Source organism: Haemaphysalis longicornis, unplaced genomic scaffold (assembly GCF_048455015.1).
Source record: "Haemaphysalis longicornis isolate Haplotype H1 unplaced genomic scaffold, Haemaphysalis longicornis Haplotype H1 scaffold_5, whole genome shotgun sequence".
Classification (NCBI taxonomy): Eukaryota; Metazoa; Arthropoda; class Arachnida; order Ixodida; family Ixodidae; genus Haemaphysalis; species Haemaphysalis longicornis.
Window position 1 is genome coordinate 134609044 of NW_027526385.1, and position 72089 is coordinate 134681132.

Below are 72089 nucleotides of genomic sequence, written 5' to 3' on the forward strand. Positions count from 1 at the left end.
TGGGGCAGACGTCGCCCCTGTGTCCGACTTTTCCGCACGTCTTGCATACGTCGAAGTGTTTTTTGTAAAGTCCGCAGCGTACGAGGACTGCTCCGTACTTGACGTAGTTCGGCACTTTCGTGCCCTCGAACAGGATGATTACGGCGGTCGACATCCCGATCCTGTGTGCTTGTAGCGCCTGGGGATAGTACATGTTCACGATGTTCGCGTTGATGTCTGCCTGGGTGTCGTGACCGGTATTGCCTTGATCACTCCCTTCACTGTGCCTTCCATTGCCGCTTGGTATGCCCAGACTTCGTGGCCAGTGCCTCCTATTGCCAGACACTTTTTCCTCGAGTATTGCCTCGCTCGTCTCTCCTCCGGCGTGCTCACGACTATGATATCCTGCACGGGGTTTCGGCAGAATATATCCCCCATCGCCTTTTCTCTCTTGACGCCAGTAGCTGCCAGGATGGCCGCCATCAGCGTCGGCACTTCCGTCCTCGCAACGACCCATATCGCTGATGTCCTGTGTGGGAAAGGTCATGGAGATGATGGTGTTGCACAGGTTGCAGAGACACCAAGAGCAAACAGGACAGATGCCAGCGACCATGTTCGGTTTCCGCAAACATCTCGGTACGCAGAACGTCATGGTTGAGTTGCACGTACTCGTCATCAAACAAGCAACCAGATTGAGCCCTAGAGCCATCCTGGCCCTCGACCTCAAAGGGGCATTCGACAACGTCACCCATGCCAGCACCCTGCGTAACCTGACGGGACCGCTGTGGCGCCAGAGCTTTCCACTACGCCCGCAACTTCCTCGAGGACAGAGCGGCCGTTCTGACGATAGGCAACGCGAAGACCGACCCGATAACGCTAGGACAACGCGGAACACCCCAGGGATTCGTAATATCGCCCCTGCTGTTCAACCTGGCACTGCTACCCCTGCCTAAACTGGAACGCATTGAAGGGTTAGACCACGCTTTCTATGCCGATGATATCACGGTCTGGACGAACAGTGCTGGATCGGAGGGGTGGATGGAAGAAACACTGCAGCGCGCAGCGACGACGGTCCACGAGTACGCCAAGTCGTGCGGCCTGAGCTGCGCCCCCCCCCCAAAATTCGAGCTCTTAGTAGGCCAGCCGGGCGTCGGCAAGAGGAGCAGATGCGGCCTGAAGATCAAGATCGACGGCATCCAGGTCGAACCCACTCAACAGTGTCGGATCCTGTGGCTGTTGCTTCGCAGCGACAGCAAGGCGGACGCGGCCGTGGACAAGATATGCCTAACGTCGGAGCAAGTCCTCGGCATGCTCCAACGCGTAGCAAAAAAGAATCGGGGCATCAAGGAGAATGACGCGCTGCGCTTGGTTCAGGCCTTCGTGGTTACAAGAACCACCTACTCGGCTCCATACCTTAACCTAACCGGAGCACAGAAGACAAAACTAGACGTCATCTTGAGAAAACCCACGAAGCAAGCTCTTGGACTAGCCGCGTTCACGTCGACCAAACGGCTGTACGAGATGGGGGTCCACAACACAGTGAACGACCTCGTGGAGGCGCACCCCTCCAATCAGAGGATGCGTCTCAGCGGGTCCGAGCACGGGAGGAGGATACTGGAAAAGATCGGATAAAGGCCTGAGCCGGCGGGAACGTCCGGCCGCGTCCTCGAACATTGGAGAGAAAAGATCAACACAAAACCCCTCCCACGCAACATGGCGCCAGGGGAGGATGACGACAGGAGAAAAGCGCGCCAAGGCTTTGGAAACGCCCTTTGGAGGGCAACCCCAATGTCATGTACGTCGACGCCGCCCTGGTCACGGGAAGCGACAAGGCCACTTTGGCTGTAAAAACAAGAGACAGGTTCGTCGCCGTGGCGTTAGCGAGGACAAGAAACGCAACAAACGCTGAAGAGACGGCGATCGCATTGGCACTAATCTACCCCGGGGCGACGCACGTCATTTTAGACAGCAAGAAAACCTACGCATACTACCGTGGGGGGTTCATCTCCTCCGAGGCGGCACGCGTCCTCAAACGGCACAAAACACCAGAAAACGAGGTCGAACTGATTTGGGCCCCCTCGCACTCCTCCCTCGTAGGCAACAACATTGCCGACTATTACGCCCGAGACATGTCCCGCCGGGAGTTGGAGAAGGCGGGGGTCGACTCTTTGACAACAATCACTGCCTATAAAGATATCATTATAATGTACAGGGAAAATAGACAAACGCTACATGAGACTCATCACTCCCTCACCCGCAGGGACCAGACGATAATACGCGGAATACAGGCAGGGTCTCTGGCCCACCCAACACTACTACATAAGATGTATCCGCACCAATACTCCGAGCTGTGCCCGTTCTGCCACACTAGCAAAGGGATGTTAAAACACCGCACTAAAGGCACCAATACCCAAAAACAGTTCAGCGCACCAAAAAAGTGCACCAAAATGGCATCAAAACAGTGCACCGCACTAAAGGCACCGATACCCGACACACCCTACACTTCCCCCTTTCCCCTAACTAGCGATGGGAGATCCTTCGGCTCAGCCCCTCCGCAAACGTCCACGCGAGCCTAGCGGCCCGTGGGCGGGAATTGCTAGCCCGGAACGGGGCCTGGGAATAAGTAAGTAAGTTGTGGTTTTTTGGCACAGCAACCTTTCGGTTATAATGCGCCAGACGCAGGGTAGAATAGTTAAGCGACGATTAAACGATGTTATTCAGGGTGTTGTGAGGATTAAAAACATTTTAAAAGGACTCAAAGAGGCACATAGCTTAAACCGGTGTAGAAGGCCGGCGTCCTCAAAAAATTGGAAAACGTTACTAAAATCCACCAACGGTTCATCACTAAGTAAAAGCGCAGGGTGTAAAGGGATGCAAAAGGTGTATAATGCTTTGAAATGTCTTATGCGTGCTGCTTCAAGGTGTGGGCAGCTTATTAAAACATGAATTACAGTAAGAGGTTCTCCACAGTGGTCACACATGGGTTTCTGTTCTTTTTGGACCAGGAAGCCGTGTGTGAGCACAGTGTGACCTATTCGCAGTCTGCATAAAATAACCTCATAAAAACGATTGCTGTGTCTGCAACTTTTCCATTCAGATAGGTATAGGCTCCGCTCCCGTCGACGGGTCAAACCCCCACCGGAGGGGGCTCACTCTTTCGCATAATAAAGTTGATCAATCAATCAATCAATCAATCAAGTTACAAGCACAGGTGGCCCGCATGTACACACAGCAGTAGGCCACCTACTGTCTCTAACTAGAACGTGAACACCGCATACAATAAATGACATGGCTTACTTCATTGTGTTCGCCACAATGCATAACTCCTACGGCGAAATAATTCTTTAAAATACGTTTTGACGGAACGGAACTCAATTTTGTCTTGCAGGACTGGTCGATGTCTTTTTTCGCGATGACGTTTTGGCGCCGAAGCAATGCCTGAGCAGGGTAAGGCTTTAATTACTGCCAACAATCATGCCATCCGGTCTTTAGGTGTGAACTTCATGAGCACTCTGTACTTCCAAGAAAATGCCCGGGACATCGACGCTACCGTACAGAGTTACCCTAGTTTCTTTTTCGAGTGTGACATATAAATCACACAAGCCTTACAGCGCTTGGAGAGCAGAAACATGCGCGTTTTGGTCACAAATATCCCAAAATTGTAACATTTCAAGAAAAAGGGGATTCTTCTCCTAGAACAAATAAAAAGGTAGGAAAGTGAGCGCGGTCGCCGAATTTAAACGCTATCACGACAACGCTTGCGTGAATCAAGGTTTCCTCGATGCGAGTCCGGCGATATTGTACAAAATTCAAACAATATTGGGGCTGCTCGCCCGAGTGGTGCAAGGCTGGAGAAACAACAGAGCTGTCGGCTGCCTTCCTTCGCCAGGGCCACACTGTAGCACCATCAGATTCATCAGCAGGTCTCTAAGTTCGCTTCAGAACTAAGGCCTCTCACATCCACCTCCAATAGTTCCGGTGTCACGCCGCTGGAGTCCATTGTTTGCCTCTGAATTTTGTCAATTCGTCCCTCCTTCCAGAAATTGTGCTTCCTCTTGTTCGTGAACCGTATTTCCGTATCCACTCTGTTTCACTGGTAGTTCACCAATTGCTGTTTCGTCTAATAACGTAGCTTGTCTGAAGCTAATGATTTCTTTTTTTAACTATATCTTTTTCTGTAGTTTGCTCACCGGTCCAGGAAGCTGATATTCTGTGTGTACGTGTTACTCCGATTATTATTCGTTCCGTGACCCGTTCAGCCGACCTACGTTTTTTTTTGTATTAACCAAGTTTCCGCATCGTATGTCATCCCCTCACATGAATTTCCGAAAGTTCTTTATGACTGGCAGGTCCGGATCATTTCATCCGCAAGCCATCACATCTGTCTCAAAGTGAATAGCGTTAGCACTCGATAAACGCGAGGTTAAGTCCAATGTCAGCACACGTGCTACAAACCCCCAGGAAACGCTGCGGGAACCCACTGATATGATTGCTCAATTGAATGGACGCCAGTTTTAAATTTCGGGGGACCCAGGGCCAATTTCAACCACGGGAACCGTCTTTTTCCTTTCCAATTGATTAAAGATGTTATTGGTTTCAGCCTCTACTAATTCAGAAGCCATCTCGCTTTTGGGGTCGCTCATTAGGTTAGCGGTTTCACGCCGTAATGGTCCCGTGTTCCGTCTTCGTTAGCGACATTTTGTTATGCTCGAATAATTTTGGATATGCCAGATACACTCTTGTCATGCGAAACAGCTCTGCCGCTAATGAGGGCACTTCTGTGCCGCTACGACAACTGTACTTCGTGGAGTTTTATGTTATGCCAGACACTACTTTCGAAGCACAGATAGCCACGGACAATGGATCCCGACCTCGGCGACACTCACCAAACCGGCTGTCATATAACAAGCGCGAAGCTACTGGGACCCTAGTTGAACATGTTCGGCGAAAACAATACAAAAGCCTGCAAAATCTTCTGGGCGGGCCTATTTTTATTCGTAAAGACAACATACAACTTTGAGATCTCCTCTTGACTACCGCCAACTGAATAATATAATCGACAGAACCTTTGTCACCCACCACAAATTGACGATGCCCACTACAACCACTGACACCCAAAATGTCTCCTCGATCGATCAATACCAGCCGTTGGCAAAACGTGCAGGAGAGAGACCGAAGGAAGACTGCTTCGATAACCCCAATCGCCCTATATTATTTCATTGTGATGTCCATTCGGCTGTGCACGCCATAAAATATTTACATGGACTTGTCGCCAGCAGATCTCAATGAGGCCAGCTTTGTGCACCTCTTAGCATCGCGGTATTTAGTTTGAATTCCCACAAACACTTCTCAAGATTGGAGTCTGTACTCGAGACAATCCGCGCGTCACCATTATTAGTGAAACAGAAAAGTATGATTCCCTATGAGAGACTGAAGTTTTAAGGTCACTTCATCAACGCCGAGGAGCCCTTATATATCCTGAGGAACATTCCATAATAGCCCGATTCCCAAGGCTGAAGAACAAAAAAGGGGTCTGAGGATTTGTCCGACTTGGAGTGTATTCCACCGGTTGTTCAAAAATTTTGCAAAACTCGCCGAACCCTCTACGCACTCCAAAAAAATAGTGTTTTGTTTTGCTGGGTGACGCGCAGAAAGGACACGTTCTGAAGCTCTAAAATCACGTACACTGCCTGTTTTAAAAGATTTTGAAAAATAAAGAGGAGTGTCAGATACCGTGATACTGAGCCTCGGCGAACGCGCTATACCACCATGCAATCAGGAGGAAAACGAATGACCAGAAACAGCAAGACGGACAACACCTAAGATCACACTAAACAAAAATGAGTCGTACTGTAGTCCAGTGCAGTTCGAACGGTGAGGAAGAGTCCAGGTGAGACGGGCTGGTGACCTTGGCGTGTCGATGAGCGGTTACAGACAGGCCGCAGGGCTGATGATCTCAGTAGGCAAAGAGGCTGTACACTGTGACGTTATCCCGCTGGCAGTAAAGTGGTGGCGTCTGAGGGCTAGAGGCAGGATGAGGCAGTTGGGGCCTACGCTGAAACGAGGCCTCACTGACCGCGCTATAAGCGACACCGATGCAAATACCGCTCGTCGGGCGGACCCAAGCTTCACCCTCGAGCGTCAAGGATGTCATCGGGCCTACAGTGCGATGGCTGGCCATCGTCTTGTTGACAGGCGCATGGTGATTCCAATGGCAGCTTCGGTAACGAACCTGTGGCCTACACCGCGAGGGTCACCGTCTTCCTGCGACATTCCCGAGCTGCTTCTTAGTTCTCATCTTCATTGGTATGGCTTTCTCTTGCGCAAATCTCTACAAAATCGGTTCGACGGATCAGCCACCACACTGCATGAGCCTTTTACAAAACCACCTCCATCTTTACTCCGATCTTACGAAAACGATTCTAAAGACTGGTGGTTCAATACGACAGTCAGTGTCGAAAAAAATGGACAAATTCATTTAGCCAAGTAAGGCAGCCCATTCATGATGTGCGAGTTCGTTGAAAACAATACTTACTTAAGCACGAAAATCCAAACAAAGCAGTATAAAAACTTTGCAAAGTATCAAAACCGTTCAAGCAGATTGCTCAAGCTAACTCACAAGCAATGTAACATTTACTTTAAAATATCGAAAACTAACAGGCGGGAATGTTTACAGCGCAGTCTTCTTAGCGCACCTCCAAAACAGACTGAACTGTTCGAAGCTGTATATATTTCAATTGCCTCACTTGGAAATGGCTATTCAGAGCCAACTATTTCAAGTCCACCTTTGCCTTTATAACAGAAAGACTACGCTTGCCTAGAATATCCGGCGGCTCTTTCACTTCGGGCAGCATTAACCTCTGCTGTGAAACGCGATGTGGTTTCGTTTCCGTAGCATTGCGTGTATGCAGAAAAGACTACGGTTGGCAGAAAAATTTGGCACCCATTCTACTTCGGGCAACATGACACTCTGCTGTGAAATACATTTTCCTTTACTTTCCATTGCGTGTTACTACGGTCATCATACTCATCAGCCAATATATGCCCACTTCTTCGCAATGGCCTCTCCAATGTATCTCCAATTATCGAGGTCCTTTGGTAACTGCGACCAATGTATTCCCTCAAACGTCTTGAGCTAATCTATCCACTAACTTTCTGTCTGCCCCTGTCACGCTTGTCTTCTATAAGGATTCATTATTGGACTTGCGCAAAACAAACGGGGACGAGGAAGGAACGACAAAGACGAGCGCACTCTAACGACTGGTTTTATTTTCTTCGAAGAAAGACATATATACCCCACAGACCTGCGTACAACATCTCAGTAAAAGCTTTACAGCGCACACATATCACATACGTAGATCAGCGTCTAAAAAAAGGCGACCGCAGCGTCAATTCCTTATCTAACAAGGCCACAGAAGGGTGGCTGAGGCACTTGTCTTTGTGCTGTGAGATTAAAAACGCTTCCACAATCTATCTTGAATTTTGTTTAGGGTGCGAAAACAACACCGACGTTTCCTCTAAGATAGGTGCGCAATCACTTCTTTTACATTTTTTACACTGCGTGGCCAAGTGTGTGTAAGGCTTTAATTTAAAACTTGAAGCATGTTTACTTAATCTTGTATTCAGGCACCTTCCGGTTTGTCCAACATACACGTGCCCACATAGCAAGGGTATCCTATAAACCACGTTTTTTACACATTCAACAAATGGAAGCTTGTGTTTGACATTGCATACATGGTTGTATTTGTCTTTTCCTTCATATTTCTGTTTTAACCTTGAACACACACTTCCCATTTTGTTTTTTGCCGAGAAAACCACTTTCACAACATAGTTCTCTGCCACCTTTTATTGACGGTGCGTAAGGCCATGTACATACGGAAAAATGGTCACTTTGGATCGTTGTACGCATTCTTGAGTTCTAACTTCCTGTACCTGTTTCAGCTTTCTTAGTAGCCTCTCAGACGAAGCCTGCAACACATGCAAATGATAGCCGGCTTCCCGCAAACGTGACACCTGTAGTGCAAAGTCCTCATTTACCGAGTGAAAGCACGATTTAAACAAAGTGGATCTGAAGCATGCTACCACTAAGCCATTCCTAACAAACCTAGAATGATCAGATGAAAAGCTTAGAAGAGGCTTTCCGGTCCTTGGCGAATATACCCAGCACACATGACATGGTTCAAACTTCAACAGTACATCAAGAAACTTACACTTATTGTCCACAGGAACTTCCGTAGTGAATTTTAGCCAATTTCCTCTTAAAACTAAGGCGTCAAGTACCTTTTCCTTGAAGGCAACGATGCCAAATTCGGAACCCAAAACTAAGTAATCGTCTACAAATCTAAAAACCTTAGGCACAACACCATCTAAATCTCTGCACAACTCTCTATCTACACGACTAAGAAAAATGGTGATAAGAACGGGGGCAACCTTCGAACCGATACAAAATCCTGTTGTTTGCAGGAACGTCATATCACCAAACCCGAAGTGAGTGTTGTTATTGTAGAAATGCAGCAACTCCAAAAAAGATTCTACCGTCATTCCACAAATGTTTCGGAACGCCACCTCGTCGTTGCCCTCCGTGATACATTCACTGACGCACCGCATGAGATGTTCGTGTGGCAGAGAATAGTAGAGATCTTGGACGTCGATGCTAATACCGCAGTTACAATTGACACTTTCAGACGACAAAAACTCAACAAGGGCATCCGAATTAGCCAATTCATAGGGATCTTCTACAGTCAGGGTGTTGGGTGTTCAACATCTTTTGTAAAAACCTTGCGACAATCACTTGCCAAGAACCCCGCTCGGAAACGATGGGCCTAAACGGAATTCCCTCTTTGTGTTTTTGCGCTGAAAAATACCTCCAGCTTCATCCCTTTCGCATTCATAACAGCTGACGCTAGCTTCTCTTGGCTGCATTGCTTCAACAAACGCAACGCCCTATTCTTAACCTTATGGACATTCGCCTTCGATTCCGTGAAGCACTTTGTCATTGCCACTGAAGCCTTTTCCAAGTACAGAGCATCAGGTAAAACAACAAGCATCCCTTCTTTGTCTGACAGAACAACACGCAGGTTGTTGTCGACCAAATAACTTGCGACCTTACTAACACTTGGTTTAGTCCTTGTACGTACCAGAGCCTCAGCCACAACATCTACACACTCGACCAAACACCGATCTTTTTCTTTTTCGGGTACGTACCGGGCGACGTCTCTTGTGAGTGCGAGCCTGTCGACGATGTCAAGACGTGGCTCAACGCAGAATTTGGGTCCCAACTTGAGGACCTCCTGTTGACGTTCGTCCACATTGGCGTCCCCTAGTACTAGAAGTCTTCCTTCGGAACCCACTTTCTTCTGTTTCTTCGGCAAGTTTGGTCGAGCGTAATTCCAAAGAGCCTCTGTCAAATTGTTGGCTTGTCTTTTGCGTAAGTCCAATCATGAATCGTTTCCAAATTGGCCGGCTTGCTGTGATGCTTCAAATAATTTCTAGTTCTTCCGGTCCCCTTTCTTTATGTTCGAATGTAGACTTAACCAACCCTACGGTCCTCGTGCCCATCATCGCGGTCTGCGAGTGTAGGTCACGTGTTTTAGGCTGGCACTTGAGGATTGGACAGTGCCCTCAAGAAGTCGAGACACTTTGTGGGTGGCTGCCACCGTCATCTCGGCATTGGAAGCGGATGACCAAGACCTTGAGATCTGAAAGCTGGAGGCAGGTTAGGCATTTCACAGACTGCATGAAAGTTGCATGTACGACGAATGGACTTGTGAACGTGAAGGACTTCCGTGAGTGGCTTAGACAAGCCAACAATTTGACAGAGGCTTTTTGGAATTACGCTCGACCAAACTTGCCGAAGAAACAGAAGAAAGTGGGTTCCGAAGGAAGACTTCTAGCACTAGGGGACGCCAATGTGGATGAACGTCAACAGAAGGTCCTCAAGTTGGGACCCAAATTCTGTATTGAGCCACGTCTTGACATCGTCGACAGGCTCGCACTCACAAGAGACGTCGCCCGGTACGTACTTGAAAAAGAAAAAGATCGGTGTTTGGTCGAGTGTGTAGATGTTGTGGCTAAGGCTCGGGTACGTACAAGGACTAAACCAAGTGTTGGTAAGGTCGCAAGTTATTTGGTCGACAACAACCTGCGTGTTGTTCAGTCTGACAACGAAGGGATGATTGTTGTTTTACCTGATGCTCTGTACTTGGAAAAGGCTTCAGTGGCAATGACAAAGTGCTTCACGGAATCGAAGGTGAATGTCCATAAGGTTAGGAATAGGGCGTTGCGTTTATTGAAGCAATGCAACCAAGAGAAGCTAGCGTCAGCTGTTATGAATGCGAAAGGGATGAAGCTGGAGGTATTTTTTAGCGCAAAAACACATAAAGAGGGAATTCCGTTTAGGCCCATCGTTTCCGAGCGAGGTTCTTGGCAAGTGATTGTCGCAGGGTTTTTACAAAAGATGTTGAACACCCTGACTGTAGATGATCCCTATGAATTGGCTAATTCGGATGCCCTTGTTGAGTATTTCTCGTCTGAAAGCGTCAATTGTAACTGCGGTATTAGCATCGACGTCCAAGACCTCTACTATTCTCTGCCACACGAACCTCTCATGCGGTGCGTCAGTGAATGTATCACGGAGGGCAACGACGAGGTGGCGTTCCGAAACATTTGTGGAATGACGGTAGAATCTTTTTTGGAGTTGCTTCATGTCTACATTAACAACACTCACGTCGGGTTTTGTGATACGACGTTCCTGCAAACAACAGGATTTTGTATCGGTTCGAAGGTTGCCCCCGTTCTTATCACCATTTTTCTTAGTCGTGTAGATAGACAGTTGTGCAGAGATTTAGATGGTGTTGTGCCTAAGGTTTTTAGATTTGTAGACGATTACTTAGTTTTGGGTTCCGAATTTGGCATCGTTGCCTTCAAGGAAAAGGTACTTGACGCCTTAGTTTTAAGAGGAAATTGGCTAAAATTCACTACGGAAGTTCCTGTGGACAATAAGTTGAAGTTTCTTGATGTACTGTTGAAGTTTGAACCAGGTCATGTGTGCTGGGTATATTCGCCAAGGACCGGAAAGCCTCTTCTAAGCTTTTCATCTGATCATTCTAGGCTTGTTAGGAATGGCTTAGTGGTAGCATGCTTCAGATCCACTTTGTTTAAATCGTGCTTTCATTCGGTAAATGACGACTTTGGACTACAGGTGTCACGTTTGCTGGAAGCCGGCTATCATTTACATGTGTTGCAGGCTTCGTCTGAGAGGCTACTAAGAATGCTGAAACAGGTACAGGAAGTTAGAACTCAAGAATGCGTACAACGATCCGAAGTGACCATTTTTTCGAATGTACATGGCCTTACGCACCGTCAAAAAAAGGTGGCAGAGAACTATTTTGTGAAAGTGGTTTTCTCTGCAAAAAACAAAATAGGAAGTGTGTGTTCAAGGGTAAAACAGAAATCTGAAGGAAAAGACAAATACAACCATGTATGCAATGTCAAACACAAGCTTCCATTTGTTGAATGTGTAAAAAACGTCGTTTATAGGATACCCTTGCTATGTGGGCACGTGTATGTTGGACAAACCGGAAGGTGCCTGAATATAAGACTAAGAGAACATGCTTCAAGTTTAAAAGGAAAGCCTTACAGACACTTGGCCACGCATTGTAAAAAATGTAAAAGAAGTGATTGCGCACCTATCTTAGAGGAAACTTTGGTGTTGTTTTCGCATCCTAAAAAAAATTCAAGAGAGATTGTGGAAGCGTTTTTAATCTCACAGCACAAAGACAAGTGCATCAGCCACCCTTCTGTGGCCTTGTTAGATAAGGAATTGACGCTGCTGTTGCCTTTTTTGTAGACGCTGATCTACGTATGTGATGTGTGTGCGCTGTAAAGCTTTTACTGAGATGTTGGACGCAGTTCTGTGGGCTATTTATGTCTTTCTTCTAAGAAAATAAAACCAGTTGTTAGAGTGCGCTCGTCCTTGTCGTTCCATCCTCGTCCCCGTTTGTTTTGCGCAAGTCCAATCATGAATCGTTTCCAACTAGACCGGCTTGCTGTGATGCTTCTATAAGGATCCACTCTGTTACCCCTAGTGACCAACGGCAATCTTTCCTTCGCATTACATGCCCTCCCCACACCTACTTCTTCATCTTTATTTTTACTAATATGCCCATCAGAACAAAAACGTCTCTCCGCCGTCCACAAATATCTTAAGGTCTGTCTCAGCAGTTAATGTATACATAATCGAACAACGTGCAATTCCTTTATTAAAAAATGTGAATGCTAAGTAATGTTGCTGCCACCTTAAATTCGAATGTTATTTCAACTATATTATATGTACTCTTGATTTTGCTATTTTATTTGAGGAAGCTATTTAGACATTATTTGCTGACATATTGCAAATGTTGCTGGTATTTCAGTTTATTATTTCGCAGATGTATATCACTGTTACGTTCCCCCAGGCCTACTTTTTTATGGCTACCTAGATATTTTGTGTTTCAGTATGGGAGTTTTGTAATTTAAGAACGCTGCTTTTTTGGAAATATAAATGCGGAGGCTGTAATAATATATTAGACTCAACATATGTCTGAAGAAAATTGGACGCTCAGAGCAGTTTTTCTCGAGTGAAAGCACCCATTTACTCGGTCGTCCTACGTGTGTAACGAAAATACAAATGCTGGCCTGAAAAATCACTGGCGACACTGTTCGGCCACATATGTTAACAAAATTTGTCCCAGCTTGTGCCAATGGTGCAAGGCGTGAGGAACACGATTGCTGGCACACTCTCCGTGGTCACTTAATTCACCATACGGACATCTTACCAACAAAGGCGGAGGAGGCGCCAATAGCCCCGTTCCTTATCACCAGGCCCCAACCACAGAATATAATCACTGATTCGAAGACGGCGGTACAAAACTTCATTCGCGGTAGCATTTCAGCTATGGCACCAAAAAATCTCCAAAATCCCCCTTCATAAGCAGTCGACATCGTTTGGTCGTTTGGACCCGGGCCCACACTGCGGTGCAAGGCAACAAGGCGGCCCACAAAGCAGCATGAGAACTCACCAGGCGTGCTCACCAGCCGTGCTCACCGAGAACTCACCAGCCTGCTCTCGTACCAAGAAGTCACGGAGCATTACCGCCTCTCCCGATGCCGCTATTCCCCTGCCCACATCCTTCACTAACACTCAGGAGCGCCAATGGCGACTCCTTCAGATGAACTCTCTCACCAGTCGTTTCCTCATCCAGAAGATATATCCCTCTGAGTTCCCTTCACCCAACAGTCCCGTTTGTGACTTCGTGGATGCACTAACCCACGCCATGTGGGCCTGTCTTCTTAAACAATCCTTCCCCACATCTCTATCGTAGAGCAGTAGGAGGACGCTCTACGCTGCTCGCCACCGAGAACACAGCTACTTCCAGTTGACCAAGCCGCCACCGCTGCCGCAAGCCTTCGGCCTGCAGCCACCACGTGTTCGTAGACAACATGTTTGGAAAATGCAGTGACCTCTCCCTCTCCCTTCGTCGGACACGCGGGTGTTGCACCTGACAAGTAATTCCGAACTTGCTGCTGAACGCTCTCCATGAGTGGTCAGCTCGGATCGTTGCGTCCGCTGGCTTTACCATATTTAACTAGGTTGACCGGGTTAGCACGCGGTCGAAACGGTGGATACCGCGTTCACAAACTCGGCGTCTCCAACACTGGGTGTGTGGTGCTCCCAACTTCCGGTGCGAGCGTGCGTAAACTGGCGGGTTGAACAGCACTCGAGCAATCACTTCACGAACGCTGGAACGAGTGCCCTTGATGAGAAAGTTGGATGATGCCGGGTGCTGGTCACGGGGCGCATAGTTACGTGCACACGGTAATTCCTTTTCTTCTTTGTGAGCCCCTCACGTGGCGTAAGGCCACGCGCAAGCCTGGGAGATGCCGTACCCTCCTCAAGTGGCGCACGCTCAGATGCGCCCGTATTTTCAACGCTCTGTGTTTTCTTTTTGATGAGCCCCTCTCGTGGCAGGAGCCCACGTGCAAGGCTGTAATATGCCGTAGGCTCTTCACGAAATGCACGCTTACGTTCGTGCGAGATTTCTATGGTATTTTTTCTGTTTGTTGGCGCTGCAAGCAAGAGCTTGGATAGCCCTGCATTGAAAAGTTCCGAAACTTCAGTGACAAATATCAAAAGACATATTTATGTTCATCAACTCTTTTCTGTAAAAAAAACCCTACGCCGTGTTTCTAAAGGAATCATAGCAACACCAAGCCGAACCTCCGGGCTCGAAGGCACGTGAAAACCTTGTTCGAAAAACAATGACTGAATTTAAAAATTATCAGCCTCTTAAGGTCGACGGTTACTTTAGGATTTTGTGCCTTTACGTAATTTAAATTTATTAAAGTAATTTTAGTCCTCAGCGTTACTATCTCACTGCTTGGGCATCTAATTCATAGCACAACTTTTGAAAGCTCATTGCGCTTGAAATTGTTAGATGTGAGTTGTGAAGATTTTCAACACTGTACCACTGTTCAGCTTGGTCCTACTATTAAATATTGTACCACGCAAACTGGAGTGGTCGCGTATTCAAAAGGGGTATCAAATATATTATGGTAAGTGATGTCAAGACGACATGCATGCCATGCATTGGGCTCAGCTGTTGTAACAATGCTTAGTCTATGCTGCCACAAACAACGATGGTTCATGTATGTTTCGCGAATATATGGCGCCTTTTTTGTGCCATAATGTACAGTAGAAAAAAACCTACATTTTCAAGCGTTCTACGCTTGTGTTTTGCAATTTTCAAAAAAAAGGATTCGATAATGACGCAAGCGCAATTCTTTGAAACAAAAACCACGTGCTGTCAGGACCGTTCACGAGGCTTAATAAGCTGCTGCGATAAAAATGAACCTGCCTAGTAGTGCTTTATGAAGTAATGCGTTAGTTTGTTTGCGTTATCCTTTCTTTTTCAACTGATACACAGATATTGTATTGGAATTTCAAACATACAACTTGTGCCTTTTTGACTCAGTTTGAATTTCCCATCATTGCTAATGTTCGGCTACTGAAACTGGCGAGGCAACTTTTAGGGGAATAAATCAACCTTATTTATTTTGTTTTAGTAAGTAAAATGTTTTATAAAGAACGGGTTTTACTTCAGGCTCGAGGTCACGGCCAACAATGTTTTTTTATTTGTATAAGCCATGAGCGTCGTCTGCTTTATTGTTACTGTAATACCCAAAGTAGGGCATGAATGCCTACCGTTGTTGAGTTAAATACTATATAAAGTACACAAAGTGTGTACTTACACTATAGTTTCAACAGTTGAAAAGTTTATGGTTTGATATGTCGCTTTGAGACCGCAAAATAACGCAAATTCTATAAATCCACACCCTATAGGTCCATCAAATCTACTTTTTGCGACCTTCGGAGAGCAGATATAGCAACTGTCAGGCGTGTTCTGTGCAGTTCAGCGTAAGCATGTAGCGGGGTGAGAGCCTTACATTATATTCAAATGATTACTCCAGCAACTGTGAATGAAAGAGGACTGTGCAGCTGTGTGAATTGTGTTGTGAGTTTAATTAGTCGGCAAGAGCACAGCGAGTCGACAGCACGCCGACAGTTGTCACCATTTGCAACACAATTTAGACCGTTGCCCTTCCCACCTTGTTCATCGCCTTCCCCTCGTGAGTATTCTGCGTCTTTACATCATTACTAATATAATATCAGGCTGTATTAGTTTTATCAGTGTATGTGTGAAAAACATTATACGTTGTACTTTGTTGCTGGCGTTGCGTGAAACGTGCTTTAAAAAAAACGTTGGTGTTATAGCGATAAGAAGATAAACATTTAGGCTGTGTTTAGTTAGTTTCCACCACGACCGCTCTGTTGGCTTCCGCCTTCTCTCGAAGTTGTGTACCAACCAGCGCAAGTTCAAACTATTATGAAGCGTGCCTCAACGAAGACGGTTAGGTGCGACGCGCTCTTTAAGGGATTAACAGCGCAGGGACAAGAGGAAATAACAAGAAGAGAAGATAGGACAAAGGCTGAAATATAACTGAGTCTTATTCCGACAAGACAGAAATAAACCTGGAAACATCCCATACAAATGGCAACAACACCTAACGAACACGTATTCTCGCGCACTGCCAGCTACACCCATGGTTCCTAATGGCGACGCGCTGCTGATTTGCCGTAGTGGCCTAGCTCTGTAGACGTTTTGTATATGTTCTATAGCGCAGCCTCGTTTTGCAATCGTTCGTAAACACACACCGCCTGAAAAGTGCCTTCGAGATTGTTTTTGTTCGCCGCAAAGAAGGCGCATTTACTATATTAAGGAAAAAAACATCACAATGACCGAGTATTCAACAGAACGGCGAAACGAGGCCCTGACGCCCGGCAGTGATATAATGAACACGAGTGGCAGACTTTTCTTTTTTTACAACTTGTGTGTATATACTTCCGCAATTTGGGCGAAGAAACCATAGAATGACAACCTTTGTGTGGTGCTACTCACTTTCAGCCCTTTAGCGTTTTAGCATAAGCAACTTGAAAGAATGCAATATTAACGTTTGCATTTTTAGCACACCGTTCTGCCCAATACGACAACTTGTTTTCACACAAGTTCATGTCTTTTTTCTGTCTTACACTGAAGGTTAAACGTAATACCAAAGTGGTACAAAGGCTGACTGGAAATTTTAAATATACCAAATAGCACGCAATTCAGTCACGTCACTCCACCTCTGCAACAAGCAAAGCTTGCTGCATGCCGTAAAATTGAGCCGTTATCAAATTCAGATTGCGTGTATCATGTTTTACTTCGCGTGCATCTTGTTTGCGTCCTGATTATTCGGTCTGCCAGTAATGTTTGTTGCTACCCAAGCACCAAGCCCTTATATTTTGCAGGCGCTATATTAGTGAGGCATACATTTGTTAACTTGTTTTCATCATGTATCACCTGCTACAAGCCATTGCAATGTCTTTCCCAACCCTGTGCTGCAGTGTAGGGATTCCGCGGTAGCTGGTCTTATGTGGTCTCCTTAACTGTGCATCAATGCAAAGTTGAATTGGAAAAATATTCAGTTTGGTTGGGATCGGAAAATAGTAGGTGCAGTGGTGGCTAAGTCAGTGGCGGATGTACTATTTTGGTTGCATTCCCACAAGGTTTTTGTACAATGCCTAGGGCACCACCGTTACATGTCCGTTGTATGCTTGAAAACGTAAACGCCCGAGGAAGACAATATTCAAAATGCATTTACTTTATTGAAACCCAGCCTAACAACTGACTAGAGTTGAATTAAAAGCAAGACAATTCGAATGCAGTGGCCACTGGAAATTCGCCATAAACAGAGTTCATATTAACGAAAGAATATGTATGAATGTTTTCTGCAGTAGACGTTCTTGCACTAGCTTGGTGCTTACTACTGTGCAACATATACTTCACTAAAAAACGTAGTACTAACAGAAAAAACTGGCAGGACAACAGAACAAGTTTCTCAGTGACGTGCTTTTTTAAGGTTTAGTGATGCGTTTATACCAACTAGTCCAGCTTGCCATTCCTCTGCAGGGTCATAAGTATACTTCAATGCTCATGACCCTGTCGGGGTTCATGCATGTTTCCTTTTGCCACATTTTGTGGACATGGCTTCCCCGTGTATATGTTGTCACTTCAATCAGCCAAGCGGTTAGGATACACACAGAAGAATCTTGCAAATCGTGATAGGACCTAAATGCTGGCTAGATGGTCCTCGGAGTAACCGTTCACGAAACATAGTTCTTATAAATGGTTGTTTCGAGATAGTTTTAAGGGTGGGTGTCTTTGTAGTGCAAATGCGGACATTAATCATATGGTTAAATTGTCGTTGTAGCGACTACAGCCGTAGCCGTCAGAAACCAGAGCTATATAGCCTCTGTTGCATCCCGGAACGGCCGTGGGTTAAAAGCTAAAGCCTCCTTGCCCAGTTGGCCAGCAAGTTCTCGTTCCGAAGTCTGAGGCGGACCGAGCATTACCAGGGGTCTCACTCTAAGATCGCCGCGTGAAGGTCCTCAGGCCCCGGCCAGGGGAACCTGGGTTCTCTTCCAAAAACACAGTGTGCTCTTTCCTTTCTTCTGTTTTCCTTCCCTGCGAGATAGTTTTAAGGGTGGGTGTCTTTGTAGTGCAAATGCGGACATTAATCATATGGTTAAATTGTCGTTGTAGCGACTACAGCCATCGCCGCCAGAAACCAGAGCTATATAGCCTCTATTGCATCCCGGAACGGCCGTGGGTTAAAAGCTAAAGCGTCCTTGCCCAGTTGGCCAGCAAGTTCTCGTTCCGAAGTCTGAAGCGGACCGAGCATTACAAGGGGTCTCCCTCTAAGATCGCCGCGTGAAGGTCCTCAGGCCCCGGCCAGGGGAACCTGGGTTCTCTTCCAAAAACAAAGTGTGCTCTTTCCTTTCTTCTGTTTTCCTTCCCTGTTCACATGAGCCCTCGCATTCCTATTCCTTGATATTGGTCCTTAGTTCTTCTGGTGCTTTTTGTGTTATTCTTTGGTTTTTTCGACGATGCTACCATTTTTTTTTGGGGGGGGGGGGTTTGCTCATGATATATATGTCCAAAATGAAATTTAGATTCAAAATTGAAGGATAAAATGGATCCCTTATGGGCTGTGCTGCTTCAGGCTCCACATGTCGATTGAGGTGACTTGAGTGTTGTGTTAGAGTAGTTATGCCTATTGCGAATCTAAGTAATTAGCCATGCGTCTTTGCGTTCAAGTTATGTGTTGTGACTCAGCAAGCGTTCCTTACTGCTTGCAAGCTACCTCATATGCACGCTGACTGCACTCGAGGAGGGTGGTGGGGAAGTAATTTTTTTGCTCGCATCACGACTTTCACTACTGACTGCCAAAGGGCCCAAATATGTGGAGAGTACAGGGTGGTATGCAGCACAGAAACTGGCGCATGGCATATTCTGGATGCATTTCTTAGTTAAAGGTGGCACCATGCTAGTTTTTCTGATGTTGATAGGATGTTTATTGGTGCCGTTTTTGGAATTACTCTTGTATTTGGGGTCCTTTTAATTACGGTGCATTTTTCCGCATTAAAATTGACGTACCGTGAGCAAGACCAATGCATCAGTTTGAAAAACCGGAAAGGTCGTAATAACCACTTTTTATTCCACATCTCAACAATCATCATACCTTCCTATTAAGTATTTCTGATCTATAAAGCGCTGAGCAAATGATCCAGTAAAGAGTGGGTTCTACCATTTGTTAAACTTATATGTTTAGGGGATGGGGATCTGCCTGCGCTATAGAAGCAGCAAAATAAGACAGAAGGACTGGACTAAAAATTGCAAAAATGTGTAGCAATAGGGCATACATATTTGTTTTTAACCTATCAGCTCCAGTTTTCGATCATATTTGACGGACTTTCTGGCTTGTTACAAAACATACGAAACCAGAATTGACCTAAGGTACGCTTTATTGAGAGAAACAATCGCACATGCTGGTTTTCAGGCTTCTGTACTGAGAATGTGGCAAAACGTGTCACTACGTTTGCCTAGGTATACTTTAACTAGAAAGATTGAGAAAGCTGCTGCCATTCAGCTTGAAAAGCCACTGCCCCCTAATCTGTGCTCCCATGATCACCTTCAAATTGATTGGGACTGCACAAGTACGCATTACCAATAGGCTGAAGTTCTCTAGCGCACGACGTTTGTGTGCATGTGGGAGAGGGAGAAGAAAATCTTTTCAACTCGAAAGCCCAGAACAGTCTTTCTGAATAGCTGATCATCTTGCAGTGTCCTAGAGTACAACGGTTAATGAGACGGCCTCTGCAAGACTTTATGCTGCAGAATGTTGCAGAGTCGTATCTCCTCCGCACGGGACCACTGAGAAACCCACAAAAGTAGGAAAACCTGTCCTGTAAATTTTGTAGCAAACTCTCATTTAGTGTCAGCTATTAAAGATAAGTAATTCGTTGTGGACAGTTTGAATGTACATGACAAAATATTACCTTTGCAAATTATTTCTCTGTGTGGATTGGTTTTATTTTTGGTGAGCTTTTAAATAGGACGTTTTTACGCATGATTTCCAGTCCAAGCGTCTCCAACGAAAAGGTGGAACGAAGCTTAAACCACCGTGTATGCATGCTTCACAATATCTAAAAGGCAGGTTTGTTATGAGACTTTGATGCTTCCTTTTGGGCAGACTGATTTCCAAATGCCGGTCGTCTTTCATATATACTGTATAGACCAGTGACAATCTCTTGCTCTTGGACACCGCAGCTCTAATTATTTGAAGCATCCCTGAGTACGGAATACACCTTCAAGACTTTAAATCTAGTGCTCATTAAAAAGCGATGTTTTCTATTGTACTTTTTCTGGTCACTCAATGCGTTGGCTAACGTTCATAAAGGGTGATCACCTAAACCAGCTGTCAGCAAATGACGAAGTTTATTGATGGAGCATGTCACAAAAACAAGGAGAAGTCATTGAGATGCTGCTCATGTTCACCAACAAAGATAAGAGTGAAACCAGGTATTTTAATATGTCAAAATTGAAAGTTGCATTTTGAAGTTCTTCAATGTCCTGGACATTTTTTTTTCGTCTTTAGAAGAACCTAAATCATCGGGTTTTCAAACCGCCAGGTTGTGTGAATCCTATATTATGGGGAGACATTAAGCGTGGTCCTGACAAACTGTATTCCTTATCGCTTTGAGCAATACCGGCAGACTTAAGTGAAACTTCCGGTGCAAGGAAACGGTAAGCGTGCATCCGCCACGTGCTTTGTTTTTTGTTTGGCTCGCGTTACGTCACTGCCCACAGTGAGGCTAGAGCATCACCGCCTACTCCAAACACATATTGCAATATCCGCCTAATTTAATACAAATGCAATTCACGAATTGGACATGACTCTGAACTGTCAATATAGTTGTATGTTACTTTTCTTTTCGCGCTTAATTTTCACTGGGATCTATAAGCAACACATTAAAATGAGGTCAAGCATCGTAGGATAAGCATTGTCTATTTGACACATCAAAATCTGTATATACTTGGTAATTAGGGGCACCGTCTTGCTACCGCATTTGGCTGAACTGCTCCCTCTTTCTCTCGTTCTTCCTTGGTCCAGGACTGCGTGAGAAGATGCAGGGGTGAAAGTGCTGTTCCATTTGCTCCACGCTGCTTCAATCTTCTTCTCTTGCTTCACTGTGCTCCAAAAGGCAGAATTGCGCCAAAACTGCTCCAAAGTAGCGCCACAAGATGTGAGGAAACTTTGAGGTGATGTTCAATATCGGTTACATTGAGCATGGTGCAGTAGACACTGATTCATTCAGCTGTCATTCACGACGTAAAGTATACTCGGAGCTTTGAGTTACTCGTCACAATTTCGCAGTCTCCAAATGGAGGCGCGGTTTATCAGGGCTTGGGAGTGGCCTTGGGGTGCATGTGATGCACGAAGTTTGGCCTGAAATGAACTTAATATTTTACCGTGCTGCGCCGAGAGGCATGCGTCGGCACCACCTTCATTGTAGTCTTTTCGCTAAGTGTAAAAAAAGTACTTGTTTTAATTGTTCAGTCGGACCTCGCCATTTTCTCTTAAGAAAAGTGCACTTGCCATTCCAAAGATTAAATTTCACCGTGTCGTGTCCTGTTGAACAGGATGAGATAACAGGCGTTGCCCAGGCACAAGTGAGCAGGGAGGTTCTAATAAGCCGCAACTACCTGCTACTTATCAGCTTGTAGGTGCCTTGCCCAACGCCGACCTTTTCTGGCTCGAGGGAGGGGGTGGTGGTGACTGGGGGAGACGCGTCCTCTCCGCCATTTCCTTTTGCGTGACGCCCACTGTTTACGCTCGAAGAAATAACTGGATAAACACGGGTACGTTTCTTATTTGGATAAACAGGGCACACTTGCACAGTTTATTGCTTCTTTTTAATCATTTTAAATGCGGAGCATTTCTTTGCCTCGCCCGGTCCTCCATCGTTGATGGCAGCGCCGTCCACACGCTCACTCCGCATGCGCGTCGCGTCGAGGCGCAAGTGCGCGTCTCTCCCCCGTACCCTCCTCGCTCTCAACAACAGGTGCGGCGGTGCGGGAGGAGCGCGTGTACCCCGTGCGCTCCGTCACTCTCAACAAGAGCTGCGGCGGTGCGGGGGGAGCGCGTCTGTGCACTCATGCGTCGTAGCTACCCATGCTCTGCGTCGCGCTCAACTGTAACGGCGGCAGGGCGTGTACACGTGATTACGGCGTGGTGGGTGCGTGGAAAGTTCGCGCGCTTGTGCACGGAAGTGTGCGCATGCGCGTCTCTCCCCCGTACTTCTCTCCCTCGAACGCGGGCGGTGTGTATATAAGCGGCGTAGCGCGCGTTCGGAATTCAGTCAAAGGCGTCTTTTCTTGGCTCTCGCTTGACTTGACGCTTTCCTTGACTCGAGTAGATACGATGGAAGCAACGTCTTCACCTGTTACGCAATCACACGACCGCTCCTCAAAGACACATTGACAGTGCAATTTAGCGACCACAAAGCAGTCATCCTCTCCGTCCAATACAACGACGGCACCAAGCAATAAAGACAGACTAACTATACACTCTTCGCCTTCGCTTCTCCTTCATTCAATAAATAAGAATAATAAAGACGAAAAAACAATTCGGCGTTCCCAAACCATGCCCAATTACGCAACATTCTCGCGATACCCCCACCACTCTGCGACGCATTTACTCGAATTCCCGCCGTGGGAAGATGCGGGCGGGGTTTTTTATTAGTTGCTCAATAATTCTAATACTACCCCAGAATATGTTTTTGCTTTTTTTGTGAACGTGAATGTTTATTTATTTTTACTTTCTCTGTAATCTAGTCAGGTTTAGTTGAGATTATCTTTATTTTGCTCTTAACTTCTTTGCCACTAGGGTGTTTTAATTGTCTATAGTCTTGTTAGTTGTAGAATGAAGGTAAACTTTCTATCTTATGTGCATGGCAGGCCCTATCACTTAGCTCTGGTCTTCCTTTGGTTGTTTCTCATGGCTGTAATGGTGCTATTTTTCACTTGTCTGAAATTTAGCTAGGTGAAGCTGTTTAGAGCATTGCTAATCTCTAGGTGTTTTGTGATATGCAGCTGTTATGCTTTAATTCCGGAAACTTATATTTTTAACTTACCAAAAATGTTTCTTATTTGGTATTCATTGAATGTTGAGAAAAATCATTGAAGTTTTTTTTCTGCTTGCCAGAAATAAAAAACTGCAAATAAATAGTGTATGGCTCTAGAAATCTACTACCAAACAGGCCTAATTTGCTCGGAAGTTCTCCTTTTCGTTTTCCAAAGCTGCTCCAAAACTGCCCATATAGTCCTACAAAGCTGCTCTAAAACAGTATTATTCCTCCTCTCTCAGCTGCTTCAAAAGGTTCAATTTCACTTCCACCCATGCAGTTGCTGCACCCTCCCTTTAGAGATTTGGCCGAGCCTTGTACCTTCATCTCACTACATATACACGTTGTTGACTATTGAGAACGCTGATGTGGAAATGGAAGTGGATCAAGGTGGTATATGTGCTGTGTGCAGTGTGTGGGCAGTAACAGGACTTGGCCAAACATATTTTTGCTGTCCAAATAGCTGAACACCCAAAACCCAAAAACCCAGTGGTGCCATTGAATAGGACGCGCTAGGTGTCGTTGTACAACTTTTCGATGCTCGGATATTTGTTACTTTCAAATTCTTCATGCCCGTCATGCAGGAACACGACAAAAAATACACATTGACACGGCGCTGTGCCGGTGCTTTGTCTATGTCCTTTTTTATGTCTTGTTTCTTTGTTCGGTGCATGAAGAATTCCTCAAAAGGGCATGCCCGGATACAGGTGCAGCACCAACAAGATGGGTAACCAGTATAAACCCAAAGAATTCAGTTTACATTATTTAGGGTCAACTCGAGGAATGATGAAAATGAGCTGGCTAGAATGAAAAAAAAGGTGACAACAAAATATGTAAGGCTACGACGCCCTCAAATATATACCCATCCGAGAACCCCCCCAGTTACAAAGGGACAGCTGCCAAACTATCATAATCGATTAAATTCTATCTTGTCTTTACCCATGTTGTTGGCGTTAATGCTGTTTTTGCTTTCTTTTTCCTATGTGTCGGTTGGTGATCCATTCTGATCAGGTGATTTCTACATCCAATGGAGGTTTGGAGCCATTGCTGCCTATTTATTGGCTACTGAAGGTGGATTTGCCAAAAATACCGAAACACATGGCGGCGTCACAAGTGTGGTGAAAAAAGACAATCAGAGAAAGACAGCAACAGTTAAACAGCATTAGGACACAAGTAGAACACAACTTAGGATTAGCCTTCAGCTTCCGAATTCCGTCTTGTCAAATGAAACAGTGAAATAAATTTAAATCTTAAGAACTTCGTCTTGATGAATTAAACTGATTACAGGAAGTGAATGCAATTTCCTTTGTTCTCGGCTGCAAAATTTATTGTGTGAACTTCGTTCGCACTTTTGAACTTTTGTGAAAGTCCTTTAAAAGGCCTTGATTTTTTCTAAAACCTGTGTACGAAAAGGTACCCTGCTTTTCCTGGTAGATTCCAGAAAATGCAAAATTTTTCTTGCGCCTATTTTTCAGGGGCTCTACAGCCCGAGACTTGCTGTCATGCTTTTACTGGTGTGTAAATTTTTATTTGTTAGATTATTTTTCTCTGCTCCCAGTTGGTGGCCACACCTGTCCTGCCCCTTTTGCTACATCTGGTGGGGTTCCTTCTGCCACTTCCCGTTCTAAAGATAGCCATGCACACCCTGGAATTACGGGTGTTTGCAGGTGTGTATTACGCACCATTCTCTCATTTTCTGAAGAGGGGCCTTGTGGTATGACAAGATAAGACGGCGATAATTTCTGGTCACCAAAATCAGTCTCTTTGGGATGTCTGAAGCATTATATTGCTAAAAGATATATCCAATAACTTGCTCGAGTATTTCGGTTCAGATATTTTTCTTTTTGACTTTTGCTGCGCGCTTTTTTTAAGAATGCAATCATGTGCTTCCACCACAGCGTGGTGCCTTGTAATAGACTTTTTAAAACTTTATAATAAATAATTTTCCAACAGTAACTTCATTTGCACGAATATATATTATTACAAATGACATGACAATATATGATTATATATGCGAAGCCATGAGAACACGGCCAAAGATGACTACATTAGACATTCACCCATGAAAATTCTCACACATAAATATACAGTAAAGAGGATCTCAATACACACAAAAAACAAGAAAACATCAAGCATGAGGTCATATCTTGCAGTGCATCTGCAGAAGAAAGGGAAGTAACAAGTGCAGATCATTAGGTGTTCAAATCCTTGAAAACAGCCCGACAAAGATAATGAGTAGTAACGAAGGAAAACAAGAAATTGCAGTGGTAGAAATTACGCAAGCTGTAGTTGAGTTTATTCCTGTAACGATTACATCCTTCGTATAGCTTGGATGCATCGGTGGGTGGCCTCTTTAGCCTTGAAGGACATCGCCGCCGGCCAAACCTACTCCAATGCCTCACGCAGTTCTTCGATAGAATCAGCGCCACGTAGCACACTTGTGGTGCAGTTGAGTTTGCTAACAAGGGGACTCTAGGCACGTTTTACACTCACAGGGCACTCAAGCGCGTAGAACTGGGCCCTCACGAAGGTGTGAAGTCCCAGGACAAGAACACAGTCGCAAAGGACGGGACATTCCGCTTCCGCACTTAGGTATCCTAGGTTATTTGGGATCGTGTGCCAAAGAAAGTCTGTAATTTGTCTTAAAATATTGGGCAGTGTGGGATGTTAGGAAGACGAGCTCAGGCGTCTCCGTTTAACTGCACAGGATGCATCCCGCTCCGTCGGGCATAAGGAAACCCCAATATTCCTGTAGCGCCATAACTGGCAGCACTCCGGCGAGAAAAGGGAAGATATCTTTAGCTCCACTGGGCACAGGAAGTGTTCGCGCATGCCTCAATACAGTGTGCCTAGCTTGTACTGGGAAGGTTGCCGATACGGACGCGGTGCAAGGACATTCTTCTTGAGGTACCGGTAAACCTTCGGTGGCTTAGCGGGGAGGAGGCAATCACTTGAAAACTAACTGCTCCTCCAATGCTACGAGGGCAGTGACAACCTCTTTGTGAAAGCCAGTGTGACCCATATTGTGTTTAGGGCACTCTGACGTGGTGAGCCAGCGGCTTAGGTGTACGGAGCGAAGGCACGGTGAAGCTGCTTGAAGAAAAGATCTCGCCGCGTTGCTGCTTGCACTGATGAACAGCGCCACTCGTGCAAAAATCACAAAAATAAACTGGACATATCATGGCGTACCGATGTGCAACACTCATGTTTCAGTGTTGTTTATATGTCCAGGCGCTCGCAATTTGCCATCATTTTATTCATTTATGTTTAGCTGTTTTTTTAAATGCAGTAACGGCCCTGCACATTTCGCTTAATTATAGACCGCATCATGAGAGTCAAGGCTAGGGAACATACAATAAACGTGATGCAGCCAGTGTGAGTAAGGTATCACATCGAATGTCTCGTCGAAAAAATGCTTCCTGGACATCATCACGACATAGTTATGGTAGCCATAAATAGGGTTGAAATTTATAATATAGTGCTTTAGGCGTGTGGGGTATCGAATTCAATTATTCACAGGCAAATATTTGGTAGATTTCGTCAGTTTTTGGTATAGATTAGTCTCTATGCGGTTCTGCAGTACGGAAACCTCAAGTCGCGGAAGTTGATACGGCTAGCGGATAATTGATGTGAGAAGGAAATGTTTCAGTGGATCGGCTTGAAGTCGGCTATAATGATAACGATGAAGCACTTGTAAAAAATGCTTTAGTTCGGCCGTTGCAAGATTCTCCTCCTCGAGAACTGCCATAAAAATATTTTCATAATGAGGCCCAATTATTTGTGTTGATGGATGTATTACTGACCGGATTGTAGTATTTGGCATGAAACGCAAAATTATTTACTTCATGCATTATTCTTACTAACGTTCTGACTGTACACCTTTAGACTGACTTAGGCTCCCGGTTTCATTGAACGCGTGGATCACCGCTTGTATAATATCATAGTGGGCGAAATTCGGGCACAGTTACGCAAGGTTCATAGCGACAAGCAGGTGGCCACTGGGAATCTCTACGTCACGGATTTGAGAAAGGGAATGGTTGGTACCCCTTATGAGCGAAGGAATGTTACGTAAAATTTATCTTGAATACCCTGTCGACTTAGAGGGGCAAAATGTCGGTAACCGTGGCTCTGCCAGGAACGATTGGATGACCGACGAAGGACGGGTGGCTTGTGAAGTTACGCCAAAAGGTAGAACCTTCCTTGTATAAGGCTTCGTTGTAGTAGAGAATCCACCGACGTTTTTTCTATATCCTCGGCCTTCAGCAGTGCTTTGAGGTTTTTATGGCAATTTCTATATTTTTAGGTTGATGTTATAATCTCGATGAAACCAAAGTGGGGGCTGAGAATAAAGGCGGACGTGTTCTCAGCGCAGCCTTACGCACCCTAATCACAGTGTGCGCATTAAAATTGTTCTTGACAAGTGCAATAAAATTTAATCCTAATGGCACTGTTTGTTAGCTGTGGGTTTATTTTTTATTTGTTCTTCGTGATTCAATATTGCTATCCCGCCAGGTTTTCGGATGGCTTTATTAAAAGTTTGTGGTGACATGCAAATTTCTGAGATGCCTCCTTCTGTGTAAACAAAATATTTGGTAGAAAATGCATCTGTTTCTTAGGCTTCAAGCACGTCATTTTGTAATGGTGTATTATACATACCTAATATTTATCGCGTTCAGGCTGTGGCGTCAAGTGCCTAGAGCTGGTTCAAGAGAAGGCATTCTCGGTATTAGGGTGATGAAAGAAGAATTCGCGTATTTCGGATGGAGAGCGAAATTATCTACGCTTTTATTGAACTGGAATTCGCTGCATCCTCCTCTTGCTTGACAGAAACGTAGTCCGCGATATATTGTGCATACTTCTATTTCGGACAACTCAGCCCTTGCCAGCTTCACTCTATTACTGGTGAAGAAGTAACTGTTCATCGTCATTTTGAAGGATGTCGATAAACACGATGGTTAGTCAAGTTCCTTCAGACGGAAGCTTTTTAAATTTGAAAAACGGGAGTGTGTTCAGCCGGGCTGTTCGACAAACTTCCAGTCATTTCCAGCAAGCTTCTTGTTTGTATGCATAAAGACAAAAGAGAAACAACTAAGTGAAGAACTATGTTTAAAATGTTTCGAACAGGGCACCTTGAGCAATCTTGGTGACGGTATGGGGGACACTGTGGACCACAAGCCCCCCACCATAATTTGTAACCTACCGTTGGGATGTGTTTAGAGGTGAAGGACCTCTTCAGCTATCAGGGTGTCAGGTTCTTAGTCGAAGCGAAGTTATAGAAAAAAGGACCAGTAAAAACTGCGTTTATGTACCGGTCAACCGACGACAGACACACGGAACAAAGACACGTATCACCAGAAAGACCACTTAACCATCCGGAAGAGACTATACAAAAGTTCGAACACACCGCACGGCTTAGAGTTTCATGAGTCCCGTCGCACGGTCAGTCCGGGTAAGGCGTGGCGGCGTCGGTGTGGGCCAGTCGTGGCATGGGTTGTTGGTGGGAACCCGATCACGTATGGGCGCCCCCTGTGGTGCACCGTGTTCCAGGCTCTGGCGGTTGAAGAGAACGCGGCCCTCGTGGACGCACGGTCGACCCCTCCCGATGCTGGAGTTGATGACAGGCGGATGGTAGGTGCGGATGTCACTCGTCGATGCTCGCCGCTACACGCTCGGGTCCGAACGCCCGACAGCCATGCATCTCCGCAGCATCCAACGCACGTCTTATTCTTCTTTCCCTTCACCGCATCCCCTCCGTAGTTGCCGAAATCTTCTCATTGGATGCTTGGCAAGACGACGATGATGATGTTGAATACGCCGATGATGTTGTTCGGGGTGTTTGGAGCACATCCTGTATTATCGTTTTCACTTCACCTCGTGACACAGGGTAAGGCTGACTAAGAAAGTACACCTATTTCGTGCTTTCTACTATATTGTCACGAAGCCAATGACGACGCAGTTTTCTTCAAGGAAAACAAGTTTATTGGAGTTAACTTGTGCTCCCCTAACAACACAAAGAATACAGGCGGCGAAGCAGCAGTCAACAAAGTGACGTGCGAAGGCGAGCGTGACGATTCGAATTGAAGCCGCGGCGTCTGCTCTGCAGGCTCTTATCTTTAAACGCCAGTGTTTCTCGAACCGTCCATTTACATACAGAACAGAGAAGAATATTCTAGGCTGTTCCCCTTAGTTCGGAACGCTCTCCCTATCAGAAGAGAAAACACATGCGGCATAGAAAGAAATGATAGAACACGCGCTTCCTTGGCACACAGATAACACAGACCGGCGCAGCCGGGCGCTAAGAACAGAAATAAACAAGCCCAATAAATGAGCCCAACACGGCAATATCATATAAAATTTCCTAAACTCCCCTCCTTACCCCTCCCCTTCATAAATAAACAAGCCTAAGAAGGCAATATCATATGACATTTTCTAAACTCCCCTCCAGACCACATCGGTCCCTGGAAAGGGGCAGCACCAAACCATCCTTTCCTCATTTGCCCCCTGAAGCTTGCCTGAAGCGGAAAATTACAAGTGATTTCTTTTTATGGAATCTTGTGATAGAGCCCATTCTCCTGCAACAACTTCAGTTTTCTTGATTGATAACTATCTTACAACCTTACAAGGCTAAATACAAAGAAATGGTGAGGCCCTTGTTGAGGTAAACAAGCAGCAGGTCACAAAGCTTTTAGCTCAGGCTAGAATGGGTGATCTAGACATCAGGGTGACACCGCATCGGATCCTAAACAGCTCCCAGGTTGTGATCTCTGAACTAGATCAGCTGAACAAAACAGAGCAGATCTTCTTGCGGGCTTGAAGGATCAGGGCGTCACTGCCGTAAGACGCATCGCCATCAGCAGAGACAACAATGGGATTGCCGCGAAGCACATCATCTTGACTGTTGTCCGCGCACTACTTTCACAACGTACAAATGCAGGCTTTATCCGGTGATCCATCCGTCCCCACATCCCACGATCTCCTGCCGCGGCAAAAGAACTTGTGCCAAATGAGCCGCACAGGACCACTCCACTCACAACTGCAACCCTGCTGCCCTCACTTGTGCTGACTGCGGAGGCCCACACGCGGTTTGCTCAAGAAAATGCGAGAAATTGCAACTTGAAAAGAAAGTGATCAACATAAAAGTGACAGAGAACATCTCCTTCCCAGAAGCGCGAAAGAGGCTCGCCTCTTTCGCGCTGGAGAAGTATGCCGACGCAGCTCGCCGGGGTGCGGAGCGGCGTCTTGTCTTCACAGGGACCCAGTTCAGCGAGTCTGACCTGATCGCGTTCCCGCACCCCACTGTGTTGGCTCGGATAGCCCAACCCATTACCACATCGCTTGCTGAGGTAGTAGCAGTTGTGGTTCCAAATGCTTTCGTCGGGACCAACGCCGCTCCGTCCCGGCCTCCCCGTGCTCCAGCATTGGAAGGTGCCGAGAGGGTGGACACCGGGGACCCCGCATCGTCTCTCAAAGCAACCGCACCGCCCGTGCCACCAGTGTCTCCCCCGACGCCCTCAATGGTGGCATGTAAGAAAAGGCCCCAAAGAGGGTCCAAGACCAAGGGGGCCTGGTGTCTTGTGCACCCCTCTGACATCTGACGAGGAGATAAATGTCGGGGCGTTCCTGCCTGCAACGCAGCGCAAGGAGCGGCCTGTGATGTCCAAGCCAAAAAAGGCAAAAAAGCCTAATCCCAGAATAACAGCGCCGAAAGACAACACCTGAACACACACAGACACACACATACAGTCATGCTTAAATATAAATAATGGGAACGGAAAACATCATTCAGGGGAACTGCAGAGGCCTCCTTAAAAATCTTGACGATGTTTACGAGATGCTGTATGCTAATCAGCCAAGTGTCACGTGTCGCAAAGAACCACACCTCAATCCCAAACAAACAAATTTCTTAAAAAGGTAAATGGTATTTAGAAAATACAGGATTGGCTGAACACACTCTTCGGATGGTGTGGCTATTGTCGCGCGGAAATCATTAGCATGTCACCCTCTCTCTTTGAACACTTCTCTTGAGGCTGTACCTGTCCGCACGAAAATATGTGATAGGTTCATAGCGGTATGATTCGTCTTTATTTCCTCTGACTTCGAGCTTCTGGGCACTGATTTGGAGGGCCTTGTAGATCAAGCATCCGACCCCTTCTTTTCCATAGGTGACCTCATTCAGATAATGCATTCTGGGGCTTTTCCTGCATGGTACCCGTGGTCGCCTGATTGAGAAATTTCTAACAGCTTCAGGAGCATGTCTATATAACAAAGACAGGCCTAAATACCATAATATAGGAATCACCACGTACTCACACCTCGACTTGGCTATTGGCTCTGCATTATTCTTTTCATCTCTTTAGTGGGACATTGTCACGAACCCATATGGTAGTGACCACTTCTTAACCACATTGACACACACAGCTAATGGCCCGAACAGCTCTTTCCCATAAAAGGTGTAATGAAGCTAGAGCAAACTGGAGTACATCTACACAAACATCCAAACTACATCACACATCTATTACACATCTACACAAGGAAGAAGCTGCCCAACTACTCTCGGCTCGCATTATCGAAGCTGCAGAAAAGTCCACCCAAGGAGGCCCTGGTTAAACGAGGACTGCAGGCGAGCCTGGGAGGCCCAGAAAAAGGCGTGGGTGTCCTTCGTCGGCACACCACTGCGGATAACCCGGTCTCCTTTAAACAGGCAAAAGCGTCCGGGAAGCGCCAGCGCCGTGAGCCTAAAAGGGAGAGTTGGCGCACCTTCCCCACATTCATAAATTCTTACACCGACACTAACAAAGTCTGGACACACCTATAAATACTCAAAGGACAACAAACACACAGCCTGCTTTTGGTTAGTACAATATAGGACACACATTAAAACCGGGCTAAAATGCTCGCACAACTTTTCCAAGGAGTTTCTAGTTCCGCACACCACACCAACACTTTTATGAAACACATCACGTCCGGTGATAAGAAGTCCGTATGAGATAATATCCTGTTATCCACACATATCCACACATCCTGTTACAACACCCACTTTTCACTTCATGAGCTGAAGCTTGCACTCACTAGTTACACTATGATACAACACTTACATGCAGACACACTTGGAACACTCCATCTTTACAACAGAAGTTTTTTAGGTGCCTCCAGCGTCTCAGAGGGAGTTCATCATAGTTGCTTTTCATTGAGAGGAAGGACCTCTCTGCTCCCGCAAGGTATCCCCCCCTTGCCCTGACAAGCTGCCTGTGTAAGCTCTTCGGGAAAATGGTAAGCTGGAGACTGATGAACATTCTTGAGCGCAATGCTCTGCTCAAGAGCTGCCAGGCAGGCGTCAGGGTGGGACAATGTACCAACAACCAAAATATTGCAATATAGTCGTATGTCAAAGATGCTTTCCTCCACAAGCAGTATTGGATGACAGTATTCTTTGATATGAAAAACGCTTACGATACCGCGTGCTCGTACGGCACCCTCCGCGACCTGAAGTGCTTCGGATTGTCGGGTAGCATGATAAACACGTTTGCCAGTTACTTCTCCAAAAAAAACCTTTCGGGTGGAAGTGCACTAGTGTACATGTGCAGAAAAAATGAGAGCCGCAAGGCGGAGTTTTGAGTTCCACTTTGTGTTTTGTGAAAAGGAATTACCTCAGTCAGGCATTGCCACCATCAGTTTCCTAGGCAAACTATGTAGATGACATACTATTGTCTTTTAGGTCTTGTAACCTGTCTATCTGTGGGAGCGAAGTCAAGCTTGGTGTTAACAAGCAAGCTGTTTGGGCAAATAGGAACAGTTGAAAATATAATCCAGAAAAGTGTACTTGTGTTTTGTTTTCAAAATGGCGTGGCGTTCGGCCGGATCCAGATATCAAACTCAGTTGTCTCGGGATTTCAGTCCCAAACGCCCACAAGTTCTTAGGTGTCGTTCATGATGAAAAGCTCCCATCCATCCCACATATCAAGTAACTTGAACATAAATGCCTAAAGGCTATGACTATACTCAAGGTTCTCTCACAAACTTCATTCGGTGCTGACAAACTTCTTTTACGCGATTTTGCTTGCCAATAGGTTCACTATTGGACTATGGCAGTGTTGTCCAAGGGTGCGCCAGTAACACATCCTTCAAAATGCTGGACCCAGTGTTTATTATGGGGCTCCGCCATGTATGTAGTGCCTTCCGCAGTAGCCCGGTCGAAGGCCTCATTGTGGAGCGTAATAAATGTATCCTACAAAGTCTGCGGGCATACAGAGACCTGCTTTATGCTTTTAACCCTTTCGGCCCTGGCGTCGTCATTTGACGACACAACACATAATAATATCCTCTAGGGCTTAACCAACGAAACCAAAACTGCTGGTTTTCAGGCAGAGGGTTGTTCAAGTAAGCCTTTTGCGATAGACACCACCATTGTTGACATTTCGCCAGGCTGGACGATATGAAAAAGACGAAGCTTCAGTGGACACAGGATATGACGACCGTACGGGTAAGGAAACGGAAATTCCGGTTCGTCAAAATGTTTATAAATCCGTAAATACTTGGATTACCAGCTTGATATTTTTTCTGTAGGATCAGGGTGTCATGGGGTTTCCGACAAAAAGAAAAACAACTTTTTTTACAAAAAAAAAATTTTTAATTGCCTAATGACCTAATTAATTAACGTGCCTCAAATTAATAAATACTTGCACTATTGGTGTATTTTTCATTTCTGTGCTTCTGATGTCCAAAGCTGTAAGAAAAAATGCGTAAAAACAATTTGCGCTTGAAATAAAAAATCCAGGGCTGAAAGGGTTAAAATCTCATCAATGCCTCACCCTCTTTTTAAGTCAGAATTTTAGGATATATCTATAACTGGACTCATGCTAAACAGACCGTCATTCTCTGCACTTTTCTCTTTCAGATTTAGAGAGGAAGCGGCGGAGCTTCACGTCTTGATTTTACATACCACCAAAACTTCGGTAACATATTTTATAGTACCATAGGACTTCTTCAATGTATCGTGCGGCAGATCTTTTGCACATATAGAAAATACCGAGCGCCCAGATGTGCAATATTGCAGCACTTCCTGTATCTGTAGCAAAGATACCGGTGTGATAAAAATTATCCTGATGTCTCTAAAACAACCACTCTTGTTTTATGCGTGGTGCAAGGACCCGGCCTTTATTTCAGTAGAACTCTGAATAATAATAGTAGTATGTCCACGGCAAAGACCTATTGTATACTTCTTGTTGCTAATCATATTCTTCGAAGACATATACCAAAATTCATTATCTATACAGATTCCGTAAGTGTTGGGCGTGCATTATCGTCACCAAAGTCTTCCAGAAACCACGAACAAAAACTTGTCTTCAATGCCTTTGTGTCTGTTTATTCCCACAACTTGAAACTGGTCCTTTGCTCTGTCTCTTGTAACTGTGATATATGCGGGAACAAAGCCGTCGATCAAATGGCCGCTGCTGCTACACAGTTGAATCGAGTGCACGTAACAACATTAACCTATACCGACATGAAGCCACACACAGACAACTTCGCAAAAAATGGCAAACACACTGGAGTGCAGAGACAAACAAGTTACACGTAATAAAGCCACACTTGGGACAACACACCACTGACAAATGCAAAAGATACAAAAAAAATCGCCTTGGCTAGATTAAGGATAGGGCACACCCATGCAACATACTCTTACCTGCTCACTGGATCTCGAAGACCTCCATGTACCAGGTGTGGACATGGCCTACCCATGAGCCACATCCTTATACATTGCAAGGCACTAGAAAGAACACGACCCAGACACTTCCCAAATTTATACAGACAGCACATTCCACTACACCCATCGCACTTTTTAGGGTACGACCCCATAATTACCCACAAGCATATTTTTTAATTTCCTAGCAGTGCCCAGTTGTTACACCTCATCACTTACCAGGCATGTTGGCACCCTGACCCTCTACAGAAATCGTCTACAATGTCGTTTATGTCATTTCACAGATATTTTTAGTTAAATCTTTTACTTTTGCTATTACTTCGTCCTCATAACATAAAATAAATTTTACTTGGCGCCCTTTATTTTTATTTGGCCTTACGCCATAAAAACCCAATCATCATCATCACGTTTAAAATGTCCATTTTTGAACTCGCGTTGGTTTCTAAAGTCTTGAGGGCGCATTTAAAACATCGTAGTACTGAAAAGGTTGATCAAAGTACCGGCTTTACTCTATAAAATTGTACCTCATGTATACATTATCATAAAGAGGGCCTTCATACATTGCGCAGGAATAGGAACAAAATATCGAGCACAAAACTTGAAGAAAATTTTTCACCGGCCAGGACAAGGCAGGTTATTATAGAAAAGTACGACTATTGATGCAAACTTCTGCTTCTCAGTGAACGTAAAGGGAACAGAAACTGCGAGAGAGCAGTGAGCAGCAGGACGTCCAGCGAGTAGCATAGACGAGACGAATGCTGACACGTTTACTTTGCAAGCATTGATTTCCCCCATGTGGATTCTAGAACCGTCCATTTACATCGACAACACACCCCAATTTTTATCCAAGTATGCATAGTACGACAGGTTCTGCATCATATCAGATTCCCCGTGTGGAGAATTTGATCAGAAGGAATACCTTCTTCCGAGTTAATATTACGTTCCACCGCAAACGAGAACACCGAAAGTAGACGTGGACGAGACCAAATGGGGTGCATAAAAATGAAATAGACCTCAGACTACGCGATGACTACGGTGTCGTGCAGGTTGTAGAAGTACTAAGAAGGGTGAGGTGTGGTGACTACATAGTGATAACATCTCCAATCCGGTTAGATTTGAGGAGGAACCGTAAAAATCTAGTACCTAATAGTGCTATCACTGAGCTGACAGTAGGACAAGAAGTTCAAGAACTGAGGATTGCACTGCAGACGTGATAATCAGCTCTTACTGACGAAGCAGAGTTTGCGACACTGAAATGTGGAAATCTTCCAGGCATTATCACGGACTGTGCAATAGAAGTTGGAGGTAAGATCTCTAGACATGATACTAATAAGCGTTCCCATGATACGCAAGATTTATTAGGGAAATGGAAAAGCTTGATGGTCTCCACCCCAGCCTATAAAATAAAACTATCGGAGCTGTCGAAGTTAATCAATAGACGTAAGACACCGGACATACAGAAATATAATATGGAGAGGATTGAGCATGTTGTAGGGCCATCGAGACATGGAAAAAACATTGTATGTATGCACTCAAAGACAGGCAATGCAATCTCATTAAAAAGGGATGAAATTGTTAAAGTAGCGGAGAAATGCTATAGAGTCTTGTTAAGCAGCCGGGACATCGAGGATAATACCGAAAAAGAAAATAGCTAAGAGGAGGCAGACATTTAACCAGTAACGGCACAAGTACTAGAGAACGCTTTGAAAGAAATACATGGGTGTAAAGCAAGTGGTGAACAGCAGTTAACAGCAGAGCTATTAAAGGACGGCGGACAAATTGTACTAGAAAAAAAAACTGGCAAACCTGTATACGCAATGCGTTAGGGCAGCGACCGTACCGCATCCATGGAAGCACGCGAATGTCATTCCTATCACTAACAAAAGTGACAAGAAGGACTCAAAGAATTACAGGCCGATGAGCTTATTGTCAGCTCTTTATGAGGTACTCAGCCAGGTAATCTCTAAGAGAATTTCTTCCATCTCATATTTCAGTTAACCTAAAGAACAATCATGCTTTGTAAAGGATGTTGAACAAAAGACCATATTTACACAATCAGTATTTCAGTGCACAATCAGTACACAATCAGTACCATATTTACACAAATAGGACGGCGGGCATTCGAAATTCATTCTCCGATAATGGATCGCAGACTGCGATTGTTCCTAAAGAGGGAAGTGTATTAGAGGTGCATCTTACCGGTTCTCATGAATCAATGGCAATCCACGAGATGACGCGCCAGAGAAGGAAGAAGAAGCGAGATAAAGGCAGGTGTGTCGTGAAGACCGGGCTCCAAAACAGCCAAGGCACGGGTGACGCGACCCATGTAATAGATGTCGCCACGCAAGCCTGGGCGGGAGCAGTCCGACGACCCATCGGCTCCGGTCCCGAGACACTCCACCAATCAACGCATTGGCGGCTCCAGCGGTGATGGGCCCGTGTTCCCGGTCAGCGGCAACGAATCGTCGTCCTCAGCTACGACGGCCCCCACAACGGCGACGCTCCCGAAACGAGTCTCGCTCCTCTGGTCTCACAACATTGACACGACAAAGCCACTACATCTTTTACCTCACCACACCCACTCCTAGGGTCAACTTCAGCGCCGTTCATCCGGTAGGTATGTGTATGGGCTCCTTGTGTGACACCGTGTAGGCTACTGTAGGAAACTGTTCAATTGATATCGGGACGTATTTCTGGTTTTTATTACTTTATTTCTGCTTTTTCAATAAATCTCCTTTTCCGCGGGTGAATGGTTTTGTTGACCGCGCTTTGCTTGTTGCGAGGTTTCCTCAGGGATAAATGTCGTTTGTCAAGTTCCCCTCGCTTTTCCATGTCCTTCTTCTCTGCTGGTCAGGACGCGTGACAGCGGTACACACCTACGACGCAGAAACTTGGAGGCTCACTAAAAGGGTTCAAATTAAATTGAGGACAACTCACCGAACAAATAAACGGAAGATGATAGGCGCAACGTTAAGGCACAAATTAAATGGGTCAGGGAGAAACGCGCTCAAGGACATCTATAGCGGAGGCAAGAATACTGTTGGTCAATAAGGGTAACAGAGTGAATCCCAGACAGGGCAAGTATGGCAGGAGAAGGCCTAAATTTTTGTGGGCAGACAAGATCAACAAGTTTGCAGTGATAAAGTTGCTGCAGTTAGCAGAGGACCCGTATAATTGGAGATCTATCAGAGAGGCCTTTTGCTCTGCAGTGGGTGCAGATAAGCTGATGATGATGAACAGCACACGCCGCGTTTTTACACTGATTACAAATTGCTACGTAAACAAAACAGAACCATACTAGTCAGCGTAGCTACGCTGACTAGTATGGCTCTACTCACGGGGGCTAGCCCCCGTGAGTAGATCATAACCCGGACGCACATATAAAACTCAAGTCCGAGCAATAAATATCCGTCATCTGTACTAAGCAGGCTTGACGCGACCGAATTGGACGAGTTCAGGCAGCGTGCTTTGTCGTGTCTTGCTGGAGCCACCGTTGCGAAAAAGTCGTAGGTAAGTCGGCCAACGGGTTGATGAATTTGGTAGTGTCCGAAATAACACACCAAAGCTAGATGCTGAGACACCAGCGTCCCATTCGTGACGAAACATATATAAGATCTTCTGAATTACGCTCAGAATCTCTGCAACTAAGGTTTGAGTGTTCGGAATTTATAAGATTTAGTTCTGTTGCACGAACTGGACCAAGATGGCGGCTACACTCCGCATGTTACAGGTACATTTGGAAATTTGCGTGGATACCGTCACCATGTAGGTGGGGAAGCAATGCGTCGAGCAGTCTGGTGGGCTTTGTTGCATTGGTAGGTAGGCATTGTGTCATCTCCGTAAATTCTATCATAGCTTTGCTTCACGCAGATGTGACACTGGTATTGCTCAGCATTGATGCAGCAAGACACCACAACAGTGATGACCTTGTCACAGCTTTCGGTAAGCACGTTTGTTTTTGGGTGCTACGCCTTGGTTCTTTAGTGATTGATGGTGTTGTGGCGCAAGCCTACCTGTATCAGAACGAAGTTAAGGCAGTGCCACTGTTCGTTATTAGGACTTCAGGGGCTCAGGTTGCCGTACCTATTCGTCAATGAAGATTTCGCAACCACTAGTTTTCTTGGGAAGATTGGCTGTCTCTCCTTAGATTCTTCTCGGCGCCTGACGCAAGCAACCGCCTAGAAGTTTTATTCAGATCTGTTGGATGGCAGGTGATGGTATGGTGATGGGCTGCACACTACTGGCGGATTTTGTTAGGGGCGTTTTTCGCCGCTGCCAAATGCGGGGGCACAGGACGATGTCTGTCCAGACAGGTAACGGTGGGACCAGTAGTATTTATAGTTATTTTTGCGATCGTGCGTGCCATGCCGCGTTGTCCGGGTGATGGCTTGTCGTTGCACTTTTCGAAGAGTTCGGTGCGAAGGCCGGCGGGGACGACGACAAAGTGCTTGCTATCGTTGTAGGGTCGACAGTTTTGTTTACTCGAACAAAATTTTTCATGAAAAATATAGCGGCTGCGCTTAATATTTCTTGGTACGACGATGTTGCGTCCTGCGAGGTATTCCACCTGGACGTGCAGATCGGATTCGGCACGCTCCAGTTTGGCTTGGTAACTTTCAGTCACAATTACATAGAACGCGGCGTTTTCTTCGGAGTCCCCAGGCGCCAGATCGATCTAAGCGCGTGAGTTGCAGTCGATATATGAGAATTTCCTTCCCGCTTTGGCAACGATGGTCTTGTCAACTTTTTCAAGGCTCATGCTCCATCTCCCAAGATGGACAGTGAGGTGCTTCATACTGGCGACCGAACAAAGCCCATGGAGGTCTCGTGCTACTTTAAAGCGTCTACCATGCACGTACGCACGGAATATAAAAAGTGCAAAAAGATTGCAAGGGCCCTTTCTCAAATGCTGACTAGGTTTTTTTTGTTTTAATTTTGACAGAGCACGGATGGCATCAGCTGTTACTTTTTTCTAGCCACTGTGTTTTAAATGACGATGGAACCCAAACTGATATCACTGGCGTCCGTGTTCATTTCAATTTTGACGTGTTTGTGAAATCAGCGTGTGAAGACGGTTTATGTAGGCATTGTTATTGATCCGGAAATACTTCTTCTTTTGGGGTTTCCCAAGAGAAAAGGGGCGGTATTTTGTCCAGCGCATGAGTCGCTCTGATACGCGATGAAAGTTTTTGATGAAGCGGCGGTAGTACGCGCAAAGTCCGAGACATCTTCGCAGGTCGATCTAGTCCTTCGGCCTAGAGAAGATCTCCATGGCTGATATTTTCTCTGGTGAGGCTGGTCTGCATCGCCCAGAAGATGAGTCTCATAATTGTAAGTTTCTGGTATTCGACCGGCACATTTTAGGCTTCAGCGTTAGGGCCTCCAGAGAAAAGAAGTGTTCCACTTCAGGCTGGCGTGCGCAGTGTCCAAACCTTGTACAAATGTTCATGATGCCATGCACAGCCCAAAAAGGATTACGTTGTGCTGTCACACTCCGTCTGTGGCAATTGAAGCAGGAAACACTCTCGTTTGTCCTTTTTCAACTACACAGTGCCCTATTTTGATGTTCACCGACGAGAAGTACATTGCGAGGCATTTGGTAGTCATGGGCGTCCTCCTATCAAGTCAGCAGGTACGCGCGTTTTTTGTGATTCTACTCAGCTTCCTACGGTCAACGCAGAACTATATTTAGCGGAATTTGCTGCAGGAGATCAACGGGAGCTCCAGGGGTGCTTTTCAAGAGTTGTAAGAGGTCGCCGCTCAGCGTATTGTCGTCTTGTGTCCCGATAGCTGCGCGCTAGTGTCGCCCTCGTGCGACACGAACGCGAGACTATCCAGTTGGTTGCCATATTCGATGATTATTCCGTGCGTAGCAAGAGGGCTCTGACGTAACTTTGAAGAGGATGAAAAAAAGCCTCTGTAGTGACATAGCAAAGCCCTGAACATTTGATGTTTTTGTTGTGGCTCCGCTCGGTGCATGTTGACCACGTGAGCTGCATTGAATGCGTCATCCGATTCGTTTTGAAAGTGGGCGACATTGATAACGTCGCTCGCTGCCAGCATTTCTTCGTCGAGCCCAATAGACGCGTCATTGTTTCCATGCTCATGTAGCTCAGTGAAACTTGTTAACAAAATTTTCACATTACGTTCCTTCAAGCGTACAAAACCTTTTGAGCCCTGACGCCATGCTGTAGAAGCAGACCGCGATCCCTTTCCACAAATGAGCCGTTCTAAGCATCGGCATTTTGGCAGCAGACGGCGATCATTCTACTTGCACGGGGAGGCAGGGTGACTAGTTCATCGGCAATAGTCAGAATGGCGCAGTGTACGCCGCTTGGCGTCGGTTGCTTACCGTGATCGGTGGAAACATTTTTTGCTTGTCTTGCAGATCACTAATGACACCCTTGTGCGTCATATTCTCCAAGTGCGAAAGTGTGATAAATGTTTCGGGTATGTAGTTTATTTACGAGATGTACCCGTTTTAATTTGCATGGTGTCGTGACCTTTTGCTGTGTCGATATGCGGACCATCCCAGCTTCTCCTAAATGTTTCAGCTTGGTCCAAGTCTTCTGTTAAATGTTGAGTGGTGCACCGCCGTGTCTATGAGAGCAACCACGACAAACCCCTCGATGGATAGACGTACGTCGGACGTTGTCCAAGTTCCGGTGCATCGGGGCAGCGTATCTCGCCTTGTTCGTCTTTACGGCCCGTCGTGGCGTGTCGTCATTGTCGTCTTCTTGATAACGGTTGGGTGAGTAGTTTGGGGCGTATGTCGCTTTGTGCGGGGGTCGTTTTGTTCAGGTGTCACCTTAGCGTAAGATAACCTCGCTGGGCAGAGGGTGCGTCTTGGATCTTGAGTTTCGGTGAGTCGTCGCCTCGTGGCAGGGTCTCACTTTTTGGCATTGTGCAATTTCACCTCCAGAAGTTGGTACCTTGAAGGAGCTGCCGCTTGTGATGTTTGCGTTGCCGGAGTACCTCGGTGATACGTGTGGGTGGGGTGATGGCGGAGGGTGCAAAGGCGCTAGGCCTCGGTGGCTGCGGGTAAGGCAATACACTATTTTGTTAAGGCACTGTCCTGGCAACTGACCAGGTCCGTCGACCGGGAAGCCTCACACTTCGAATCACCTGCATGGGCTGCGTGTGTATATTTGCTCAACTTTGCCACAACAGTAGGCCAGAGGACGGTGGTCAGAAATACGCCACACGTCGGTCTTGCGTGTTGTAGAGGGTTATACCGCAGGGAGTCTGGCGCATGAGAGTGCACGGTGGGAGGATGGCACCACCTGGCTACTAAAACCGGCAGGAAGGGACGTCGAACAGAAGCGTTGTGCGGTGTAGCCTGCGGCTCGCGGGATGCTTCAGGCAGCATTGAAATATCAAGTGCTTGTCGCAATTCTTCATGGATCACGTTCCTTAATAGATATGTCACGATGCCCTTGCAGGGCCCTTTCAAAACGTTTCGCCAGTGCATCCAAGACCATTGTGAGGATGGTCTTTTATAGTGCATCGAAGCTAATATCCCCAAACAGATGGCCTCAGAGACCACTCCATTCTCTCGTTATCGTACAGTGTCATTCAAATTTCAGGCGTCTTCTTGTGGACGCCGACTGATACGTTAGATTCCGTCACCGTATTGACAACAGAACCGAAGATCTCATCAATTACCCTGGAATTAAAAACCTTAGTTTCTTTTTTGAATCATTGCGGGCTTGGAACGGCGTAATAATTTTATAATGTCCTCAACAAATATCACGACCATTTCGTTAAAGTGCTGAATCCGCATTCCCAGCAAAACCGTGGCTCGCTCTTTTCGTATGATAGTTGCGAACGTTTTGGGCACATCAGTTTTGAGCAGAGTTCCACCGTTCACCTTTCGGGGTTCGTGAACAAAGTTCAAGCTGCGTCTTCAAAATACAAGACCATATTCCAGATAATTTCTTCTTCATACCACCTTCTTCGTACGCGCTCCCCCTAATCCGGCAACTTGCCTGAATATCCAACAGCGAATCATCGGAACAATGGCGGTTGCTGGGGCCCCTTCAGAACGACGGGGCTGCATTAACCATTGTGCCGGTCTATTCGTATTTGTTCTTCACTTAATCTGGTAGTAGCCCGAACTCATGTTGTAGGACTTGCTGTCGTTGGTTGGATTGAGATTGGCTTGCTGAGTCACACAAAGAAACTTTCAAGCCTATTTACCCCGACCTTCACCAGATGTAACATAGCCGAGAATGGACGACAAAGGCTCTCAGATAAATAAAGGTTATCAGTGCTAACCTGGGGTAATGAATGAACTTAATAGAACACAAATGTCGAGGAAGGGGTCAGCACCGTCACTTGTGTAAATGAGTTGTGATTTTGCGAATGCCATGCCTTTTACCATGAGAGCATTTCTCTTTCCGTGTGAACATTCTAGGACCGTCGAATTACGTCGGGAACACTTTCAGTTATTGAAGTCTAGTGATGACAAGACGAAACGCTCTTTATATTGCCGCGAACCATGTATAGGCTTGCTGATTTATTGTTTCTTTTTACGGCCAGGACACGGCCGGCTGTGTTATCTGCGTTCTAAGCAAAGCGCGTCTTCCATTTATTTTAATGCCGCACGGGCTATCACATTCAGATAAGCAAACTGTTTCGCCCTAAAGTCGCTAGCCAAGAATATGCGTCTGTGATCTACAATGTTCTGGATGTGAATCGACGGTTCCAGAAAAACTCGCGCCGAAAGATACAAAGCCTGCAGAGCAGACGCCTTGGCATTTTATTCTGCGACGCTCGCCGACGCAACTCACTTTGTTGACCGCTGCTTCGCCGCCTCTGTATTCTTTTGAGTTGTTAGGGGAGCACAAGTTCGCTCCAATTAACTTATTTCTCCTTCAAGACAACTGCGCCGTCCTTGGCTTCGTGACATCTGGTAGAGGTGCGGGGTACTCACCCTTTATGCTCTCTACGACATCTGGAAGCCGCCAAGCCAGCCCAACCAGAGAAAGCCGCCGACTGCAAGGATTGCTACCCGAGTTCGGTCTCATGCCAGAAGGGCCCAAGAGAAGGAACGCTGCAACCAACACCATGGTGCAAGAAACAACGTCGCCAATAGTCCTGCAGCAGCCCCGGGAACCGCCATCGTTCCGAGGAGCCCCCGCTGAATACCCCGAAAAATGGTTGGAGAAGCTGGAGCGCGTCCGCATCTTCAACAGGTGGGACGACGAAGAAACTGTGCGGCATGTCTTCCTTTACTTAGAAGATGCTGCTCCAACTTGGTTCGAGAACCATGAGAGTTCTTTGACCGACTGTACTCAATTCAAAAGGGAGTTCCTTAATGCCTTCACTACCGTTGTGAGAAAAGAGCGAGCTGCGCTTTTGCTTAAAACTCGAACGCAGCACCGGAATGAAGGTGTCGTGATCTTCGTTGAGGCAATGAAGCGACTTTTTCGTCTTGCTGACCCCGAAATGACCGAAGAAAAGAAGCTCAGGTTTCTAATGCGAGGAGTGAAGCAAGAGCTTTTTGCTTGTCTAGTCCGTAACTCTCCGAAGACGGTGGCTGACTTCGCGTCTGAGGCGGCCGCGATGGAGAAGACGCTAGAAATTCGAACGAGGCAGTATGACCGCCCTGTCAACGCACTGTTCTCGGAAACCATCGGTGCCGCAACTGGAAGCTCCGACACATTGCGCGAGACCATTCGAGCAGTGGTTAAGAAGGAGCTTCAGAAGCTTTTTCCAACAACGCCGAACCTGAAGTGGCTTCTCCGACTGACGTCATCCGTGAAGAGGTTTAACAGGCGCTGGGAAATTCTATGCCTTCAGAAGCACCCCGTCACCCCCAAGCGATGACCTACTCCGCAGCTCTTCTTCAACCCATCCCTGCTCCAACCCGTCGCCAAGAGGCCCAGCCATACTGCCGTCCAATGCCGCCCGCCCGACGCCCTGTAGACCAATACCAGACGCCAAGGAAGCCCGACGTGTGGCGAACGGCTGATAACTGCCCGCTGCGCTACCACTGGGGAGAGGCCGACCACATCTACCGTCGATGCCCTTACAAGAGGCTCGGTCAGCGACGATTCTCCGTCGACGCACCACGCCCCCTATCCGGCCAGCGCCCTACTGAGATCGACGAATACCGGTCCCACACGAACCGAGGACCTGCCCGCTTGAACCGTTCGCCGTCGCCCTACCGGTACCAGTCGCCAAACCGCCATAACACCGCTGACTTCTCACGTGGAAGGTTACCCAGCCCACGCGAGGGAAACTAATAGCAGCAACTTCTGGAGGTGAAGTTGCAGAACGGCGAAAAAACGAAAACTGTCCAACGACGCATGGCAGTACCAACACCGTACCTGCAGCCCAACGACTCGATCTAACCCGGACGTGACTCCAAAACCAGACGACGACAGCTATACGGCGCGACGCGTACCCGACCTGACCGAGACGTCCGCTGAGAAGACGATGACAACGACGATGCACAGTGCGCGACCGTCAACACGCACAAGACGATATGGGACGCCCCGACGCACCTGAAACTCGAGGAAGGCGGCATCCGACGTCAAGGTGTCCATCGACGTTTTTGATGTAGTCGCCCTCGTAGACACGGGAGCCGACTACTCCGTAATGAGCGGACGATTTGCGTCTAAGCTGACGAAAGTTATGACCAGATGGGACGGTCCGCACATACGCACAGCAGGAGGCTACCTCGTGACGCCAAGTGGAACGTGCACATCGCGCGTCACCCAAGAAGGCACGACGTACCCTGCAGTGTTCGTCATTTTGCCCAACTGCTCCCGCGTCGTAATTCTCGGAATGGACTTTTTGACAGACAACGGCGCAATAATTGATCTGCAGACCAAGTCGATAACGTTTTCTTCCGATCATTCTATGAGGCCGGAACTGAACTCCGAACACGGTGCAGCTGTAATGATCACCGATGATCATGTCACCCTGCCACCCCAAGCAAGCTTGATGATCACCGTCTACTGTGAAGGTGCAGCTCCTGATGCCGACGCTACCGTGGAGAGTGACCAAAGGTTGCTTCTCGACCGCGGTGTGTCTGTCGCAAGAGGCATTGTGTGGTTTAAGCAACGCAAATTCCACGTTTTGATCGCCAATTTCACCGAGGAATACCAGCATTTAAACAAGGGCGCTGCAATTGCATTCCTCGAAGAAACGCAACAAGCAAGTGACGTGATTGCCGTCACCGACTTTGAACGCGCACCCGAAGATACCTTCAAGCTTCCACAGCCCTTCTACGTGAATCCGGCGCTACCGCAAGAACAACGGAACAAATTATTGGCTTTGCTGCGTCGCTACAGCGAGTTTTTTTTGTCGAGTTCAAAATTACGTCAGACACCCCTAGCGAAGCACCGTATTCTAACTGAAGATGGAGCCCGACCTACCCGACAGTCACCCTACCGCGTCTCTTCCGACGAACGGGAAGCCATCCGGACTCAAGTCGACGACAACCTCAGCGACGACATTATACAGCCATCGAAAAGTCCGTGGACTGCTTCGGTCGTTCTCGTGAAGAAAAAGTACGGCACTTTAAGGTTCTGCGTTGACTACCGGAGACTAAACAAAATCACCAGGAAGGACATGTATCCCCTGCCAAGAATCGACGACGCCCTTGACCACCTCTGCCATGCCAAGTACTTCTGATCGTAGATTTGAACACCGGCTACTGGCAAATTAAAGTGGACGAGAGAGACCGAGAGAAGACTGCGTTTATAACCCCGGACGGCCTATGCGAGTTTAAGGTGATGCCTTTTGGGCTGTGCATGGCGCCAGCAACGTTTCAAAGAGTCATGGACGCTGTGCTAGCTGGCCTGAAGTGGCACACTTGCCTCGTATATCTCGACGACCTTGTGGTATTCGCCTGGAATTTTGACGAACACCTTGCAAGGTAGGAGTCTGTACTCAAGGCCATTCGTACGTCAGGGTTTACGCTGAAGCCTGAAAAGTGTCGTTTCGCGTATGATGAGCTGAAGTTCTTGGGCCACGTCGTCAACGCCGCGGGAGTACTACCTGACCCGGCGAAAACTTCGGCCATTGCGAACTTCCCAAGGCCGAAAGACAGGAAGGGCGTGCGAAGATTTCTCGGACTGTGCGCATACTACCGGCGCTTCGTCGCAAACTTCGCCCGCATTGCAAAGCCACTCACACGATTGACGAAAGATAGCACGCCTTTTATCTGGGAAAACGACTAAGAAAAGGCATTCTGCGGGCTGCGAAAATGCCTGCAAAGCCCTCCCGTGCTCGCTCATTTCAACGAAGACGCCGAAACAGAAATCCACGCCGACGCCAGCGATATAGGCTTGGGTTCCGTTCTCGTCCAAAAGAAAAGCGGTAGCGAAAAAGTAATCGCCTTTGCCAGCCGTGGTCTGTAGAAGGAGGAGAAAAATACTCAGCCTCTGAAAAAGAATGCCTCGCAATTATATGGGACATTTCAAAATTTCGCCCATACGTGTATGGTAGACAATTTAAGGTTGTCACAGACCACCATGCGCTGTGTTGGCTCGCCAAAATGAAGGACCCCTCTGGCCGTCCTGGGCGGTAAAGCTTGCGCCTGCAAGAGTTCGACGTTACAATCGTCTACAAATCCGACAGGAAACACTCCGACGCCGACTGCCTGTCACGCGCCCCCGTTGACCCGCCACCACTAGACTCCGATGAAGACAGCGCGTTCTTCGGAGTCGTTACGGAGAGCGACCTAGCCGCCCAGCAGCGTGCCGACCCCGACTTGCGCGTCATGATCGACAACCTCGAAGGACGAAATGTCGCCGTGTCTAGGGCGTCCAAGCGGAACTTGCCAGCATTCGGCCTCAAAAACTCCGTCCTCGTGAAGAAGAATTTCAGCCCCGGAACGAGAACGCATTACATACTTGTAATCCCTGCAGAGCTCCGTGACAAAATTTTGGAAGCGTGCCACGACGACCCGTCTTCCGGACATCTCGGCACAGCTCGCACTATTGCAAAAATCAAGGCGAAGTACTTCTGGCGCCGCCTTACATCCAACGTCACCCACTACGTTCGGAGTTGCCGTGACTACCAGCGACAAAAAACGCCGCCGACAAGACCCGCCGGCTTTCTGCTACCGATCGCCGTCCCGTAGAGGTCCTTTCAACAGATTGGAATGGACCTTCTAGGCCCATTCCCAACGCCATAATCACAGAAAAAGGGGATTGTCGTGGTGACAGACTACATGACGCGCTACGCAGAGACCGCCGCTCTTCCGAGGCGCACTGCACAGGAAGTCGCAAAGTTCTTCATAAGCCAAGTTGTGCTGCGACATGGATCCCCGGAAGTCCTAATCACGGACCGCTGAACGGCCTCTACTGTGGAGCTGATGCAAGAAATATTACGCTACAGCAACACGGAAAACAGAAGAACGACCACGTACCACCCCCAAACGAACGGACTAACAGAACGTCTGAACAAGACAATCGCAGATATGCTGTCAATGTACGTTGATGTTGAACATAAGACTTGGGACGAAGTGCTCCCGTATGTCACGTTTGCATACAACATGGCTATCCAGAAGAGACGACGCAGCTGACGCCGTTCGAGCTTGTCTACGGAAGACGGCCAACTACGATGCTCGACGCAATGCTTCCGCACGTAGAAGACGACGACCTCAACAACGACGTCCAAGGATACCTTCAGCGTCCGGAGGAGGCCCGCCAGCTGGCTCGAGTTCGTACAACACGCCAGGAGCTCGTGGATGCCGAGCGCTACAACCTCCGACGCCGTGACGCAGGGTACCACCCAGGGGACCGTGTTTGTGTTTGGACTCCCATTCGACGACGCGGACTCAGTGAGAAGCTTCTGCGACGATATTTCGGACCCTACCAAATTCTGCGACGTGTCGGGCAACTTACCTACGAGGTGATCCCGGATGGTGATTCCGGAACATCACGACGACGCACGCGGCCTGATGTCGTCCACGTGGTTCACTTGAAACACTACTATGCAAGATGACGGAATTTTTTTTGTTGTTGTTTGTTTGGACTGTCTCTTATTTTAGCATCGGGTCGATGCACTCTTTGAGGGGGGTAATGCCACGAAACATGTATAGGCTTGCTGCTTTATTGTTTGTTTTTACGGCCGGGCCATGGCCGGCTGTGGTATTTGCGTTCCAAGCAAAGCGCGCCTTCCATTCTTTATTTTTATGCCGCACGGGCTATCACATTCAGATAAGCAAACTGTTTCGCCCTAACGTCGCTAGCCCAGAAAAATCGTCTGTGATCTACAATGTTCTGGATGTGATCGACGGGTCCAGAAACACTCGCGCCGAAAGATAAAGAGCCTGCAGAGCAGACGCCTCGGCATGCTATTCTGCGACGCTCGCCGACGCAAGTCACTTTATTGACCACTGCTTCGCCGCCTCTGTATTCTTTGAGTTGTTAGGGGAGCACAAGTTCGCTCCAATAAATTTGTTTCTCCTTCAACACAACTGCGTCGTCCTTGGCTTCGTGACAATATCAAATCAGATAGCCGGTGCAACACACAAAACGAAGGGCCAATAACACGCGCTCAGCTTCGAACACAGACAACACCGCCGGTGGAGGGGACACTATATACAAAACACATCAGTAAAAACACCGAGCCATGCTTCGCATCCTTGCTGCCTGATATTAAAGCCTAATATTTTGAATAAAAACCTGTATAAAAACTTCACATTTTATCATCCTTCATCAAAAAAGCCGAAATTAAAAGTGGTCGCATCTGCAAGGTACCGCTTTGTTTTGTGGAGTTCTTCGTTCCTTGGTTTTTGTCTCCCACAATTTGGTGCCGTGAAACCCGGGAATATACGTCGGAGAGAATGAGCAGCGGGACCCTTAATTGATTTCGACGACTCCTGCTCTGGCGGACCATATTCCTGGGACCCACGATGACCGCCATTGACGGGAATCTACGGTGACAAAACACGCTGCCGGAGAAGGTGGATGGCATCGTTCGGAACGTCGAAGTAGGCCTCAGGAACGGATACCATATCACACAGATGGGTAATGCTTTTTCTGGCGCTTATCGCAGTCCTCTTTCTACAGATTTATAAGATAAACGAGGATATTTATCTGGAAACAAACTACGACCTCGTTTCAGCGTAGACATCTGAAGAAGAAACACTCAAAGGCAGAATTCTACACATTATGGCGGAGCTCCGCACTCGGTCCTGAGACCATCCGAGCAGTGAGTCTGCTATTACCCCCGACAAGCTCACCGCCTTCCGGGACCGCAGGTACGCGAGCGAAGCTCACAACCCTGGAATTGACCAAAATCGATGCCAACCGGCGGAAATGGCTACAATTTTGGAACCAGTTTGAGAGTAAGATTCATACGAACCCAGAACGTAGAACTACGCAAAAAGTTCAGTACTTACTCAACCTATTAACTAGAAAGGCTGCTTCCGCAATATCAAGAATGCCTCCGAAAGAGGAATGCTACGAGGACACGGTAGCGCTGTTGACACAATGGTTCGGAGATCAGGTTATCTTTGTACAAGATCACATAAAAGCCCTCATCGAACTAAAATTGGTCGCTTCATCCTCAGATGTAAAGACTGCGCAAACTCTACGACGAGGTTTAAGTTCATTTCAAAAGCCTAAAAGCCCTCGGAACGAGCCCTACATGCAGTGCCGGATAAGGAAACTTTGGGGCCCGGGGCTACTGCATCCTTGGGGCCTTGATGATGATGATGATGATGATGAAAATGATGCCGCTTTAATAGGCAAAAATTTTCGAAGCCCATGGTATGCTCTCTGATCACTGATAAATTATGCATAATTTTACGCTTTCCGGAAACTAATTTCTTGGCTTTATGTCTAGTGTTATATAAGGAATTTCAAGAGGCGTAAAGGTAGTATGGTTTGATTGCCGGTCCGTCAGAGATTCACAATTATTCGAAGCACCGTGTCGGCCTGCACACGCCATGGTACAGAAGAGTATTTTCTTACAAGAAGCATATTTTATTTATCCTGTAATGTTTTATTTTTATTGTAAAGTTCTCCACGTGCATATATGGGAGGGCTCAAAGTCCTTGCAGGCAGCTGTCACTCACAGACATCTGCCAAACAGTTAGCCGCCACGGCTTACGAGCCAAAATCCTGCAGATTACCCGCGCAGACGAAAAAGCACGGGGCGGTTGAACACGCGCAACCTTCCTATCGCAGCACGATTAGCACAAAAAATGTCGCTTTTTGGGCTGGGGAACGGTCGGCTTCATGCGTTGTTTTGCGCATGGCCGTCGAACATGCAGCGGCGAGAAACTCCTGTTGCGCGTGCAGCTTGCTGGTCTTGCTAGTCGGCAAGCCGCTGCACATTAACGGGTCCCCTTTGGGTTTGAGAGCGACAGGTGAGCACAAGAGATGGCATGAGACAACAGTCTAATAGCTATAGAATGTCTCTGCTCCCACCCGCGCTGCTGCTCCCGTTGGTGCCCCGAAACAATTCCAGCAGTCAGTAGTTCGTTGTCCGATCGGTGGGGTCGTTGTTAGGCCGTAACTGGCACTAGAAACACGCTGAAGCTTCTCGTCTAGATTCGGGGTCTACGACGGAGGCGACTAAAGGCCCCACCACATGCAGCGTCTTTTCGACGTCGCGCGAGCCTCAGCGTCGTTCAGCGTCAATGCGCGGGCCCGCAGGAGAGGGCGAGTAACCGCATGGGCCCGGCGAAATCACGCGCCGGCGTGCGCGATCGACGCTTGTTTCGTCGTCCAGCATGAGATTGAACAGTCGCCGGTATTTGTCGCATAGGGACTTGCATTTTTCCTGCACGGTTTCTACGGCAGAAACACATGAAAACAATAACGACTTGTTACAATAACTATGCGCACAGGCTGCAGCGCAGTTGACAAGTGCCTTACCTCCGTCCGCAACACCAGGCGCCATGGCTGCTGCCACTTCAGCTCACAACGTCTGTTTGCGGGGTTTGTTCTTGTTATCTTTGTGCATCGCCTGCCATAGAGCGGGGCGGGCTGCTACTGCAGTTAATAATGCCCCAGCGTTGATGTTCGGCATGCCGGCCACCATTAAAAAAGCGAGTCGGACTGGCACAACTGGAAACTGGCACCAGCGACGCTTCCGCAGCTCGTGCCGATATCTGGCAAGCGTAGGTATCGGTGTCGCCCGAGCGTCAGCCCGCGTCGCCATGCATTTTTGCGCGCGCGCTGACGCTCGTTGACGCCGAACGACGCTTACGTTGGCGCGACGCCGAAAATACGCTGCATGTGGTTGGGCCTTAAGGGTGGGCCGCTCGTTGTCGAGTCCTCAACACGTCTGCCGCGTCCAATATTTTTCCCGCGCTCCTTCGGGGGTTCCTCTCCTCCTGTCGCCACGCCCAAGCGTGACCAGAACTGCGGGCAGCCCTTTGGTCCGCGCTGCACCGTATGGCGGCTCATTTAAAAGCGAAAAGCGCCCACGGGGGAAGCAGCTTAATATCCCCGAGTCGCGCTGGAGGCCCGTTTTCAAGACGCCATCGAAGGGGCCGCACGCAGGATGCGTTTTTAAGTGGGCACAGCTTTATTCATCCCCACCAGAAACAGACGTTGTTGTTGCTTTGTTTGGCTTCCAGGCCTGAGCTCTTCACACCGGCTAGGGCTGCTGATTCCCTAGCTCGAAGGGAGCCGCTAGGGTCGGGATGGCCCACCGGACTCTGCGTCCACACAGAGTGGCGCCTAGAGAATTAGCTACGAATGGAGTCACGCGGACGTATAGCTTCCGCAACGCGTGTTGCTCAGACAGCCTGCTGAGGCTACAGCACAAAGGCACGGGCTGAAGCCGAACGACCCCGCGAGTGGCCTACACAACCTTCGAACATTTAAATGACCTTACTCTGACCATTGAGCGAGAAATATGGAGTCGATATCTATCACGCCTATGCGATTCAACTAATCCACTAGCTTTATTGAACGGGTCTAAATCGCAATAAACTTGCTTGTCAAGCGCTATACATTACAATTTCTCGCAGAAATTGTGTAGAGAGGGCAGTGCTTAGGTTGTCAATAATGACATATAACAACCCTCACGTTTAAACAATTTACAATGTTCTTCAGACATTATTTTATTATTCGCACGCCTGACCCTTTCTTATACCGAAACGTGCGTGCGCCAAAACGAGTGCGCACTTAGGTGTCTGTGTACCGAAAAGACTACCGAACAGACCAGTGTCGCGAAAAAGACCGAAGCCGAGCTCGGGGCCTGTTTAATGGGGCTTCTTAGGCCCGGTCAAGCTGTGTACCCAAGACATTTAGTCAAAGCCGTGTTCACATAAACGTCGGAAAAAGAAGAAAAAGGAGTAGGAATAACTAATTTAAGTTGAAATGGACTCGAAGGTTGTCAACCATAACGTGAGGGGCCCCCCCACTCCTCCACACCGGTCACGAGTTAGTCAGCTGATGTGTGATTGTGAGGTTGAAGCTCCTACCTTCAACTTTCAATGCGCGCAGCGAGCACACTCAATACCTTTTTTATATAGTCGAGCGGGGCCCCTGATAGCTGTGGGCCCGGGGCTGCAGCCGCCGTAGCTGCCACCTTAATCCAGCCCTGCCTACATGTCACGGCTTCATGCTACGAGAAATTACGCTCGAGACGCCACCAAGACATCTCGTACCTCTATTTGATCAGTGGTCGAATATTACTATGGTAAACAATCCGAATCATGATTCTTCGATAACAACTACCCTCCAAGGGAGAAACTTCGGAAAGGTTTTGGATTTTTTGGGCAAGAACTCGAATGTCCAGAAGCGATGGTACCAAATACGTCAAGATACCAGCTCAATGTTGCGATTTCGAAGCAGAAAGAAGACGAACAAAGAATTTATTTGTCCTGAGTCTTTACAATGACGGGAGCAGAGGCGATAGGCTTTGCAGCCTGCTAAGAGCCCCGGCACCTACTATAAATTTGAAAAACAGGACACCTATTGAAATAATAAATATGATATCGGAGAATTTCACTCAATAACACACACCATAAAAATTCATACAATTACAGAGTAGAGTTTAAAAACACAGGCTTTCACTTAAAAAAAGTCACACATACACTTTTAAGAAAACTCGCACAATTGCCGAGCAGAACTTCACAACAAATATAACATAGGCCTTCACATAGCAGTTTTATCACTCTACACATTCATCAGTGAAGCATTAAAAATACATATATTTTTTTATATATGTAATTATCATGGCATAAAAAGATTAACTTCATTTGGGTTTTAAAATGAATATGACTGGTGTCTATGAGACCATGTAAACGATTTATTAAGGCAGGTGGTTGTTGCTCGATGTGCTGTTTACCGTAATTGGTCCTCACCGTTGGGGTTTTCCAGTGCAGATGAAGCGTGTCGTAATTAAAATTCTTCTTTTCTGGTGAGTTCTGAAAACTCTGAGGATAATTTTGCTGAACGCATTGTAAAATCCTAAAATAATATAGTTGTGTTATGTTTACATCGAGTATTTTTTTTGAAAAGTGGCTTAGTTTTTAAATCCCTGATGCGGTGATGATATTGTTCGAAGGCTCGGAGGACTTTTTTCTGCACAATCAATTGTTTTTGATAGTTGGTTTGTGTCGTAGTTCCCCATACCATGACACAATATATCATTTTCAAATAAAACAGTACTCACTACAACAACGTTTGTAGCCAAATTGGTGCAACTGGGCTGAGTTTGTATAAACACGCAGCATTTCTAATAAGCTCCATAGTTATTTTTGTATATGTGTGTTCCATGTGAAGCCTTCAGTAAACCATAAGATAAAAATTTCTGACAGGGAAAATTTCAATTTTTCAGCCCTCAAACAAAATAGTTGGATTACATAAAATCTGCTTTTTAATAGAAGGAAATAGAATGTATTTGGTTTCACTGACGTTTATATGTAGTTTGGTTAGACTAAGCCATTCTGACAGCTGGTGGATGTATTTATTAACCTGGTGTTCAAGTTCTAGAATAGATGTGCCGTTGAAGAAAATGTTCGTATCGTCTGCGTACATATTTAGCTTTGGAGCGCACGGGATATCACAGAGATAATTTATGTAAATTATAAATAGTAGAGGTCCAAGTATTGACCCCTGCGGATCTCCTCTAATTATGTTTGCGTAGGCCGATGCACTGTTGTTCATGCAGATATAGTGGCAACGGTTTATTAGGTAGTTTTTTATTAGGTGAAAAAAGACACCACGTACGCCATACTTGCTAAATTTATGCGCTACGTTTAAGCGTTAATGCCTGTCTAAAATCAATCAACGAACGAAGGCAGTATAGCCTCGGTTCGATGTTTTCAATTAGTTCCTGTTTGATATTTACCAGAGCTTTCTCACAACATTTATTTTCCTGAAATCCATACCGAGCCTCATTGATCACATTGTATTTGCTAAAGAACTTGTACAAGCGCGTGTTTATTGCATTCTCAAATAGTTTTGAACAACCGCAAGAACGGATACAGGCGTGAAATTAGTGGACTGACGCTTCACTTCCTTTAAAAACAGGACACACGTGCTATCTTTGGGCCGTCGGGGAAGATGCCAGTTTCGAACATTGCATTGATTATATGGGCAATTAGTGGGGCTATATTATCAGCTACGTATTTTATTCCAGTCGGTTGTATCTCATCGTAACCTTCAGCTACGTTATTCTTGACATGCTGTATCAGTTTCAATACTTCATCCGATGTCACAGGGGTTAGTTGTACAGAGTTTGCAAGGCTTCACTCGTTTGAGTCAAAACAAGGAACTACATTGCTATCATTTTTGTATTATGCTCTTGTCACAAAGTACTCATTCTTGTGATTGGCCGCTGCAGTGTCACATAGGATATTTGCACTAGTCTGAATTGATGTATGTGGAGCTTGTTCTTTCCCAGATATTGGGTTCTTCTTTTTTTCCCAGACCTTCCTAGGGTCATTTTTTATTGTAGTAAACAGCTTAACATAATACGCTTCCTCCCGATGCCTCAGTTCTGTGGTCAATTTAGTCCTATATTTTTTTTAAATCAGACAAGGCCTCGGAAGTTTTTGACTTAGCAAAAGCGTAAAACCTTTTACTTTTCGTCTCGATCATTTTCAACAGCCTTCCATCAATCCAGGGGCTACTAGCTGGTTGTGATTTACGATATCGCGAAGTGGTTGGAAATGTTTGAATATAGCATGCTATATATTTTTCAAAAAAACGCCTCGAATGCCGCATTGTGGTTTTTCCACTCGAATACGCTCGAATACGCTGATTATGTCAGCGAAATGCTTGCAAGGCTGCAGCAGTGATGCTGCCAGACAACGTCTTCACTTTCGTTTGTCGTCTGGCAATTGCATTTGGCCGCAAACAAAAACCTTGTAGGTGATCGCTTAGGTTCACAGTTAGCAGTACAGAAAAACAGTCAGGTGAATGTACATTCGTTAAACATACGACAATTGAGGTGGCAATTTTTTCAGTTATTCTCGCAGCTTCCCTAAAAAGGTTTCTGCATTAGAATGAGTGTATGATTTCAACAAAATGTATAGCTGAAGTGTCACCTGATAACATATTTATGTTGACATCCCCCATGATGACAAAACGCATAATAAACAATCGCCTTCCCAAAGCCAGTACACGCTCAAAATAATCAAACAATTCTCATTTGTTACCCATAAGAGGTCCATACATAGCCGTCAGTATTATTGATCTAAACGTACCAACATATACTCAATGGTGTTATTTATTACTGAAACCTCCGAAATTACTTCATGCCTTATTGACTGTTTAACATAAACGGCTACGCCACCGCCCCGGCCACTCAGCCGCAGGAGGCCGTTTTACGAGTAACCATTAAAATGCGGCGGCTTTTCCGTTTCTGTTAGCCATGTTTCCCTGTACATTAAAGGTCGAAGCTATGGGACATGGATGCATACAAGTCACTAAGCTGTTCTTTTTGTTTCGGGTGCTGCACGTATTTATGTGTATTACTTTGAGCTGCTTCGGCATACATGAAAAAGATGTGTTCAAACTAGCCACGTCGTACCGCTACATGATTTCTGGCGGTCTATTTTTTCCCAAGACAGTCTCAGTACAAGGCATGCGAAAGACTACTCACTGTATTGCTTCGTTATACTTTTCATTGTCGCTTATGTTAAAAAATTTTAGCGCAGGTGAGCCCTCATCTTTTCTTGCAAACACCTTTCCTCCTGCAGTCCCGAGAAATTTTCATGTCAATTATTCCTTTTATTTGCACTGTGGCAGTGAGCAGGTATTTGAATGCCGTGTTAAGTGGTCGTTCACATTACAGCAGAGGGAGACTGAAAACCGAAATTCTTTGCTTCCAGTTATGATTTCTTTGCTTTGCTGAGAAAGGCATTCCTCTTCGTTCTACGGATGAAAAAAAACGAATTTCTTGACTCATTGTGCCGAACACTAGGCACACAATAGAAAATATCAACGTCAGCATAGGTACTTACTCCTGGATGACTACGCCTATTTGTTTTAATATAGCAACCGGTTCACCTTCGAGAGGAATGCCCTAATTGTCGACATTGTTGGAGCTTTGGTACTGTTCTAGCTCTTGTAGTTTATTTATCAGCTTTATATTCTGTGAACCAAAGTCTCGATTCTCTTTCAGTACTTCTTGTAGCTGCTTCGTGAGTTCACCAGTGCCGTCAAATTTTTGTTTAAGCCCTCTGACTTCTAGGCGGAGCTCACGCTTGAAATCCTCAAAGGCTTTAGACATACCACGTGCGTCCTGGGACAGTTTACAGAAGTAACAGTAAAACTGTACAAGAAATTTAGTGGCAGATTGTTCGGCAGCAGTGCACACTCATCTATCTTACAAAGAAGTGGGATTTTTTCAGTATGTTGCGAAGGCCGCTAGGGTGCCAGCGGGCGCGGACTTCTGTCACGTCGGCTCCGCAAAGTGTCCTTTTCTCCAGAGGAACAACCCAAGTTTTGGCTTGAAAGCGACAATCTGTGTTTGCGGAACTCCCAGGGACTCCATGGATATCTAATTCAAGGCGTGAGGGCACTTCGTGAGAATTTGTCGCACCCTTTTTTTGGTCGATCACGCCGCAGCCTCGCTAACCCTAAGTCAAGCCAGGCTAGGCTTAGCAGCCCGGTGACCCCGGGCGTCCGCCATCAGATTCTTGGCAGCGGCCCGACGCTGCCGGCAAAATGGTAATGGAACAGGCTGTAGAAGGTACGGACATGGATAGTATAGAACTTAAGGAGTTAAACTGGATCACAAAGGTCACGAAAAAAGTAAAAGAACTACAGGATAAAGGACAACGAGAAAAACAAACCGCTGACGCTCCGTGCAACACGCTTTCAACAGCCACCGCCGGAGCAGCGAGAAACCTTAAGAGGTCACCCATCAGAGAAAATAAAGCGCGCAAGGCTGGCAAGCAGCTGGCAGAAAAATCGTTTGCATTCCACCTGCCGAGACTGCCACACACCGACCACAAGGTGATTCTGCGACCCATGGCGGACTTGCACTCACCAAGCTATCGGTCCCCTAGTTGGGGGAAATGCTATGACTTGCCGCCGACGTACACTGGGAAAAAGGCAAAGAAAACGACCAAGTTGTTTTAAACAACAAGCGAGGCACCATAACATACAGATCACCGAGGCAAGAAAAGGCCCCGAAAGTACTGTCTATGAGAAAACTACCGACTAGAGGCAAGGCCTACGAAGTCACGTCCAACATGGCAGCACTGGAGAACTCCGGAAGAGGAGTAGCACATGGCATCGATATCAGTTTCTCCGAGGAGAAACTAGAGGTCGGTTTCTGCCACCGCACTAACCCCCATCATCGGGGTGCGTAGATTGGGAAGATCTGAATCAGTGATCATCACTTTTGCCGATTCCCAAGTCCCAGGATGAGTCGGGTGCTTCGGATCGTGTATCAAGTGCTCCCTATACCGAAAGAAGTAGGAAGACTTATTTAAATGCAGCGACATCGGCCTTAGGTCGGACGTCTGCAGCAACAATCCCACCGAGGAATGTAGGAAATGCGGCGACCCGTCACTCGGTAGTGAATACTGTTGTGTACCGAAATGTCAGCTCTGTGGAAAAGAACACGAGATGGGTGACAAGAGGTGCGAGGTTCTCTACGCGCCCCGTATGCCCTGAAAAAGAGAGAACAGGAGCGAAAGCTCGGAGAACAGGCAAGGAAAGGAGAAGAAGCGGACGTGAAGCGGAGGCACAGAGAGCTGCGGTCAACCATTAAAGGATCGCAACGGTCAGGCCGAAGGGACCAGAGCAGGGATGGCGCGAGGAGCATGTCTCGAAGCCGAAGCAACACGAGGAAACGATCCATCTCCTTCCCTCGCCTGCAACCTCTCAGGACTGAAACTCTATCGACTGCAAAAAGCTCGATTGAAACAAAAGGCAGTGTCCTTGCATCGCTGAAAAACTCGAAGACGAACGCACAAAAGGTAGGCTGGGTGAGTGGCACCCACCAAGATGCAAATGCGGAGGTCGTAAGAGCATTTCAAAGCAAAATAGGTTTCTGATGGAGCAAAATAAGCTTATAACGGAACAAAACGCTGTACTGAAAAGACAGCTTGAAGAAATCAACACCGTAATCACCGCCAAGGTATCGGAACAGGTAGTCGTGTCGATGCAGGTGGCCCACTCTCCTTCTCTCGAACAACTTGAATCCAAAATAAACAATGTTGACAAAAAGGTTCGCGGGTAGGGTGTCGGAATTAGATAAGGTATTCGTAGCAATGGCAGACTTAAAGAGCCTGAAAAAGGTAGAGGATAGACTACTGAAAATGGAGAAGCGCATGGATCGGTTAGACAAGTCTAAGATTACACGGCAAAGGAGCGCGAAAAATCAAGAATTCAACCGACCTGCTGGATGACAGGCAACCGTCTCTTTCAGTGTGGCAGTGGAATAGTATAAATACGGCAGAAAAAGTTAGGGTTTGCAAGCTTTTCTCGACAGCGGCGAAGGTCATCTGGAAATAATAGCGATTTAAGAATGTGGGAAAAATTATAAATTAACAGTATATAAAGCATACCCGGGCCTCAGAGGCGACACCCGGGTAGTCATGTTCGTCTAGCGAAACGTAACGACAGTGTAGCACGAGACTGGGAATACCGAGACCGACCAATCGATGGTGGAACTCATGCCGCGTAAGCGCATGGATAAGTGTGTATAGGTCTTGAATGTGTACAGCTCACCCAGACAGAGTAAATGCATTTTGAAGACTTGTTTTTCAGAGAAAAAATCTAGCCAAAAGTGCTCCCTAGCTAGTTAGGGGGATTTCAATGCCCCCCATCCAGTTTGGGGGTTCAAACACTCTAGTCAAAAGTGGACCTTTTGCGAGACAATTCAACACCACAAACTACTGGTAATCACCGACCCCATCAATACGGCGAGACAAGGTAATCCGACGAGACACCCGACCTCACCCTCACACACGGTAGTGTCAAGGGCACGTGGCTTGCTACCGGGGAAGACCTAAGCAGCGATCATAAATTCATTGGTATCGTAGTCAGCAATGTTACCCCAGTTGCGAAAATGTGCAAGCACAAAATTACCTGCCGGGAAACCTTCAGAAGCATAGACTCGACGGCAAGCGAACCGAAACACGACAATAGGGAGTGGAGTAAGGAAATTATCCAAGCCGCTCAAGTAGCAACGGACAAGATAGAGACGTACGAAGGTATCAAAATGACTGCCAGACGCCTCGTCTGCTTATGGAAGAAAAAGAAAGAATTAGAGGAGAAACTCAAACATAAAAGATGGGACAGGAACCTACGTAACAGGATTGCATCCCTAAATAGGATGATAGAGCACTATTTTTTGGAGCCTACCAGACTAAATCGGGCGACCACATGCAGTCAGATGAACATAGAAATTGGAAACGCGAAAACGTGGAAGTTACTTAGACACCTACTCGATACGGAAAAGACCAGATCAAAGGCGCGCCAGCAACTCCAAACCCTTGTCTACAAGTTCGAGCGAACCACGCAAGACGCAAGACTTACTAGACGAGGCCCGTAACCAAAAACTGGTGTCGTCCACCGGCGAAACTCTTCCTGAATACGGGGGAGCCGCAAACGAGGCCCTGAACGCCCCACGTACAGTATCAGAAGTTAGAGCAAAGCTAAATCGCCTTAGAACCAAAACTTTCACCGGGCCAGACAAAGTCAGCAACAAAATCCTACAAAATTTCACCAACCTGTCTGTCTATGACTTAGCCGTTCACATGCAAAAATGCTGGCACAGCGGGGAGATTTCTTCGCAACGAGAAAGCGCCAATCTCACCCTCATCCCGAAACCTGGAAAGACACTAAGGCTCGAAAATCTATCCCGTCATGTGTCGGCAAGAAACTGAAACGTGTAGCCCGGACCAGAATTAGCCGATATCTCTAGGAAGAGGAACTGTATCCGGACTTCACAATAGGGTTCAGAGCTAAGCTTTCGGCATGCGATGTAATGCTCCAGGTAAGAGAGGACATCATATACTACGCGGGTACAGATAATAGAGCCATCGTCGGTCTTGACGTTGCCAAAGCCTTCGACAACGTCAGACACAAAGCCATCTCTCACATCTTAAGCAAGTTAAAACAAAATTTTCTCTCAGATTGCACGGCAAACATAGAACTGAGAGGTATGTCAGTCGAAAACATCAATCTAGGCAACAAGGCAAGGCCACAAGGTTCGGTACTATCTCCCACTCTCTATAGTGTGGCTATAATAGGACTGCCAGAAAAACTCGACAGTATAGAAGGTTTGGTACACCATGTATGCGGACAATATCACGCTTTGGGTAAATCGCCGCAGCGATAGACATTAGGAGAAAGTTCCTAACAATGCCATAGACAAGATTGAACGCTACTTAGAGTCACTGGGACTGAAATGTTCAGCCCGAGAATCCCAGGCGCTTTACCTCGTCTCCAAAAATAACAAAAGGAGGGGCAGAAATGACTGCGATATCAGACTGAAGGCCGGAGGCAAGCATATATCCGCAAGAGACAAGCTCAGCGTCCTCGGGCGATACGTTCAGGACTATGGTAGAAATACTGAGACCATCCGCAAACCAGACAACGCCGTCGCGCAAATTTGCAGAATGTTAAGGCACATATCAAACTACCACGGGGGAATGAAACAGACTAATCTACTCATGCTCTTTCAAGCCTTTGGCGTTAGCAGGATACTCTTCGTAGCCCCTTTAATGAAGCTAACTAAGGCAGAAAAAAGTAAGCTCGGCATCATAATTAGAAAGGGAATCAAATGTGCGCTAGGTCTTCCCCCAAACACCTTGATGGCGCAAAGACTTAGTATGGGTGTATCTAATACTATCGAGAAACTGATTGAGGCCGTAAATGCGTCACAACAACAACGGCTGCTAAGCATCAAGACGGATTGGAAAATATTAGAGCGTCTGGGATACCAGACAGGAGAAAGAGTGAAAGACAGTGTACAGCTACCCAGGCAGCTCAGGGAAAACTAACTGTGTTACCGCTCTCAAGAAACATGAGTTCGACGCATCACCAGGCTAGACGCAAAAGTAGAGCCAGATCTGCAAATTAGATATGGTGGCAGTACTGACGTCCTGTACACAGACGCAGCGCAATATCAGACGAAAAAAAGCTTTCGCATCAGTGGCAGTTGCGGAAAACTTGGTTCACTTTTTGTGCTGCGCGTTACTAATTAAAGACGTACCAGAGGTAGAAGAGTAAGCCATCGCTCTGGCTATGAATAAATCATTATGAAAACGATCGTGGGCGAATCGAAGCTTACCATCAGAAACTTTGATCGAGGAAGGATCTTTAATGTCCCATGGAAGATCTTCGCGAACGCAAAGGCGCCCATTGAACAGGACACATTAGTGTGGGCGCCAGCTCATACGGGTCTCATCGGGAATGAAAAGGCACATGCGACCGCCCTAGGTCTGACAGTCCGAACGATCGCCGCCGCTACCGAGCCAGACGCGGTTTCTCTGTACGCGGAGCCCCTCCCGAGTGCAGACGACGGGCTAGGAAACTTCCACGAAATAATACAATACTATAGACTAGCGAGGAAAGTACTACCGCAGGCACGCCCGCGCCTTACCAGGAAAGAGGAAATACGCTGCAGAGGTGAACAGGCGGGGGTCTTCCCAATCCCGGTATTGTACAGTAAATGGTACCCGGAAGTATCTGATTCCAAATGCAAAAAAATGTCAGGGAACAGCGGATCTAGTTCACGTGGTATGACATGTCCCTCCGACAAAACCCTCACGGAAAAGCTGCATCCTCGGAGGCCCAGCTACTCAGCCAGGCGTCCAGCACTAAGACAAAAATCATCGGTCTCACCCTGGAAGCCGCCGAATCGCAAGTTATTCTGGCTGACTGATGTGGGGCACACCCTTTTGTGCTTTTGACTAGTGTAACTTAACTCCCCCTTTTTCCTCCTCCAGTATGCTGCTTACCTATAACAGCTGGCGCTGTATTCAATTGCTGTTCAGGCGTGCACCGCTGCCAAACAGCAGAGAATCCTTGTTGCGGCGCTCTTCTTATGCCGTCGGCGCTTTTCCCGGTCCTGAAAAAGTGGGTGTTGCCCCGTACTTCCACCACCAATCACAGATGTTGCAGGCGATGCTCTCAGCTCGTCGCGCACATGCGTCCACCACCGTTTCTAACAAATCTTCACGCAGGCGGGGTGGCGGGCTGTAAGAGGAAGTGCAGTATTTTGTTGCGGTTTAGGCGTGCACCGCTGCCGAACTGCACGAAATCCTCTTTGCGCTGGTCTTCTTATGACGTTGGCGCTTTAACCTGTCCTCAAAAAGTGGGTGTTGCCTCGTACCCCTAGCCCCGATCACAGAAGAATGCAAGTCCTCAAGTGCCTTCCATAGCATCCCTCCACGGCGCTATAAGGAGGACTAAGAAGTGCATCTTCTGTTCTTTGCATGACAAAGCATCTTGCTCTTCTCATTCGATAACCTTGGAAACAAAGAAGGCCCTTCTTGAGTGGACGCTGCTTCCGCTGCTTTACGCAAAAACATATTGGCAATTCAAGAGGAACATTATATGCCAGCGCTGCTCCCGGTGACATGCTTCTTCAATGTGCGACAAAGACAAAATTAAGTCAACGAGGAAGCCACTACGACTCCAGTCCAATTGATGTCCAGCTAAGAGTGCTCTATTATACTGCTTCAAACGCTGATTGCCAGGGTTGCCGGATCAACAAGAGCATTGAACGGCAGAGTTCTTTTAGGCGCAGAGAGTCAAGGCAGTTTCATTACGACTGACGTCTCCAGGAGACTAGGCTGCGAGGGTTTGAACAGGAAACGCTTACAATGGGACTATTCTGGAAAAAAAACAGCACAACTCCTGAATACAGTATGTCTACAGCTGAATATCCTGACAACCAACTCTGCAATTTTCGCCGAAGCACTGGAAGTCGACTCGTCCTGTAACCAGGCGAATCTTTTCCCAGATGAAACTGTAATTGCTGCTCTGCGAGACACGCTCAAGGACACAAGGAGCGTGATGTGTCAGCTTTCAGATCGCTATGGCATCGCTATCTTGATTCGGTAGGACTTTACTAAACGTCGTGACTGGAAGTACTGAATGTTGGGCACCTAATCTCAAAGCCGTCAAGACCAGGCTGGGATAGACAGTACTAGGACCAACAAAAGCACCTGCACACATATTTCACTGCTAAAACGTCGTGTCACTTCATGCCTACACAGAGCCTTCAGAAGTAGCATCCGCCCAAAAGCCATTTTGGGAACTTGAAAGTATAGGCACCAAAGATCAACCAGATTCTACAGACGACTCCGTAATGCTTGAGTTTGAGAAGCACATCGCTATCAAAAATGGTCGATACAAAGTGGGTCTTCCCTGGAGAGAGGAAGTATATCTTTCCGACAACGTTCAAGATGCTGAGGAACGGCTGGATCACCTCATGAGAAAACTGAAGCAATATATGGGTTGAACGCGTACGACCAGACCATCCGTCAGTACATTCACGATGCTACAGCAGAACGAGTGCATTGGACCACGCCAAGTGATGGGCGGTATATTTGCTATCTTCCTCATAGCGCCTTCATTCGAAACGAAAGAATAACAACGATGAGGATCGGATTTGACGCATCATCACACGTCAAAGGCGCGACGTCGTTAAATTAAAACTTGGAGGTTGGTCCCAATCTGAATTACGTTATCGTAGCCTTGCTTCTGTGGTTTCGGCGATAAAAGATTGGTATGACTTCTGACGTTGAAAAGGTCTTTTTAAAGAAAAGTCTACGGCAGCTTGAGCTCGACTCACTACGTTTTCTTTGGTTTGAGAGTTGCCCTCAACTTGGTCGACCATTTTCTTTCCAAGAGCTGTGGAGAATGTCTCGAGTCCTGTTCGGACTAACTTCAAGCCCGTTTCTCATAATGGCCACACTTCAGCATCACTTCAGGAACCATGTGAATTCTTATCCGCGTACCACGGGACTTCTTAAGTCTAAGTACATGAAAGGCCTGTGCACATCGGTGCACATAGCGAGCAAGAAGCGATTGCATTATAGAATGACACCATCGCTATTTTGAAATCTGCGTCTATAAATATCAGAAATTGGGTTACCAACAGGAGGACCATGGCCTCTGTTTTTCTCCACAAACAAGCAGACTCACCCTCTACAGTGTGTTTGCCGCAATCGGAGACTTTGAAAGTTCTCGGCCTGAAATGCGATATATTGCAAGACGTGCTTGTTTTCTGTCGCAAGTCCCGGTGAACAAACGACCGGCTACAAAAAGATATAAACTAAACACTTTTGCCAAAATTTTCGACCCTCTCGGATTCATCGGGCTTGGTATTATCACAGCTACTATACACCTTCAAGTTTGGTGAAAAGGGCGTCTTGATTTCGAGGGCGAACCACCCGAACACTGGGCGCGCATTTGGCAGCCCCGGTATGAAGTGGACGCCTTTGAATGGATTCATAATCTAAGTTTCTTTCGCAAAGGACTCAATCAAAGCATCACAAACGCTACATTGCACATAGTAGGAGACGCCAGCCCTAGAGCATATGGGGTCGCTGTCTACCTCCTTTTATAATATTCTACACGAGGTCATAAGACACGTCTGCTTACGGCAAAAAGTCCAGTGGCCCTTCTGAATACTACCACTCTAGCCAAGCTAGAATTAACGCCTGCTTATTTATCTGCACAGTAGAGCCAATACATTCACAAAAACCTTACCCTTGAAATTATAGAGCCGCATCTATGGTCGGATGCTTTGATTACCTTATGTTGGATTCGGAACGAGACCACTATTTGGAAGCCCTTTGTGCAGAATAGGTCAACAAAACAATAGGAATTATCTTAATGAGGCAATGGCACTACTGCCTAAGGAAGGATAATTCAGCAGACCTTCTCAATAGAGGAATTTCACCCTGCCAATTGCGACAGTCCACATCGTGGTGGCAAGGATCTGCCTGGATTGCTACACCTGAGTTTTGGCTTACAGAACCAATGCCTTCATATGCACACAAAAAAAAGTTACGAGAGACCTAAAACCCGATCCTGACGTCAGATGTCTCGAATTTTGCACTCATCGACTTACCCGATTTAATTCCCTCTCACGCTTCCATCGAGTGGCAGCTTGGATTCACCGGTTCATACATAATGTTCCAACGGTTATCTTGCCTTCGCAATAAATGCGCTGCCAACTCCCATTTCTTCTTATAGTTTCTACTAATATGTCCTTGAAACGCCTTTGTTTTCTGACGCACTCCACTCTCTTCTTGTCCATTATTGTTACCACTACAATCTCTTCTTCCATTGCGCGCTAAGTCTTGATTCCTAAGATCTAACATTTCAAACCACTGTGCTTTTCTGAGGTTATTGATCATTACCTTATTTTTCTGCTTATTATATTCAAGCCCACGGTTCTACTCTGTTTGTTCAGTGTGGTATCCATGCACTGATATTCCTCCACCGAGTTACTTATCAACGCAACGTCATCAGCAAATCTCAGGTTACTGAAGTATTCTCCATAAGCCCTTACTCACACCTGTTCCAAATCCAATGTTCTCAATACTTCTTGTAAACATGCTGTGAACAACATAGGAGACATCGTGTCTCCTTGCTGACGCGCTTCCTTATAAGTATTTTACTGCTCTCCCAATGGAGGATGATGGTAGCGCTGGACCCACTGTAAATATCCTGTAGTGTTTTCCCATGATGCTCATCTACACCCTAGTTTCGTAATGCTTCAAAGACTGCTAGATTTCGACGGAGTCAAATTCTTTCGCATAGCCTATGAGGGCTATATATAGGGGTTCACTAGACTATCACCGGATTCATCGCGTTAATATGGTCTATTGTTGAATAGCCTTTACGAAACCGTCCATGCTCTTTAAGTTGACTGAAAACTAAGGTGACAGAAATTCTGTATGCGATTACCTTGGTAAGTACCTTGTAGACGACCGACAGTAAGCTAAGCGGCATGTAATTTTTAAAGTCCTTCATGTCACCTTTCCTATAGATTAGTACGATGTTCGCGTTCTTCAAAGATTCCGATACACTCGCGGTCGTTAGGCATTGCGTGTACAGGTTTGCCAGTTTTACCAGTAGAGAGTGCCCGCCATCCTTCAATAGCTCTGCTGTTCCCTGATCTTGACCAGGTGCTGTGCCCCTTTCATTTCTTTCAAAGCGCTTCTTACTTCTTCTGCCGTTACTGGAGGGAAGTCTATCTCCTGCGAAATACTTTCTCTGTCGACATTATCCTGAATGTCCTGTCTACTGTACAGATCTCTATAGAATTTCTCAGCTTATTTGGCCATTTTACCCCTATTTGTGATGACATTGCCTTGCTTGTCTCTAAGTGCATACACCGCGGGTCATTAAGGGTAATAGAGGTGATCCCCAGGGAAGGCAGGCGTAGCAGGGGCCGGCAGAAAGTTAGATGGGCTGATGACATCAGAATTCTAAGGGGTAAATAGGTCGCAGTTGGCACAGGACCGGAGTAATTGGAGAATAATCGAGGGACCTTTGCCCCGCAGTGGGCGTAGAGAGGCTGGTGATGATGATGATGGCATAATGTTTGGAACAAGAACCGGATTACGGGACACTTGACGGCTGAGGAAGTTTGAAAGGCCGAGCGTTACTGCATTCAGAACACGCATTCAGCTCGTTTTCTTGGAGAACTATACTGTGTAAAGAAAGGGCTCCCTGTACCAGCCACCTCATCTCTAAAAGCAGCGAACCTGTTTCTTTAGGATCAACGACTCCTGTGGGTACAAGAAAGACTACATGCCAGCACTGAAGATGAAGACTACAGCCAGAAACACCGTACTAATATTCATCACAAGTGTTTTTGCGGTAAACTGCTCGTACGATGAACCCACACGACGTTAGGTCATGCTGGTCTCCGTGACACCCTGGGTCAGCTGCAAGAAAGATACTGGATCATGAAAAGATGACAACTCGTCAAGGAATTGTTTCATGCCTGCGTGACATGTAAACGATTTCATTCAAGAGCAAGTATTTGAGATGAAGCACCCTTACCCAAGGATCCAGTCATAAAACATACCCCATTCGAAACCTGTGGAGTACACGCTGCTGGTCCACGCTACGTAGTCACAATATTGTCAGACAACCGGATGTCCGTCGTTCTTTCTTGTGCGGAGTTACTAGAGCGATGTATCTCAAGCTGATACCAGACATGACATCATAGAGTTCCATTCGCGCTATGCGCCGTTTCGTTTGGAGACGCAGACTCTCTCATGCGGTATACAGTGACAATGCGCATACATTTACACACAGCGCCCCAGAAATCACTGCTATGTTGAATACACTAAAGCACCCCAAGTAAAAGAATATTTCACGCCCTCGTCAATTTCTTGGAAGGTTATCGCGAAAGAAGCACCCGGGTGGGGTGGCTTTTATGAACGACTTGAGCGCCCGGTAAAAACATCCTTGCGAAAGGCATTAGGAACACGGTTGGTAGACATAGCCGAAATGGCTACCATCATCACGGAAGTGGAACCCATAATTATTTCCCGGTCACTCACGTTTGTTTACTACGATGTTACAGAACATCTCACCGATCACCAGCATGCTTTCTTGTTGGAAAAAGGCTGATCTCGTTACCACATTTGCTGTTGCATCTTAAGGATCCTCCAAAAGGGCGTAAACGTCAACTGTGCTGTAAAGGTTGTGGTGACAGCGAAAAAAACAGTACACGACATTTCGTCACGGTGGAAGAGGGAATAACTCTACGAACTTCAATCTCAAAGCAAGACACGTCGAAAGGCGTCCAGTGAGCAAAAAAAGATCGGTCATGCTCGTAAACGATGCCTCTAAACCAGGTGCATTAAGGAATTTAGCCCGAATAGAGACGCTACATCCAGCTCGTGACAACGAAGTTCGCTCCTGCAATTTGCGGTTTCCGAGTGGACTGATCACGAAGCGAGCAGTGCAGCTTTTGTAGCTCCTAGAAGCGGACTGAACCAAGCTTCTTCGTGGTCGGGGAAAATATAGATACTTCACGTGTCATCATCGCTGATGCCCTGATATCCGCATAATCAGTGCATATCATCACGCGAGCGGCCATGTCGAGCTGCTTCATCCTTCTTCAAACATCCGCCATTAAAAGTTTTTGCAATCTGCTAGGTCGCTCTTCGTTTCCTGGAGTTCTTGGTCCCTTGAGCTTTTGGGACCTGTGAGACGCTTAGGGCATGTTGAATGTTATTTCCTTCTTATACGAAATCTCCTTGTCAAGAGATTGCGCGCGCAGAAAGAAACGATTACATGTAATGTTTTTGGGGCTATTGTATTTATACCCATTTCCCAAAATGCAAACGTAATATGAGGTATAACTCAAAAATAGGTGTAAAGGAAAGCTTGCTCTGTGCCACCAAACGACGCATTTATTAGTAAACTACGGATTAAATCATACACGGTTGTTCCTGCAACTGGACCGCAGCCTATATGAATGCTGGTACGTGTGTGGTACAATATGTACTACGTTTTTTTTTTTTCACAAGTCAAAATTGCGCCTAAACGAATATAAACTAAGATGTGGCCCAGATTGATTCGCCTTGAGATTTTTCTGTGGCTCCCTGTTGAATAATTTATTGGCATATTTACCCTACTTAGTGTATGCAATTACAGGAGAAGCGTTCTAGCGTTCGGCATTTTCTTGGTGTTTTTATCTTCCCGGCGGTCGCTGAAACTTGGCTATTCTTGGCTTTACTTGAAAAACGTCCGCAGGCGACGCTACGCAGTCGTCCTTACCATGCACACATGACCGGTAGGCATTTTCTTCTTTTTCATAACTACCGGGCGAGGCTTGCCCTCACGTGCGCGAGCTCACCAATTTCTTGGAATTTTTTACTGTGGACACAAACAATTTAGATTTTGTAAACCGCTTCGCCATTTAAAAAAGGTCCTACCGGCAAGGAGGATTTCAAGAGACGTCGTGCCAAGAAATACTATCCTTTGTGTATGTGCAGAAAATCCTGAAGATTCTACGGGTCTAAAACTGATGTACGCAAACCTGGCCAGAGTCATCAGCGAATCAGTGAGATGGCGTGTAGTGCAGCAAAGTATGACGCACTCAGTGCTTGGGGTTGTGTTTAATTCCGTCCGCGATGCATTGTTCAATGGTTTCCATGCTGACGTGTCGAAAATAAACAAAAAACAGAAATGTTGTATTACTTTGTAAATGCCATTACATTTTTGTGCTTTCTGGAAAAAGTTCGCCTATTCTGTAGTCTTTGCTGTTATCTCCTGAGTAAGGATGTGTATTATCTCCGAACTTCAGCATATTCGAAATCGAGGCTTCGACGGACGCCCGTCTCTTCCGGAATAACGTTAAACTACACAACAAAGAATACGCCGATAACAAGAGAAAATAAATCAATGACGTTTCGGCACCCGGAAACGTCACGTCATTCCTGGGCGTTCCTGGACGTTCTAATAAACGCGATGGTACTAAACTATCTTTCGCTGTTTTTAGAAAAAGTAAGCACATGGGACGATACTTGAACTTCAAGTCGGTGCACCCTGCAGCGAACATTGGGTCCGTGGTGTCTTCTTTAGTGCAAGGTTCCCGCGCTATGTGCTCCACGGCTGCCGACCACTAGGCTGATGTCCATCGTGTACGTCGCGACCTGTCTGCAAGCGGCTACCCGGATTCCTTGATGACTTCGGTGGAAATGAATTTGGATTCCACCTTTGTACCCTCACAAAGATGCTCAAAATGATGCAACACTCCGTATGTGCCGAGAGTGTGTGATACGTTGGCCCGAGTCCTGCGCACGTATGACGTGCACGTTGCGCCCGTTCCTACGCAGAAGCTAAAGGACGCTCTTGTGAAAGTGAAAGATAGAATACCAGAAGAACGATTTCCCGGTGTTGTATACGAAGCGCCATGCTCCAACTGTAATAGATTGTACATAGAGATATCTGTATATTTCGAAAGACGGTTAAGAGGTTATTGTAATGACGTAAAGAAAGGAAAAGTGTCCACTAATGCTCTCGCGGAACATGCACAATTGTCTATCCATGGGATAGATTGGGGCAAGGCACGTGTTGCCGCCACCACGAAGGACTTCTCCTCTAGGCTGTATCTTCAATCCATACTGATACAAACAAACAAAAACACTCTGAACCGCACTGACGGCAAACTTCCCCCCGCCTACGCAGGGTGTTGAGGTCACGTGCTTCATCCTAGTTACGCTTTTACTTTTCTGTCTCTGGTTTTATAGTGAACAAGGCTCCCGTCCGGGGAGCCGAAGCGTCATTGTTTTATTTTCTCTTGTGGTCGGCGTAATCTTTGTTATGTACTTCAATTGAACATATTTCTTGTCACATGCAGATAAACACGCCACTGCATTGGACACACAGGAGCGATCTTCAGCCGTTGTTTTGATCATGTCCATTGTGATTTGAAACAAAGAATGTCTGGGATGGGGCACTAATTAAAAAATCACCCGACATCTTCACTAACGTATAACCTAGGGAGGAGCGAAGCATGCACTGTGTTAGTGTATTTTTGGCGCCTTGACATTTTTACCAATGGAAGTGAAACCGTGGGGGGGTACAATTATACAGCTTTGCTGTAAAAATTTTGTCTTTGAAGCACAAACATTTCCAGCGCGAGGCGTGCACAAGTGTCCCGATGTTTTTCGTACTCATTACGAAGCCCTCAGACTCGAGGCCTAAACGACTGACCCCGTGTTTCTTTTGTACGCGTTATGCTCGAGTTTCCCAATGTTTTAGTATCGTGACTACATAAAACGTGTATTACGACTACGACGGCAGAAGACGCCAGTAGGCCCAGCCCGTGAGAGGGTTCGCCCCTAATGGTGGGCACTAAAAGTGGAATGGCAGAGCCCGACGAGCTCAATTGTCCTAAATTTGTATTCTTTATTCT

General features: G+C 46.6%; 1 protein-coding gene across 1 annotated transcript; it reads left to right on the forward strand.

The window, feature by feature from the left end:
- The first annotated feature begins 9418 nt into the window (after positions 1–9418).
- On the forward strand, positions 9419–30678 carry LOC144139896 (uncharacterized). Its single transcript, XM_077672129.1, has 3 exons — positions 9419–10084; positions 28631–28715; positions 30500–30678. Exons 1-3 carry the CDS (start codon positions 9419–9421, stop codon positions 30676–30678), a joined length of 930 nt encoding a protein of 309 aa, XP_077528255.1.
- The last annotated feature ends 41411 nt before the right edge of the window (positions 30679–72089 follow it).

What these genes read in the sequence shown, in the direction of transcription:
- LOC144139896 (XM_077672129.1), top strand. Translation starts at nt 9,419, where the DNA reads ATGAATCGTTTCCAAATTGGCCGGCTTGCTGTGATGCTTCAAATAATT. An exon ending in GTACAAGGACTAAACCAAGT is followed by an intron (nt 10,085 to 28,630) that starts GTTGGTAAGGTC and finishes ACCGTGTTCCAG; the next exon opens with GCTCTGGCGGTTGAAGAGAA. An exon ending in TGATGACAGGCGGATGGTAG is followed by an intron (nt 28,716 to 30,499) that starts GTGCGGATGTCA and finishes CCCGTGCTCCAG; the next exon opens with CATTGGAAGGTGCCGAGAGG.